The 72,089-nt window shown below is 45.0% G+C and overlaps 2 protein-coding genes and 1 pseudogene across 2 annotated transcripts; 1 reads left to right on the forward strand and 2 right to left on the reverse strand.

Moving 5' to 3' along the window:
* Positions 1-15,694: 15,694 nt before the first annotated feature.
* bmp2a (bone morphogenetic protein 2a) lies at positions 15,695-26,537 on the reverse strand. Its single transcript, XM_085981713.1, has 3 exons — positions 26,139-26,537; positions 22,637-23,007; positions 15,695-19,960 (listed from the first exon to the last, which is right to left on the reverse strand). The coding sequence occupies exons 2-3, from the start codon at positions 22,998-23,000 to the stop codon at positions 19,116-19,118; spliced, it is 1,209 nt and encodes a 402-aa protein (XP_085837839.1). The 5' UTR covers positions 23,001-23,007; positions 26,139-26,537; the 3' UTR covers positions 15,695-19,115.
* Positions 26,538-30,188: 3,651 nt separating this feature from the next.
* Positions 30,189-34,055, reverse strand: gdf3 (growth differentiation factor 3). The gene is given in 5 exon segments (XM_085977785.1): positions 30,189-30,313; positions 30,316-30,509; positions 30,511-30,813; positions 30,815-30,981; positions 34,026-34,055. Coding segments are annotated over 5 exon segments (819 nt in total).
* A 2,037-nt stretch (positions 34,056-36,092) lies between these two features.
* LOC147121455 (putative U3 small nucleolar RNA-associated protein 11 pseudogene) lies at positions 36,093-40,557 on the forward strand (annotated as a pseudogene).
* Positions 40,558-72,089: the final 31,532 nt, after the last annotated feature.

Raw genomic sequence — 72,089 nt, forward strand, 5'->3', positions numbered from 1 at the left:
TGAAGGTAAGCATGCAGGTGCAGCAGGCGGTTAAGAAGGCAAATGGTATGTTGGCCTTCATAGCGAGAGGATTCGAGTACAGGAGCAAGGATGTCTTGCTGCAATTGTACAGGGCCTTGGTGAGAGCACACCTTGAGTATTGTGTGCAGTTTTGGTTGCCTTATCTGAGGAAGGATGTTCTTGCCATGGAGGGAGTGCAGCGAAGATTCACCAGACTGTTACCTGTGATGGCAGAAATGACGTATGAGGAGAGATTGGGTTGATTGGATTTATATTCGCTGGAGTTTAGAAGAATGAGAGTGGATCTCATTGAAACTTATAAAATTCTAACAGGACTAGACAGACTAGGTGCAGGAAGGATGTTCCCGATGGCGGGGGAGTCCAGAACCAGGAGTCACAGTCTAAAGATAAGGGGTAAGCCATTTAGGACAGAGATGAGGGAGAATTTCTTCACCCAGAGAGTGGTGAACCTGTGGAATTCTCTACCACAGAAGGCAGTAGAGGCCAATTCATTAAATATATTCAAGAAGGAGTTAGATATATTGCTTAAGGCTAAAGGGATCAAGGGATATGGGGAGAAAGCAGGGACAGGGTACTGAATTTGGATGATCAGCCATGATCTCATTGAATGGCGGAGCAGGCTCGAGGGGCCGAATGGCCTACTCCTGCTCCTATCTTCTATGTTTCTATGTTTCTATGAGTGAATGCCTGGACCTTTGACAGCAAGACAGATAAGATGATGTAATTACACATCCAACTGGATGACACTCCTCAGGACAACTTTTGAGCTGCTTTTCCATTGTTGTTAATCTTCATAAATTGTCCAATGTGTCTGCACTCAGAGTCATGGGTGTAAATTTTTGTCTTCACTGAATGGGCGATACTCCAGCTTAGCGGATTGCCTGCCCATTGTAGAATGTGGAATGAAAATTGGGCAGGTTCTATAATGGTCAGATATTCGCTCTGTCTTTACTGCCCTTTGGGTGAAGGCAAAAGTTTACCCCACGGTGACATCATGCATACATTATGACGCAAAAACATCAGACCAATTTAAAACCATGGGAGTCAGACTAAGTTTTGGAAGAGCCAGAACCAAAGCTAAACTGAAGCAATTCACTTTCAGTTCATCTGGTGGAGTATAAATACCCTCTTGAATTCCTGATACACCGAATCGTCTTGGCTACTTACCTATGTCAGTAGTGTCAAAAATTACTTAATTGGCTGTAAAGCACTTTGAGACATCTGGTGGTCGTGAAAGGCGCTATATAAATGTAAGTATCTCTTTCTTTGTAACTTATCAAGGCAAGAGTATGGTCGGGGAGTCCAGAACCAGGGGTCACAGTCTAAGGATAAGGGGTAAGCCACTTAGGACAGAAATGAGGAGGAATTTTTTCACCCAGAGAGTGGTGAGCCTGTGGAATTCTCTACCACAAAAGGCAGTAGAGGCCAATTCATTAAATATATTCAAGAATGAGTTGGATATATTTCTTAAGGCTAAAGGGATCAAGGGGTATGGGGAGAAAGCAGGGACAGGGTACTGAATTTGGATGATCAGCCATGATCGCATTGAATGGCGGAGCAGCCTCGAGGGGCCGAATGGCCTACTCCTGCTCCTATCTTCTATCTGTAGTGTATGTAACCGTTCCACCTTTAAGAGAACCGTTCCACCTTTAAGAGAACTATTTTAAGAGTTGCACTACTTTATCTTGGCTGCTGTATACTGTAATACCGGCGGTGACCACACCGGTATATAAGTGCTGTGTAATGATTTATTGGGCAGTTTCGCCCTGACCTTCAACCAGTAAAGTCCTGTTAAAGTTTACTCTTGTGGTCTGTGTAGTAATTCTCCATATAACACACAGACTTAACAGTGGCGACGAGTTCGATCTTACCCTGCGGCAGAGATACATCCAAGGCAGTCTAACGGGTGTCGAGAAGAGGCATCCGCCCTCATCATTCTGCTGAGAGAAGACTCGGGTCTGCAGAGCAAAGGAAGAAGGAAGAATTCTGACACGAAGCCTTCCATCAGCAACAGGCAGTGATCACCCCTTCTATCACGGTGGTGGGTAAGCCGATCAGCGACGAGAGCAAGTCGGCCACGTTGACTGTGAGTAGGGGAGAAAATAACAAAAAAAAAAACGGAGGCTATAAGGGCGGAGAACTCGACCACGGCCGGGGAAAAGAGCCGGACAGGAGTCGGGGCCAGAGGCGCTGAGACTGGGGCAGCGTAAGGCACGGAAGCCGCGGTGAATGCAAACGCAGTCGGTGTGAGAGACCGCAGCGAATGCAAACGCAGCCGGTGTGAGAGACCGGGCTGCAAGCAGGCTGGGAGACGCAACAGCGTTGAGAGAGAGCTCGACCGCGACCGGTGAAAAAGGCCAGGCAGCTACCGAGGCCGCGAGGTGCAGCGACCGGGACAGCAAGGCGCGGGAGAAAATTTTTTTTAAACCGCGGAGAACTCAGCCGCAGCCGGGGGGGGAAAGGACCGGACTGCAAGAGGGGCTAGGAGGCACGATTGAAAACCGCTGGGGAGGGCGAGCGCAGCAATACGGCAATCGCCGTTACAGCCAGCGGGAGAGACAGAGCCCGAGCGAGCGGGAGAGACAGAGCCCGAGTGAGCGAGAGAGACAGAGCCCGAGCGAGCGGGAGAGACAGAGCCCGAGCGGGAGAGAGAAGAGACCGAGCGAGCGAGGGAGACCGAGCGAGGGAGACCGAGACCGAGCGAGGGAGACCGAGCGAGCGAGGGAGAACGAGACCGAGCGAGCGAGGGAGAACGAGACCGAGCGAGCAAGGGGGAACGAGACCGAGCGAGCGAGGGAGACCGAGCGAGCGAGGGAGAACGAGACCGAGCGAGCAAGGGGGAACGAGACCGAGCGAGCGAGGGAGACCGAGCGAGCGAGGGAGAACGAGACCGAGCGAGGGAGACCGAGTGAGGGAGACCGAGACCGAGACCGAGCGAGCGGGAGTGACAAGAGACAGCCAGCGGGTGAGAAAGGTGGACAGCTCCCCCCCTCTGTGGAGCCTCGCTGCCCAAACTGAAGCCGGCGCGCAGGCTGCGAACCCCGAAAGCCAGCGGTCGTCGCCCGAGGGCAAAGCTTTATCCCTCCCGCCCGAGGAAGAAACGCGGGAAGCCACCATTTAGGCGGGGAAGAAGACAAGCGCGGGAAACCGCCATTTTGAAAGTAGGCGGGGAAGAAGACAAGCGCGGGAAACCGCCATTTAAAAAAAAAAAGTTAAGTTAAAGAAAAATTTCTTTTTGTTTTCTCAAGAAGATCGCGAGGATGCCTAAGCGTGGTAACATCAACGATTTCGATCCCGATGTTGAAGATTGGGCCACGTATGTAGAATGCATAGAGATATATTGTAAGGCGAATAAAATATCAAATGAAGATAAAGCACTAACCTTACTAAACTCAATGGGTGCAAAGACATATGGGCTATTGAAGCATCTTCTATCACCAGCTAAACCGGCGGAACAGACTTTCGCTAATATTGTTGCTGTCCTGAAGGATCATTTGAACCCCACACCGCTGATGTTAGCGGAACGATTTAAATTTTATGCGAGAACGCAACTGAAAGAGGAAAGCAACGCGGAGTACTTAATTGAACTGCGTAAGCTAGCGAAATACCGTCAGTTTGGGGAAAATCTGACAGAGGCACTGAGAGACAAATTCGTGTGTGGGTTGTCGAAAGAAGGAACACAAAAGCGGCTACTTGAAGAGAATGATCTTACACTTGATAAGGCTGTCACTATTGCAGCATCGCACGACGCCGCAGCGAGAGGCACTGCGGAAATGCAGCTGAAGGCAGCGGTACTCAGCGTAGATCAAATGGCTTCGGGTACAACAAAATGTTATCGTTGTGGGAAGACAACACACGATCAGAACCAATGCTGGTTTAAAAACCAGGAATGTAGAAAATGTGGCAAGCTTGGTCACATAGCTAAAGTATGCCGGTCAGGAAAGAAGACCAGCAACAAAAAGTCACCGCAGGAAAAGTGCAGAAAGGTACATAAGGTGGCTGAGAAGAGTTCGGATGAACAGAATTCGGATTCAGACTCCAACAGCCAGGAACTGGGTAGTCTGAGAATTCACAATGTGAGTAAGGAAGCTGACCGACAAACCATCTGGGTCACACTGCAGATAGCAGGAGTCCACGTGAAGATGGAATTGGACACCGGATCGGCATTGACGGTCATGAATAAGCAAGATTACAAAAAGTTATTCACACATATTCCCCTACGGGATACGGAGATAGTATTGCAGACATACACGGGGCAAAGAGTATACCCCATCGGAAAGATAAAAGTCAAGGTGAGACACAAGAGTAAAGAGCACCAAGGAATGGACTTATATGTACTACCTGAGGGAGGTCCACCACTTCTGGGACGGGAGTGGATCAAGAAAATAAATATGGACTGGCACTCCCTAAAAGCAATGACGGTAGATTCCGGAAAAAGAAATGATGTCAAACCTGAACGATTGTCCAGAATATTGGATGAGAGCATAGGCAGCAGTGACAGTGACAAAACAGAGAGTGAGAACTCGGGGAAGACAATCAGCTCAGACTCTGGAACTGATGATGGTAAGACCAGCCCATGCAAAAGACAAGTCTAAAATGGACTTGCAGACTAAGGATGGAAAAACGAAGGAGTGCATAAATGCTTCAGAAGAGAACAAAGTATCAGAACAGAATTCCACTGAACAACAACAACATAGTTTGACAGAGAATTCTGAGTCTGTCCAGTCTACAGACATGCACATTTCGGAGGAACACCGGGCTCGAACTCAACTCCATTTCAAACTACAACAGCAATTAGCACAAATGATTCGCCGTTTTGAGCAAGAGTTGAATGCAAAGAAAAAGTTCTTTGACACAGAGTTGGAGAAGACAGTTGAAAAGCTTCAGAGAGAGATGGCTGAGAGAGTAAGGATTCTCAGAGGTCAAGCCTTGATCTGTGGAAGGAGGTTGATGAGTACAAGGGAAAGAATCGCAATCAACTGACTGTCCTGCAGCAGCAACTGAAAACTAAAGCCCTGGAGGCTGAGAAATCTCAACTAATAACTAAGAAACTGCAGGAGGAGATGCGACAATTGCGAGAGGAGTTGGACGACTGTTACCATGAGCGAGATGAAGCACTTGTGAAGTGCCAACAACCGAAGCAGAACGTCAATGACCTCGAGTTCGACCTTGAAAGTAAAACGCATTTAAAAGAGGCTTATGGGATACTTGCCTTCACTAGCAGAGGCATAGAATATAAGAGCAGGGAGGTTATGATGGAGCTGTACAAAACGCTGGTGAGGCCACAGCTGGAGTACTGTGTGCAGTTCTGGTCGCCTCACTATAGGAAGGATGTGATTGCTTTGGAGAGGGTGCAGAGAAGATTCACCAGGATGTTACCTGGGATGGAGCGCCTCAGCTATGAAGAGAGACTGGACAGGCTGGGGTTGTTTTCCTTGGAGCAAAGAAGGCTGAGGGGGGACCTGATTGAGGTGTACAAAATGATGAGGGGCATAGATAGGGTAGATAAAAAGGAACTTTTCCCCTTAGTAGGGGGTTCAATAACAAGGGGGCACAGATTCAGGGTAAGGGGCAGGAGATTTAGGGGGGATTTGAGGAGGAACTTTTTCACCCAGAGGGTGGTTGGAATCTGGAACTCACTGCCTGAAAGGGTGGTAGAGGCAGGAACCCTCACAACATTCAAGAAGCATTTGGATGAGCACTTGAAATGCCATTGCATACAAGGCTATGGACCAAATGCTGGAAAATGGGATTAGACTGGACAGGGAGGGATGGGCGGCGCAGACACGATGGGCCGAAGGGCCTCTTTCTGTGCTGTAAAACTCTATGACTCTATGACTCTATGACCACGGAGAAGTGCCGGGCTCGCGGGGGTCAGAGACCAATGCCGCGGGGGGGGTGGTGTGGGAGTCCGGGGAGGAAGGAGCGGCCAAGCGGCCGCCGGGAAAGCGGCCGGCCACACCTCCACCTTTACGCCCCAGCCTCTCGGAGCTGCAAGGCCCCGTTTTACAAACGCTCTTTGCGCCCGCTATGGGAGAGGCGGCAGCAACTGAATTTGGGCATCGGGCCGGCATCGCGTTGGAACCGGGGCGCTGCGCACACCGATGACATCATCGGTGCCGGTGCAGCGCTACCGGCTAACGCCACCATTTGCGCTACACTGAATTCCAGGCTACCAACAGCGCCGGCGCTAAAGACCTCTTTAGGCGCTAAGTGGGCGCTACCACCACTGAATTTCTAGGCCTATGTCTCTCTGTCTGTCTGTCTCTCTGTCTGTCTGTCTGTCCGGCTATACAATCAAAAGTTATAGAGCGTACCTACACATGTGTTATATCAAAAGAAAGCTCATCATTAGGGGACTCTTATAGGTGTATTTACTTTTTCGTCGGACACAAATTGTTCCGACAGTATCCAAAAAACGTTCAAAATTCCGCTCATTATCCACTCATTAGCATCGAGTGAGGTGAAGGTTGACCAATCATACGGTCGAGCGACCCGACGGTCGACCAATCACTGCATCACGGGGGTGGGTTCATTGCATGTGCGGGTGGGCCATCCTACAGTCAAGTGACAGGACGATTGACCAATCCTACACTTCAGTGACCTGACGGTTGACCAATCGGTGCGTGTGTGGGCGGGCCTTATCATTCTGAACGGAGATGAGTGGCCGCCATCTTGATTCCAAACACTTAATTTCTTTTTCCCGCTTTCTGCATGTTTCTTTTCACATCTACATTTCCAGCAAAAAAAAAGTTGCTTTTAAAACACAAATTGTTTTTTAAAAAAGTTAATTAATTTGTAAATTTTTTCTCTAACCTCTATAATTTTCCTACCTTTCACCGTTTTTGCAGGCAGGCCTCGAAGCCTGGGCGTCTGTTGCCCAGCCACGCCCGAGCTATGCACCGGCCGTCCCGCTGGGCCCAATTCCGAACCAGCGGCCAGCCATCTTGGTAAAGGCTGGCTGGGCTCACTGCAAGCTGCTCGCGCTTCATTCGCACTCGCGCTGCACGGCGCACGTGCACCTCCACACAGGGCCCACAGAGCGCGAGCAGAGGGAAGCGAGCAGGTTAGCGGGGAGGGGGGCAGGGCTCGGGAGGGAATCGGAGAGGGTTAGCCCGGTAACCTGGCTCGCCGGCTGCAATCGGCCGTCTCAAGCCGCTCAGGCCCAGTTCCGGTCCTGGAGGTCGGGAGGGCGGAGAGGGGAGGAGGGTTACCCCGGCAACCGGGCCCGGCCAGCCGCAATCGGCCATCTCAAGCCGCCTCAGGCCCGGCCTCGGGAGGGGGGGTGGGGCTCGGGGCTCGGGCTGACCGGGGCGCTGCGCTCGGCTGGGCCATGTCAGTGCGTGGGGCGGCACGGAGCTCAGCGGAGCCATCGCTGGCAGAGGGGAGAGGGTCTGCTGGCTCCCCCCTCCCTTTCTCCCCCCTCCTTCCCCCACCTTTCCCCCTCCCCCCCTCCCCTTCCTCCCCCTCCCCTTCCTCCACCCCCTCCCCTTCCCTTCCTCCCCCCTACCCCTCCCCTTCCTCCCCCTCCCCCTCCCCTCCTCCCCATCCCCCCTCCCCCTCCCCTTCCTCCCCCCTCCCCCTCCCCTTCCTCCCCCCTCCCCCTCCCCCCATCCCCATCCCCCCTGTCCCTCCCCCTCCCCTTCCTCCCCCCTCCCCTTCATCCCCCCTCCCCCTCCCCTTCCTCCCCCTCCCCTTCCCTTCCTCCCCCCCTCCCCTTCCTCCCCCCTCCCCTTCCTCCCTCCCCTCCCCTTCCTCCCCCCCACCCTCCCCTTCCCTTCCCCCCCTTCCCCCCTTCCCCTCCCCTTCCCTTCCCCCCCTTCCTCCCCTTCCCCCCACTCGCTCTCCCTCTTCCCGCCAGTCGCTCTCTCTCTTCCCCCCAGTCACTCTCTCTCTCTCTTCCAACAACAACATGCCCTCAAAAAAGCCTCGGCACCGCCGGGCACTTCAGCTAGTGTTTCTATGTAAGAATATCCTTCCTGTGATTAAGTGACCAACACTGCATATAATAATCCCAGATGGAAGTTTCTTACGTAGAAATGATAGGCTCTTTGATTTACACTCCAATCATCTGTTAGTACAACCCATGCCCAGATTTTCCTCTTTTCTTGAAAAACATGTAAAATGCCTATTTTCCATCTTCATTTACGACCTGCTAACAAAATGTCTATTTTCTCAACTAAAAAAAGGAAATGGAAGATTCGCTTTCCAGAAAGAATACATTGCTTGGATATTAATGAGCTGAAAAGCAAATTTTGACAGGACCTCGGTTTAATGTCTCATCCAAAAGACAACACCTCCAACAGTGCAACACTCCCTCAGTACTGCACCAGGTGTGTTGGCCTATATTTTGTGCTCAAGTCCTTGGTAGTGGGAACCCACAACCTACTGACTCAGAAGCGAGAGTGCTACCACTGAGCCACGGATGTGAGTTCAATTCCTTTGTCGCAGAGAGAAATACAATGCATTGGTATAAATGATACTTCATTGCTTCTCAAGCAATTAAGGAAGCAATTAATTGCTGCAATTTCCCAAAGTTCAATACTCCAGCTGTGGAATGCATATTTTTTTGTGGTACATGGCTCAGCAAAAATAAGGGGAAAAAATCCCAATTTACTCATAAGGCCCCGCTGAAACCAATAGTGGTCATCCTGACTTTCCTCCTTAATAATGAAGTACAGTAAGCCATTGTGAAATTATGGTGTTTCAGAACCAGCCAACCCCTTGATATAACAAGTGAGACATTATAGCCAAGAAGCATTCTTTAATTTTTTGCCAGTTCTGTGCTGTTCCTGCTCTCATTCCTGTTACATTTGCACTTTCCCACTATCTGTTTTCCAATACACAATTCAATACTAATGTGTCCTTAGGTGTCTAGCGACATCTCTATACTGCCCAGAAAATCATTTTCAAAAGAACAATCATATTATATATGAAAGCGACATGGGAATATACATTTTTTGCTACTGCTTTGTAAAAATATATATTTGCTTTTGAGCTCATCATTATTCAAGCAATATATTGTCTCTGGAAAGCGAATCTCCCATTTCCTTTTTTTAGTTGAGAAAAGAAGCTGAGCAATTCACTGCAATGCACAGAGCCTGGACAAGAATAGCCAATCCAAGAAAGAGTTAAAGTACTATTCACTTCTGTCATTGCTGGGGTGATACTTGAAATTCTCCCCTTTTGTTAAGATCACTAGGGAATTCCAAATTCCCAATCGGTTACCTGTCAGTTGCAAGCATCAACAGCATAGGAACATGAAGCTAAACTATGCTAAGGCTGCTACATTAAAAACTCCCAAACTGTACTCGGTAACTAAAAAACAAACAGCTGCAAGGCAAGAGAACCTAGAGTAAGTTTGAAAACCTACAGTAGCTGTAAGTCGAACCATTGCCCTACTCATTGATAACAGTTCTAAGTAATAAAGTGGGCACAGTGGCAGATCGTCTAAGCAGATGCTTGTGGTGGCAGATGTCCTAGCTGAGCAGACACTTAGTAGTAGGTCCTCTAGCTAAGTAGATACTTGTAGTGGTGGAATATGCTAACAGATATGCATAACATCAGATGCCCCAACTAAGCAGACATAATAGTATTTGCAATTACTAATAACCTTCACGTCAAATTATTTTTAATTCATTCTTGGAATATGGGCATGTCTGGCAAGGCCAGCATTTATTGCCCATCCCTAATTGCCCTTGAGAAGGTGGTGGTGAGCCGCCTGCCTGAACCACTGCAGTCCATGTGGTGAAGGTACTCCCACAATGTTGTTAGGTAGGAGGTTCCAGGATTTTGACCCAGCGACGATGAAGGAACGGCGATATACTTCCAAGTCATGATGGTGTTGCTTGGAGGTGAACTTGGAGGTGATGGCGTTCCCATCCACCTGCTGCCCTTGTCGCAGGTTTGGGAGGTACTGTTGAAGAAGCCTCGGCGAGTTGCTGCAGTGTGCCTGACCTGAGCAAAATAGTCACTTTCCAATTTGACTGTGCAGCTGAGGGTGTGCTTCATTAATGACATTACCAAGGAAGGTTTAACCAGCAAAACTCAGTCCTTTTCTCAGTTTCCACTTGTTGTTAATCCTCAAGGTACCATGTTACACTTACAAATAGCCTGTTATTGCTTTCTACTGGCATTACACAACTATTTACTCACATCTACTTTTCATTAATATCCATGGAGCCAGCTCTCTGATACCTCTTTCACCTTTCTGATGGCAACTAGATACTGGGCGGACAGTTTCCTACTTGTCAGCGATAACCCCTACAGACTCTTTCCTAATCAGCACATTGTATAACTGTTCCATTTAACACATAACCGCCCCCGCCCCTGCCCCCACCTTTACTGTCTGCTTATTTATACTCTTAAACTTAGTCACATTCTTTGTAAGCTCAATGAGGTAGAATCATAGCCTGAGTTATCAGGAGATCAAAATTGCAACAAAACATTTTTTTTTGGAAAAAGAAACTTACAATTAGCTCAACATGAAAATGTTCTCCTTCTAATAATTCCTCATGACAATTTGACATGCACAAAAATAGATGTAAATATTAGGGGTATAATACATTAAAAAAAAGAAAAAGAGTAAAAGCATTTCAATACAAAATTCTTCTTCAGAAACTTCATAGCCTTGGGGAATGTACAGTAGCTAGAATGCCTGATGATAAGACTCTCGGTTAGGAAAGTCAGACTTCAATCCCAGTCTCGACTGCCTTTCCCTGGGGTGAGGGGAAGAGTTTAACAGTATGAGCTGGGTCGTTTGAGAGTAGAAGGATAATTGGCCAGGGAGGAGTCCCTTCCTGCAACCCGTGAGTGGCAGGCTGACTAAAGAACATCACTGATGGTATCTCTGGAGATGTCTGCAGGCCAAACTGTTTCACCCTCTCAACAAAGCACTATATTGTGGATAGAGTGGAAAAGGTTAATAAAGGGGAGAAAAATAAGAGCATTTAAAATCTTCAATAAAAATAATTGCACACTACACTCTGCTATATTTGAGGTAATGGAGTGTAGCATTCAAGTAAATAACTCTAAATTCAGTTAACACTTCAATAAATTGTTTAGGTAATTGCTTACAATGTGGGTTTAGCAACTCAGCGGAACTTTGTTTGCAAAAGTGGAAGGTGTTGACTAAAAATGACTTAAGACATTGCTGAGAGTCTAATCCTCTGATTACGAATGGAATGATGATTGCTCATCTCATAGTCATTGGCCAACTGCATTAGGGAATTCCAAATTCCCAATCGGTTACCTGTCAGTTGCAAGCATCAACAGCATAGGAACATGAAGCTAAACTATGCTAAGGCTGCTACATTAAAAACTCCCAAACTGTACTCGGTAACTAAAAAACAAACAGCTGCAAGGCAAGAGAACCTAGAGTAAGTTTGAAACCCTACAGTAGCTGTAAGTCGAACCATTGCCCTGCTCATTGATAACAGTTCTAAGTAATAAAGTGGGCACAGTGGCAGATCGTCTAAGCAGATGCTTGTGGTGGCAGATGTCCTAGCTGAGCAGACACTTAGTAGTAGGTCCTCTAGCTAAGTAGATACTTGTAGTGGTGGAATATGCTAACAGATATGCATAACATCAGATGCCCCAACTAAGCAGACATAATAGTATTTGCAATTACTAATAACCTTCACGTTAAAAGGTCTCAAATTATTTTTAATTCATTCTTGGAATATGGGCATGTCTGGCAAGGCCAGCATTTATTGCCCATCCCTAATTGCCCTTGAGAAGGTGGTGGTGAGCCGCCTGCCTGAACCGCTGCAGTCCATGTGGTGAAGGTACTCCCACAATGTTGTTAGGTAGGAGGTTCCAGGATTTTGACCCAGCGACGATGAAGGAATGGCGATATACTTCCAAGTCATGATGGTGTTGCTTGGAGGTGAACTTGGAGGTGATGGCGTTCCCATCCACCTGCTGCCCTTGTCGCAGGTTTGGGAGGTACTGTTGAAGAAGCCTCGGCGAGTTGCTGCAGTGCAATAGTACGCACTGCAGCCACGGTACACTGATGGTGGAGTGAGTGGATGCTTAAGGTGGTGCCAGCATGAGTTATTTTTTTAACGAGCAATGACTTGTTATATAGATAAAGACACATGTAGTGACAGGTACCGTACCTGGACAGATTCTCATAGTAGCAGCTCCTCAGTGGTTGATACTATAACCAAGTAAGCACTTGTTTAATTGAAAACAATTCTTTAATCATAGATAATTTTAGTTGCTCATACTCTTAATGGCTGACACTTGAGCAAATATTTTTCATACCAGACAGAGATTGTTGGTGTGTAAAAGATTGTCAAATATTACAGGTGGTGATTAGGGACACAGGTGGTTCTAAGAAAACTGTTGAGACAATCCTAAGCATGACATACCACAATTCAAAGGAGCCTGTCATCTGGAAGAAGAAAATAAAGGCCTGCATTTGTATACTACCCAGCAATTTAATATTAAACACTGGGATCATTATTCTAAGCCTGAATTGCATCATCTCATGGGATTCCATAAACAGTCGCAATATTCTAGCTAAAATCATTAATGCAAAGACAGACTTTCTATACGTGTAAACCAAATTTTTACTGTACGCATGGGAAAATCTTTGCAATGTTTTTAATAATATGATGCAATAATTGTTTTGGTTTTTTAAAACCCACACCACAGAAAATGTACAAGTGGTTACCAAAAAAAAGGGCCATATGCGAATAAAGTGTTTGGCAGAGATGGAACTCAATGTTTTTCAGCCTTAAAGCACAAAAAAATCTATTTGCACAGCTTTATTTTCTGTTACAGCAGGATTGTGGTGGATCCATTTCACTCATCAGGTTCCGATGTAGTAATGAGCGTGTGGGGGTAGTTATTTCCATAATGCCACAGACGTTCTAATTTTTTTTCTATGTCTGTACTTTGAAGGAGGAAAAAGCACTGAGGGCAGTGTGTACGTGTGTGTGTGTGTGTGTACGTGTGCGTGAGTGTGCGCGCTGTCATAACTAGCTTTTTTTTGTCCAGAATGTTCTTTACAACTCGAGCAGATGCTAATTTTACAATCATGTTTGGCCAGCACCAAGGTGCATGTGCGTTATAACGTTACAAAGATAAAAGTGTTTTCTTTTATTTCTTGCACAAAGCCAAATAGCACAGGCACTGGCCCCAACCTCTGCATTCAAGTGGAACAAGAATTTCCAGCACAGTGAGAGTACAGTGTGCATTTTGTAAGTGCACACAGTTGGAACAGAAATGCTCTGATTATACTCAGTAGATAGGAAAGTTATGTGTGAGTAATGCCTAGTGCAGGAGATCTTTGGAATGGATGAGTGTATAATTTCCACACTGGGATTAATGTAAGGTTTTTACAGTTTAGCAATGAAAACAAACCATTACGCTCGCAATAGCCTTACTTTATCAGGAAGTGAAATTACCCTTTGAAATTTAGCATTTGTCCCGCAGTCAGCTTTCCTTTAAAATATTTGTCAGACTTTCACTGAACTTTACATTGGACCGGGCACACAACGACTTGCTGCTTCTGAAATGAATAAAGGCAACGATTCAGCGAGAGAGTAATTCCACAGCAATTTACTTCTGCTAGTGTGGTCAAGTTGTTTCAGTTTAAATTTAGAACATATGAGCTTTAAAAAATCATCGAAATGAACAAAATGAGAAGCTTCAAATAAACCGTGTTATAGATTGCTGCACAACCGGGTTTTTTTTATAACTAGCATTACAGGGTAGGAATAAGTGATATAAAGTTGCAACAGAAACACATCATAGCTTGAGTGCCTATTTGAAAACATTTTTTTTTGTAAGGACATAAGCTGAACTGAGTTCCATTTGAAATCATTTTTTCCTTTAATTTTCTCCCCTCTTCTCTAGCTGTTGAGTCTTGGTGGGGTACTGTCCCACGGATGCCGGCAGCTTTATTTTAGAGTGACGCATAGAGGGGCAAAAGATAGACAGGCATGCTCACTCATCGAATGGTGTTGACATCGTTAATTAAGAAGCTGAGGTGCAGGAGTCTCAGTAGATTCAACATTAAACATGTCCAACCAATGCAGAGCAGCGAAGTCAATGGGATGTTGAACTACATAGCCAAAAGAGTAGAAAGTAAGTCATGGGAGGTAATGACCAAACTTTATAATGCTCTGTGTCAGACCGCACCTTGAATATTGAAACGAGTTCTGCTCACCAGGAACTCGGGGAGACATTCAGGAGGCAGTGCAAGGCTCGTTCCCAGTGTCAACGGTCTGTGTTGTGAGGAACGGCCAGGAGAGAATTAGGCTTGGCAGCCTAGAATCTGAGAGAGAGATGATCTTATAGAGGGATTGAAGATTGTTAAGCAGTTAGAGAAAGTTAACCCGGAACCTTACTTCAAATTAAACTGCAGAACCAGGACTAGGGGACGCATGTTCAAACGGGAGAAGGTAACTCTAAGACTGATATCAGGAACAACTTCTTCACACAAAGAGTGATCAATGCGTGGAATAAACTTCCAGACAGATTAGTGGAGGAATTACCCAGGAATCAGTTAAGAAACAACTGGATTTTTAGGATCTCTCTGAACTAACATGGCCTTCCTCATCTTGTAATTATCTTGTAATTGTGTGACTTCAAAAAAGTGCTCTTTAATCTCGTTACAAACGTAGACAATTGCAGTCTATTCCACCATGGAATTAGAGCCAATTCTAATCCTCATCCGATGATCAGGAGTGAAAAAAAGCCCAAATGATTGTATTTCTCTCTAGCCCATGGGCACTGAGATCGTTTGCGGTGTTCCTACTATCACGCCAGCTGAGATCAGATAAGTCAGCACAACCCAGGGATCAAACATTGAATCCTTCTGGTCTGTGTGCCTCCGTACAACCACGAAACTTTTAGCCACTAAACTTTTTTTGCATTTGAAAACTCAACGCAACAAAACCTGCCATCTATAGGTCAAGCAGAGACCCAGCTAGCGCTGAAAGAGTTTACACATAGCTTGCTGTGTGTAAATTAAAAATAAACTCAGCAAAGTAAACAAGAGGTTCCTGGTTGGGGCTCCAATTACCAGCTTTTTTTTGCAAAGTGGAAAAGCAAACTATCTAGTGAATTAAAACTGCAGCAAAACAACATAGGTCTGTAGCATCATAAGAATGTGAAATATTACCAAACGATACGTCGGGCTAACTCCACAACAGTATGAATAAACTGAGAGAACATGATATGTTATGGGAGAAGAACAAATATGTGAAAGTTTTTTAACCAAACCTCAGAAAGCTTTTAGAACAGAATTTGGCATGTACATCTGCAAATTGTGCAGTCTCCATTAAAAGAAAGTTAAGATATTGTACCAGAAACTCAGCACCTTCAGGAGACAGAAGGATAGAAATTATTATGTGAATAAAAAGATAGTTAATAGTTCTTCCCTTGAGAGGCAAAAATCAAGAAAGCACTGCACAATCCAATAAATGTTCTACATGGTATTTACAACAGATACAGTAAGTCACACATGTTGTTGAATGATTAGAGGCAGAGCAACCTTGAATAGACTTTGACAGACATGCACCTCAACTATAATTCTAACTATATCTTAAAATCTAACCTTGAACTCAGAGTAGTTTTTGTAGCCTACAAGGCAGCAGTACTGCTGCTACTGTTGAGGGCAGCAAGTCCTGCATTTATCTTTTCTCAAAACCTAGAAATCAACCCGATAATTATATATCAATGTCATGCAAGTAAAATATAGAGATTGGCTAGTTGTTCTGCCAAGAGTTGCTGATGGGACATCTGACGCCCCCATTTAGTCAGTGGCCTTTGTCTTACACTGTGCTGTTGCTGGGTGTTACCACAGTGCCAGCTAATGGTAAGGAACAAGTCAGATTTTAAAATCACATACATCAGTCTAGAATTATGGAGTAAGAAAAAATAAAATTGCCAGCTGTTAGCATCAAAGTGAATTGAAAACAGTGCAAGATATATATATATATATATAGATTTGTCTTGTACTTGACATACTTTTCTTCAGTCTTCTCCCTTCCTCTTCTGAAGGCTCTAACTCATGATTCCATGGGTGTCAGCAATGGTATCTCACTATGGCAGAAGATTTTGTCCGGTCAATGTTCTAATATCCTTACTGTCAGATCTACAGAGAGAACCAAATAGAACAGCCCAGGCATAGGACTTGGGACTTTTCCCAGTCTGCATGGTTCAGCTCAGTACTCCACCCTAAGCAACATTTACTTGCTGTGCTTTCAGGGAAACTACTTGACATGCTTTTGACTGGTAATTATTTGATACAGGTGCACATACACACCACTATTATCGACAATGTAATTCTTTCGGTCAATTTTCCCTCCTCCTCTCCCACAGCTGTTGGCTACTCCTGGGATTCAGTTTGATGGGGTCCCGAATTTCATTGAACCCCGAGTTGCATTTCTTTATGTATGAGCTTAGACTGAGACTGTTTGCAGGCTATTCAACTTCTGGGAGTGTCACAACTGTGCCTGATCTCGTCCTCCTTGTCTGGCATCCGCACGTGTGCACTTTCCAGCAGGGGTCACTGAAAAGTGATCAGGAGTGGGAACCTTAAATGGTTTCCCACTTTCAGGTCCAGGTGTATTGAGGCCAACTGTAGCACTCAAACTGCCACCCCAACTGAGATCAGCTAACTCCACATAGGCCAGGAACCAAACCTGGGACCTTTTGTCCTCTTATCACTCAGTTGCACATTCCCTTCACCAACTGAGCTATTGGAGGAAATGGACAATGCAATTTTTTAAACAAGCATCCAAATTTAAATGTTACTTAACGTAACAGTAGAAGATAGCATTTAAAATCAGTCTCTTAGATTGACTATCACGAAAACATAAGAGGCTGCTGGTTGAGCTGGACTACTTAATTTTATAATGAGCCTTCTTCAAAGCTGTAGATGAATCTGATTGGGTAAAATAATTCAACAGGTGGCAGACAAAGGTACAAAATGTGTTAACCCTGTCCGCATCTAAATGATAAAATGCATGATAGTCAGCAAGTGGCACAGTCAAAAAATACAGATGCTCTTAACTAAGGCCTTGTAAGAAAAGACATCTGAAATGACACAGAGTTGCATTTAATTGTTTAATCTGTGTTTAAAGATGCTTAGGGTTGAAGGTAAATTGTGGAAGCACTAAAGTTCATGGTAAACAAGACGGCTGATAAATGTGTCCAAAGAGGTTATTTTCTGTGGATTAGCAGTCACTGTTGTGACAGGGTCAAAAGGTGCTGCTAACCTTCTTGGTGACTTACACAGATTCTATCTAAAACCCATTTAAAAGACATAATGCCTCATAATATTAAACATCTATTTTAATGTATATTTCTGCTGTCAGAAGTAAGTAATTATTACCCTAAAGTATCTCTGATGAGCTTGGGAGAGGGTGGGGGAGAACAAAAGTATGGGAACTGACATTGCATCTGCTTTCAATGATGTTTGCCTTTTCTGGTAAATATTAATGAATTCTTTGTAAGAGCACTTCCAGTATCTGTGGCTAGAAGTACTTTGCAATGTTTTTTTTTAAGGTTTTGCATAGGCTGCATATAATGTCACATCTCCTGCTTGTGACAATTTGAGGGCAAAATATGAAAGGAGTTTAGAAATGATATCTTATTGGCACTAGTTTCTATCAGAACAATGCTGATAGATATTAAGGTGACCAATTTTCACTATTTTCCAGTATAGCTAACAAACCTGTTTGCAGTCAAAAAATGTTTCACATTTTTAATGTAGAAGGTCCTATTGCCTCTTTTGAAACTCTTAATTGTTGTAGCGTGACCATTAGCTATGTATGCTTTGTATATTAGTACAAAAAACACACTGGGGCTAAATATATATATATATTTAAATCAATCCCATGTAGGTAGCAAATTAAAGCATTTTCATGAGGGAAAGAAAGAACTGGCCTTTACATAGCACCTCTTAAGACCTCAGGATGTCCCAAAGCATTTCCTGTTCAGTTAATTAGTTTTGAAACATAGGTACTGTTGTTGTGTAGGCAAATGTATGAGACAAATGGCCAGACAATCTGCTTTGGTTGAGGGAGAAATGTTGGCTAGGACACCAGGAAACCCTCCTGCTCTTCTTTAAATAGTGCTATGGGGTCTTTTATATTCACTTGAGTAAGCAGGTGAAACCTTCGTTTATGGTCTAATCTGAAAGACAGCACCTCCCACAATGCAGTACTCTCCCAGTATGGTCAAGCTAGACTATGTGCTCAAGTCCTGACCAGGTACTTGAACTCACGACCTACTGACTCAGAGACTTGAGTAATACCACTGAGCCAAGCTGCCACTTACTTGTGAAGCTTTCTGTTGGCACGTTTTCTTCCTTTTAAAGATGGGATTTAAGATTTTTCCCAGCATTCACGCTTGATCTCACTAGAAGTTGAATAACGGGTCCATTTTGCCTCTGGCCTCTATCTAATTTAACCACCTGTAAACTACAAGGAGCAGCCCAGTGTTATTTTACACTGTTTGCTATTTAGACCTTGCTACAATTACTTTTGTATGCATTCCAATCCCTAAACCCTTCATCTTATTATCGGTAAGCTTTTCAAGATTGCTATGCCAAAAATTTTAATGTGCCACATGTCAGAAAACGCTTTGAAATGGTGGGACTCACGTCGGTACACGTTCTGAAACATTTTAGATTCTTAGTTTGCCTGCCCCCAGCTGAGAAAAAAGGTTTCATTGCGAGTTTTCTTTCAACCATATATACTTCAGACAGATGTGGATTGACGATTTATGTACAAACCCTATATTTATCTTTGATTACATATAAATACAAATTAGCTATTTTCTAAAAGTGGTTACAATATCAATAAATACAAAATAAGAATTTGACCATTATACTTCATGTGTTGGGGGTTAAACCCATATAAACATGTACATCTGAAATACAATTAAACATTATTTAAAAAGGAACAATTCTCTGATTAAAATATTTATTTTCCCAATTTCTTTTTAAGTAGACATAAATATATTTTCAAAATAGATGCTCCTATTTTGTTAATTTTTTTATATAAATAGTGTCTTCATTGGGAAATAGTAAAGTGTCAAGTTTTTTTTCCTCTGATAATTTTTTTTCTGCTTTAACGACATCCACAACCCTCCACAACCATATCTTGGTAGTTCTTTAATACAACTTTGTCGTATTCATCAAGATAAAGCATGGAGATGGGACTGAGGTCTGTTGGGACGCAGCACGCCCTGGGAATGTTTGCATTGACAGAGTTCACCAAAGTCTGCACAATGGCATGGTTCGTTGAGTTTAAGTGATCTGCCAGTGGAAACGGGCACTCTCCTTGGCAGTAAAAGGCGTGATATCCCGGAGGTGCCACTATCCAGTCATTCCACCCCACATCACTGAAATCCACGTATAAAGGATGCCGCTTGCAGCTAGACCTGAGCCTCTTCTTCTGCTTGTGCTTGGCCTGACGCCTCACTCTTTTCTCAAGAGTATGTCCTTTGCCATCATGGCTAAACGTCACCAATAAAGGCCTCATCTGGGGCCAGCTTTCTTCATCTTGGTGCAAGGACCGACTGATCCTGACATGTCCTTTTGAATGTCTGCACTCCTGGTCCAAGTGGATGACTTCCACCATAAACCCATGGTTGGGCTGGCCCTGTACGGTCCATCTCATAACAGAAGGGCTGACGTCAAAGCTCTCCCATTTGCTGGCACTGTGGTGCACCAGCTTCGTGTCCAGCAGTCGCGTGATGGGATCGCTGCCAGAGGGCGCCGTGGATTTGAGAATCTCGTACACATTGATGCGATGGTAACCACTGCTGACGTTCATGCAGGCTTCTCGCACCTGCTTGCGGTAGATCCTCAGTTCAGCCGAGGTGATGAGCTCCTCCCTCGGTATAGAGTTCAAATTGAAGAAAAAGCGGCGGGTTGTCTCTCCTCTGGCTCCAGGCAACTCCTCCATCAGTTCTAATACAAGAAAGACATCAGAACCACCGTTAGCCACAACATTACATGACTCGCTGCTGGCAACTTGACCTGACATAACGTTGAAATACATGAAACACAACCGCCCAATGTTGATGCAGAAACTTACATCTTGTTTGAATTAATTATTACATAATGTATTAGTTACAATACCAATATAAATGAATAGTCAATAGATAGTAATCCCATCACAGGAGTGCATATGCTTTGAATAAAAGAAGATTTTCTCCCCCTTCTGATCTAACTTTCACTAACAAAATATCAACCCTGCGGTATATCCGAGCCTCTCAACTTGAGAAACGTGCAAAGGAAATAGTCCAACCGGGTAGATTCTATGCAAACACAGTACAATCTACTTCCCATCTTAATCAGGTTGTAGATTTCGAAATGATATTTGTAGATCAGCCGTTTTAGGACGGGATGGGTTGTGAACTAAAGATGTTTAAGTAGATTTGTTTATTTTTAGTTTTAATCCTCAACTATTAAGAAGAGGAAACATAACCAGGAGCCCGAGCTACTCGTGCCTGGTATTCCGACTGAAGTCCTTATTTTGCTTAAATGTCATTAACCACAGGAATGTTTACAAATCGTTAGTGATACGTCCATGCAGGGGATCCAACCTGAGACATCTGAATCGCCAAGAATTTCTTACGAAAAGCTGCAAAAGTGTGAAGTGTTCATTTGCTCAGCTTGGCGAGTTAAGTTTGGAAGACGCATTTTAATGTTTTGTAATACTGGCATGTCACGCACAGACTCAGGGTACAAATAATTATAAGGGGGAATTCATTCCGATTTGGTCACATGCGAGTCCGCTGGAGGGTCCCCTTGATGCTGGTGCAATACAGCACTGGTCCAAACCACACTGTTCCTGGATCACCACATATGCGCCGTTTGGTAAACACTCTGGCCCATACAAGCGATTGCGCCATATTATGTAATTACCTTTCAAAGGTTTAGCCCCTGAAGCCATTTGAAAATAGTCCCACTCACACTGAAAACACGCCGCATTGTTTTACTCCCTGCCAATGTGCCCATCTGTACATTTGTGGCGTTAACACAGCCGAGAAATGCTATGAAATATTTTAGGACTTGCCCTTGTTCTAAGAATATATACCCCATACTTAATAACACGGTCAATTTTCACACTTGCTTTCAGCTGGGGGCGGTTTCCCTGAAAAAAAGAACTGCATTTGGCTTCTTGTAATTAAAAGTTGAGTGGATTCAAAACAAAAATCAAAAGCCGGAGTGTGGCTGCAGTCTGTGCAGGATTCAGCCAGGCCAGTTTAAAAAAATATATACTTGGTGCAGAGTAGAAGAGCAGCTTCGGAGTGCAACGACCCTGTGGTCGTTAGGACCTCGAAGACACCTTAAGCTTCAGTGATACAAGATTGGCATCAGATGCAAATACTTTTTTTCTTGAACACAGTGGATTTATTAAGACTTGTTTTAGTTCTTTTGTGGGGGAGGGATGCTGATTCGACAGTCTTGTAAATAAAGTTGCCGTGCTTGTGAACCAAACGTATTTGTATTTAATATCCTATTCTTGCAAACTTTTGAGAGATGGGGGGGGGGTGGGGTTAACATTCAAACAGATTTGAACGCGAGGTCCGTGTGTAATCTAAGAAAAGCACTGCGACACTTTAATCCACTTGGTATGGCTAATGAACCGCTCCTGCATCGTCCACCAAGCATTTGGGAGAAGGATTTCCCAGACTGTCTTCAAAGTATTCATGCTCAGCGATGAATCTATGCAAGAGCCAAGGCATTGTCTAAACTCAACAGATACCCAATATCAATAATTCAGAGATCTATGTGAACCACAAAGGATTCGCTCACCAGCGTGTCAGTGAGGATTATTAAAGTATCAAGTCCCAGGTACCTGTGTGTGATCTGTGCAATATATGTGACATCTCGTGTGAAAACAAAGGGTTCTAGAAACACGCAAATGCTTTGTAACCTCTCCGCAAACAAGAGGCAAAACCCAGATAAGATAAGCTTCAGGTGGTTTGGGGAGAATAAATATTTATGCCCATTGTTGCATACTCTACCTTGGCATGCAAAAATGTGCTCACGTCATAAAAATAGCAAATCATTAACCAGATCGCCCCCACAACACCCATTCCACGATAACACTCCCGATGTGTTGGCTGTCAAGACAAAAAATAATCTGCATGTTCTCCCCACGGTCTCGGGGCAAAAACGCATAGCGGGCAACGTGTTCAGTAGAACTTGGGGGGGGGGGGGGAGAATGTGCTATATCGGCTTGAAGTTGACTTGTGCTGTGAACCGAATGGCCCAACCAACAGGAAATGCAACTTAAAAAAGTGTTGCTGAGATCTAAAATCAAATGAGTCTGCTCTTCAATTCAGATCATGCACCAAAGAGCTGACAGCACAGATCCTAAACACTGTTCTTCGTGTGTGTACACACTACAAGCACAGACACACCACTGTATATAGAGAAATATGCTGTGTGTGACTCCCTACATTTTACACATGCAAATGTTAGTAGTATACACGCCGTGTACATTATGTGGACACACACACGCACACACTGTACAGGTATGATTTGTTGGATAGACTTGATTTCAGCCCCAGATTGAGGGAGCTGAGCTGTGTGACGACTCGGGCCACCTGACAGGCTGCTGCCCAGTCTTACCTTCGTGGTGGAAACTCCTGACGGTATTGGCGTGGCTGGCTGGTCTCTCGGGGAACTGGGACAGGACCGAAGCGCCCTGCTCCTGACCTTCCTCTCCGGAGTGCAGCTTGTACAAGTCCACCATGTACTGCGGGATCACCGGGTTCTTGCTGGGGTGCGGGCGACGGCGGAGGCCGAACATGTTGAGCAAGCGGACCTCGAACTCCTGGAGCATGTCCTCGGTCTGGAGGGGGCTCGTCCGGCCCGAGTTGGCTTGCTGGTCGGCGAACTTTTTGCGGCCGACCTCGGGGATGAGCCCGGCCGAGCCTCCAAAGAGAACTTGACAGAGCAAGAGCACCATCAAAGATCGTCTCCCTGCAGTCATCGTGTCTCTGCGGGGAGCAATCGGGGCAAGATGTTATTTCACGGTCACAAGTGGAAATCGTGGCAAGACACACACACACAGAGACAAAATTAAAAGCTTGTTCAGAGGGACAGGCAGGGAGGGAAATACAGTGACAGGCAGCGATGGGGAGAGGGGAGAGGAATGGAAATTAAAAAGAAAAATAATAGTTATAAAGAGTGGAGTGGAGAAGTGAAAGGAATTTCTCTTCCCCTTTGGTTACGAGCTGGTGCGGTGTAGAACAGGACTGTAAGAGCGAAGGGGGGGAAGGTGAAAGAAGCTGCTTTTAATTTTGAATGAGTCGAGCGAGTAAAAGCAAGAGAAGGGGTATCGAAGGGAGAAGAGGGTTTTTTAAATATAGCGAAGGGGAGCCGAGCACACACGTGTGGTGTGTGAGCCGACTTGTTTACGTTTGTTGAGCTGTTGTGTCTGGAATGGGACAGATCACAGAGCGGGAGTACAACAGACGCACAGGTGCTGGCTCCGCCACTGCTGGTGCCTGGGCTCACTGCAGCAAAATGCAAATATCCCGGTTACCTTTCACAGAGCAGCCGACCAGCTCAAAAATCACACGACTGGGGCGTCCATTTAAACGCGCCGCACATGGAAATCTTGGGAGAGTTTTTTTTTAATATATAAATTTGTCCCGTCCGCAGAAAACACGGCGTGCCGCACTCTGCCAGCCCAGTCTCGATTAAGCTCTTGTTTCTCTCATCCCCCCCTCCCGAAAAAAAAGGCTCGCAAGACGCCGAAACATCTGGTTTGGGAGGGGGAAAAAGTTCATACGAGGTTTTTTTTTTCTCCCTCCTTTTTTCGATCGTTTTCACATCCACCAGAGGTTTTGTTTCCCTGTTGTGCCTCGGGCGCGAAGTTCACGAAGCGCCCGGGACGTGACTCCTCTCTCTCTCTCTCTCTCTAAAGTAAGGGCCGGTGAGCCGGTGTGCCCTGCGACCAGAGTGTAACTACCTGTGCTGGCTGCCTGTGGCCGCTCGGGACTCCTCTATCGCCGGCGTCTTTCACCCACATTGCTCGCTGTTAATTCCACACTGTCTCTTTCGTCCCAGAACCACGTTAAGAAGATCTCCAGAGAGAGAGAGAGAGAGAGAGCAGTCGGCCTTTTTACACAGCTCAATCAGCAGAGGGAGAGGAACCAAACATATATATATTGAATATATACACGAGAGGGGAACAGAATCCCAAACGACTCATCCAATCTGGTTTACTCACTGATAACTAACGATTAAGAAAAGTCCATCATTTCTTGACAGGATCGCCCCTAATATATATATACACTATATATAATCCAGAGTGAGTGGGTGATTGTAGCAGCAGAGTATTTTTGGGGTTGGCTTTATTTGACGTGTAACAGGATTGCTTCTCCTGCTCCACAGTAATTGAATGAGGTTTTTTTTATGCGTCCTTTGTTGCACTCTGATGTCATGACCCCCGGGCTAAAGCAGCGTTCTGCCAATCAAACCGGGTAATGATTCCTGACACAGACTCGACATTCAGATCATAGCAATAGATTGTCTTTGGCAGCGCAAAAAAAAACCTGGGAAGCCTGGGAAGAGGATGCATGCAGCAGCAGCAGCAAATTGCCCTTCGAATTTCTTTTGAAGGGCGGGGGGGGGGGGGGGGGGAGAAACACGAAAAGTGCGCAAGAAAAACTTCCACAAATGCATTTCAAAAAAACACACACACACCTCTTAAATACCGCCTTCGCCTTTTAACCCTTTCAGAGCCCGAACTCGCCCCGGGACAGCGTGATTTCTAACTCCACTGGATAGACTTTGATGTATTCAGGTTGAGGCTATAATTATTTATGGGGCGGTAGGTTTGCAGGCCAGACATGTGAACACCTCATTTTATATATTAGAAATGGGTTGGTTCTGTGGACGTTTCAAAAGTCAAATTTCCATCACAGAAATTGAGTCCTGATAAAGCACACACTTAATCTCAAATGAGTTTTTAAAAAAAGGTAGGGCGAGTTCCTTCAAAACATTTCTTAAGACGACTCATAAATCGGGAGCTTTTCCTCAACATGTTTTATTTACTCATCTGAACCTGGAGATATTATCTCGGCGCTTTAAGTATTCAGGATGTGGATGGGATTGGGAACTCCCGTTGGGACAGTTAGGAATTCACACGCATAAAAGGTTCACCCAAGAGATGAAGGAAGGAAGGAGGAATATTGCAACAACAAAAAAAAGCTTCCTCAGTTTCATAGGAGTTTTAATAACAGAAAAAGTTTATGAGATAATCAACTGGTGTACGTTTTTAAAAAAAAAAATGAATCAAAAAAGACCTGTGATCGGGCCGGAGATTTCAGGCAGGGATGTGGTCGGGAAAAAGCACTTGTGTTTCCTGAATAGATATTGGAAGAAATTATGAACGAAACAAGGTCAGGTCTGACATGCTGCAGAGAGAGAGAGAGAAAGGCAGAGCTCCGGGAACAGTGCGCCAACTTCCGGACGGGCTGCGAACGGCCAGTTGGTTGGATTTTCCAGCTTCACAACAACGGCTCCTTTGTACGGCTCTCGCACACAAGAGTCAAATCATTTGAGACTCCCGCTAACACAAATCGGATTATTCCCCCTCCGCGCTGCAGTTTAGAGCCTTCTCTTCACAAATTAATTTTTTTTGGGGGAAAAAAACTTTCTTTAAAAAAATAACTTTCTATCCAGGTGCCAAAGTCATGTGGGTGCCGCGCCGAGCGGGGTGGGAAGTGAGGTAGAGTCGAGCTGGAAAGGTGAAGGAAACATCAAACCAGAAAGAACAAGTGTATCAAAGAGGGAATAAAACAATGATTACGGGACATGGCTTCTGCTGTAAATTAGGGAATTCTTGTAAGGAAGAACGGTAAGACATGTGACTGAATTTAAAAGGATATGAAGAACAAGTTAAAAGTAATGGAAAGTAAATCAATTATCCAAAGGATCAATTATACTGTAATAATAATAAATACCTTTTGTTTTAGTTGGCCTGCCGCGATTAATCAATCAAAATAAGTAAATGACTTTTATTTTATAATTGCATCAAATCATTCTCAAAAGCCTTTCCGCGTGAAGTAAATCTCAGCCCGGGCACACACACACACACACACACAAAACAGCCCCTTACCTGATTGAGAATATTGCATTAGATCAGGCAGCTGCCCCGAGGAGAAGCTGGAACCCGGCTGCTCCTGTCAGCGGGGTTAGATGAAAAAGTGCAGAACGGGAAGAAAAGGTGAACCATTTCACTGGGTGTGCAATCTCGGAGACATAAGAGGTTATCCCTGGATGCGCGAAACTCCAGAGGAGGGTCCGGGCGCCCGATTTAAAGCATCTGCACACCAAGTCAATTCTTCCGAGCGGATGACTTCACACTCGCTCATGCAAGGCACTCTTGACTTACTCCTTTCGCCTTCCTATATTGTGGCTGGCACCGGGAATGTTTACAGCACAGGAGTGACTCACTCATTTGAGAGACGATCTTCATATAACGTCATTACATCACAGAGGATTTTTGTGTTTTAAAAAAAAGGGTCTGTGTTTTGTGAGTGTAAACAGGGTGACTGATGCTGCGCCTGTGACACAGGGAGTTTCCTGCACACTGTCATAGGTTTTCTCCGTCAGAGAGAGAGAGAACTGTTACAAATCGGACTGGTGAAAAACTCTACTTGTTACAAGTCCTGGGAAAAGCTACATGACACGGTTTTACGCGCCAACAGTCAGATCTTTAAACAACGTCGTTTTTTTTAAATCTGGGAAAAATGTGTTTAAAGGGTGCATATATAAACTGCTTGGAATCAGAGATATTCTGGAGATTTATACTTTAATCAAATCCAATAAAGTAACGTTGGGTATGTTTAATAGGAAAGAGATTGATGCTGCGGGTTATTGGTCGCTTCTGATTCGGCAAACACTGCCGCTGTCACTCCTGTTTACAGGCAGGTATTACACGTCGCCTGGAGGCACCGAGGGAGAAAATACACGGGGGTTAAATAGACAGCAGGTGAATGGACTTCCCCCACACCTCTGCGTGGATTGAAAACCCCAACACCACACGTGATAATCTGATCAGATCTTACAAAATCCCAGTTGGCGGGGGAACTATACCCATTCTTATTCAAACTCAGCTCTCTTCACAGTACACATGCAAACTTTGGGGAGGGGGGGGGGTCCACCGGGCCCACCCCCCTCGCCCCCATACCCCTAGCCCCCATATTGTAATATACCATGTAGTTTTCATCAGACGGTACTATTGAGTGAATGGGAGGAACCGGGGATCTCAGAAAGTTGCTCACTCTGGGAAGTACGCGCGTTTGCAAATCACAGACACTCCCAGCCTACAAAAAAGCGTGGCAGATGTAACACAACACTGCACCAAATAACAACAGGGAGTCGCGGCCAAGATCGCGTTCTGTGGAAGGGTACACTGTCGGATTTGAGATCTTGGACCATTTTGTCTGCATTGGTCCTTTCAGAACGGCCAGCTCAAGATGTCACGTTTGAGAAGAGTTTTAACGGTATTCGGACCAGAGTGATTGGTTATCATTGGGTTTGGGAATTCGAGACTTCTATCATAATGGGATTGTGGTCTCACAGAATCACAGAAACCCCACAGTGCAGATAGAGGCCATTTCGGCCCATCGAGCCTGCACCGACACATATCCCACCCGATCCCCGTAACCCCACGTATTTTAATCCCCCTAACACTAAGGGTCAATTTATCATGGCCAATCAACCTAACCCGCACATCTTTGGACTGTGGGAGGAAACCGGAGCACCCGGAGGAAACCCACGCAAACACGGGGAGAATGTGCAAACTCCACACAGACAGTCACCCGAGGCCGGATTCGAACCCGGGTCCCTGGTGCTGTGAGGCAACAGTGCTAACCACTATGCCACCGTGCTGTCTCGTGTAAATCAATTAAAATTTTCCGAAATACCGGTCGGTTGTACGGTCTTTAGGCCCCTCCAAAAAGTCAATTGGCGATTAGTAGGCATGGGTTCATCTCGTTGTATACGGAGGTATAGAGAAAAGTCGTTTCGCAGTTGACGTTGGACCCCTAAACTAATGTTGGATTGTTAGAAATAGCCACTCTCTTGGGCCGGAACTCAAACTCAGCCTTCTTCGGGGGAAAGGCGGTTATCAATATTGTTAATTAAAAAAAAACAACTTAGTTGGGTAATGTATGTCTGCATGACTCGGTTAGAGAAATAGAGGGCACACATTTAAGTTCAGACACCAGTATTATTTGCACAGGTTTTGGAAAGGCCAACATCTGAACATGGAGTGGGCCTTCTCTCTGGGTTTCGTTTTCTGTAATTGGGATGGGAAATATTTTGCTACAATGTTTCTTCCCACAATGGTTTAGTTAATAACAGCAGTGCCTTGTATGTGATCGGAGCCCAAACAGACCAGGAAGCTATTAGGTTCCAACTTTAGTGTGTGTTGAGGCAGCTGACCCTAACTGGTGTGTCACATTTTAATTCATCGTCCCTGGGCTAGGAAAGAAAGGGGGAAATACAAATCTGCCAGGGTTCCCCTCATGATGATTATCCATTGACCAGTGCTGGAAAGCAGGTGTATGAACACTGGGTGAGATCAGGAACAGGATCAGGACGTCCTCCACCATCCAACAACAACAACTTGCATTTATATAGCGTTTTTAACGTAGTAAAACGTCCAATGAGTGTAAGCAGACAAAAATTGGCACCGAGCCAAAGAGGGAGACATTAGGATGGGCTTGGTCAAAGAGATCAGTTTTAAGGAGAGTCTTAATGGAGGAGAGAGAGATAGAGAGGTTTAGGGAGGGAATTCCCGAGTTTAGGGCCGAGACGGCTGAAGGCATGGCCGCCAGTGGTAGGGTGAAGGGAGGGATGGACAAGAGGCCAGAGTTGTAGGAGTACAGATTTCTCGGAGAGTTGTAGGGGTGGAGGAGGTTACAGAGATAGTGAGAAGAGGAACGAAAATCAGGTTCAGCTATAATGTACTCCACCATTCAATAGTCTATAATACAACAACAATAACTTGTATTTATATAGCACCTTTAACAAAGTAAAATGTCTGAAGGCGCTTACTGTTACAATACTCATTGTCTAGGCTAACACATGAAAAATAAACCTTTGGCCAAGGCATTCCTTGGAATCATACCCCAGCAAAAATCAGTGCCTTCAGGCGAGAGGGGAAACTTTCTCCATCATAATTTTTACCCTCATCCGTTTATGTTGGAGCCACTGTTCCCACACTGGGCACCTGCAGCTTTTTGCTCTGTGCGTGATGGCTGGAATCTAGGAACAGTATCTTGCCTCTCCACTTCCGAAGTTACAACAGCTGCTGTTGCTCGATTCTGTTGCCAAACGCTAGAGGTAGAGTTTAAATTTGACAACAAATCACAACCCTAAATGATGACAGCTAATAGGCTACTTATCTAGGATCAACACCATAAATTTTAATCAAAATTATTATGGTGCAGGTTTTTTTTTGTTGTTGCTTTGAACTGTTGCATTGATTTAGGTCATGGATCGAGCTGATAATGCAAGTAGCAGGAGGTGAGATTCAACCCAGCTAGAATGCAGAAGCTGCTTTATTAGTAGTAAAATGCACTTTCTGGATTTTATCCATTTAGCTTACCACTTCAACTCAATTACTTGGGAGAAATTTGACAATAGCAATTTATTTTTCGTGATTTACTGGAAACCATGTAAAAATGAATGAGAACCTCCAATTAACATCATATTTTACATTACTTATGATGAAATAAGCTTGATTTCCAATATAGCTACTTAGGGTACAACCCTTTCAGGCCTCAGTAAACTACAAATAGAAGTATGTGAGATTATAGGATTATGCAGGATACAGAGTATCCGTAATCTGGTCCAAAGGTGATCATTGAAATTAAAGCACATTAAGTAACAATGCTACACTGTGACACTCAGCTCCAGAATTCCCCAACAACACTTTCACTAACCCATTACATTCAAAATCAGCATTCAAGTATATAATGAAAATATACACCCCAATATTGTAATTTTAGAGCAAATTAAAACCAAAAAAGAATCCTTGGGATAAAAAGTGTTATGCTGGATATTTATTGGAAAAAATGTAGCATTTCAACATGTTGGGAACACTGCTAAAGGAATACGTGATCAAATTAAAAGCTACTTTAACTACAAAAGCATCTCATCTGTAACCACATTCATCCACTACCATATCATCATAATGTCTCAAAACCACACTGTCGTCATTATCATAATATAGCATTGAAATATAAGGCTGTTTAATGGGGACACAGCATGGCTGGGGGTCTCAGTTGGATTAGTGGAATGCACCAATCTTTGCACAATAGCATGGTTCATGTTGTTCAGGCTTTCATTGAGGGGAAAAGGCCATCCTCCAAGACAATAATTAGCCATGTAGCCCTGAGGGGTGATGATCGAAATTTGCCAGCCCACATCGTTGAGCTGTATGTAGGGCTTCCTCCATTTGCAGACACAACTAAATACGAGTGGATGCTTCCCATTGCTTATGATTCAGCATCACAACAGACATAGAAACTTACTGATACTCTTGAATTGAAGGGTACTGCTTTCAAATTAGGTTCAACTGGTGATGGCCCTCTTTTGCATTGGTGTCGAATTTGTGGAGTTCCCTCAGATTTTTAACCTGGTGACTCCAAGACCTAGAGATCTCCGTCAGATTCAAGTAGGGGGTAATGTGGATAAGCTGGAGAGACTGCAACATGATCAGTTTGTATGTGGGCTCTTATGCCCTACAAAATGGGTTTTTAGAACTTGTAGATATATTTGGTGCACAGTTGTGCTGCCCTTGGAGGTGGGTATGAATTCCGACAAAATTTAATCCCTAGTTGTGCCAGAGTCAACTCTTCCACTTCTTCCAGCACGCAAAAAATTGAAGCATAAATGCTTCTGAACACAGACCGAAGGCCTAAATTCAAATTCAGAAATGTGGCCACCTACTAAAACAAAGGTTTATTTTATATCACTATTTTGAAAACTATACAATTTAACAGATAATAATGATTGTGAAGTTTTTTTTTAAAAAGAACAAACTTTGTGTTCTAGTTAAGAATCAGGTTGTGGTAAAAATTAACGGCCCATAAATTGTTTTAATCATAATCAAGCCAATTAAAAATGCTGCCACATGTGCTTTGCAAGTCTACCAGGTTGTGCAAAATATGTTGGGTGATGTCTCTTTAATGTTCATATCTAGCACTGGGATGAAATAAACTATTCCAATGATTCTATTCTAACACACAGGACAAACATTTCTTTTGCACTTTAACTACTGAAACACATTAGAAAAAGCTATCATTCCTTAGATCAAATAAAGAAAGAACTTGTATTTATATAGCACCTCATAATTTCAGGATATTATCACAGCCAATTAAGTACTTTTGAAGTGTAGTCACTGTTGTAATGTAGGGAAACACGGCTAGCCAATTTGCGCACAGTAAGGTCCCACACACAGCAATGAGATCAATAAAGAAAGATTTGCATTTATATAGCACCTTTCACGACCACCGGATGTCTCAAAGTGCTTTACAGCCAATGAAGTACTTTTTGAAGTGTAGTCACTGTTGTAATTTAGGTAGCATGGCAGCCAATTTGCGCACAGAAAGCGCCCACAAACAGCATTGTGATAATGACCAGATAATCTGTTTTTTTTTAGTGATGTTGATTGAGGAATAAATATTGGCCAGGACACCAGGGATAACTCCCCTGCTTTTCTTCAAAATAGTGCCATGGGATCTTTTACGTCCATCTGAGAGGGAAGATGGGGCCTTGGTTTAACATCTCACCCAAAAGTTGGCACCTCCAACTGTGCAGCGCTCCCTCTGTACTGCACTGTAGTGTCAGCCTAGATTATGTGCTCAAGTCTCTGGAGTGGAACTTTAATAACCTGTGTCCACCCCTTGTTAGGCTATGGCTGAACAATCATTGGATGTTGTTAATTAAAGCTGTCTACAATTAGAATTTCAATTAAGAAAACTAGGAGAGGTATTTTTACATACTTGAGAGATTTGAGTACAGGGAGTTTGATGCTCCAGGACCATATGTGATCTTGGCTGGAGATTGTCAACTGCTATAAAAATAAAGGGCCATTTGAGATATCTGATATCAACTTCCAACACGTACCAGCTATCACGTGCTGATACTATTTAATAGCACTTCAAAGAGTCTGAACGATTCTCTTCACATCATAAAAGCGAGTCTTTATCAATCCAGATAATTATTGCACTGATGCTACCATCTACTATTGCCATGTACTGAAGCTTTAACTGGAATATTACACATTGTTTAACCATTGACTTTCAATTTCAAGTCCTTAAACAGTACATAAATATTGTCTCCAATCAGTTATATTGTGAGGGGAGGAAGCAACACACCATCATCATGCTATTTTACAGTTAAGTGGGTGATACTCTTATCAAACAATGAAATGGCACAGTGAGAGTACTGATGGAAATTCAACATTGTGTTGCTGCATCGGTCACAATAAAGCTGGGATCACCCAGAGGTCAAAGGAGAGGACTAAATAGGAAAATTTCGGTGCTTTTCATATGAGGAAAAAAATACTCTCTCAAGGGTTTTCCAAATTGTACTTTTTTTCCCCCAATCTGTATTTTTTGCTTTGGTTCCATCCCTTGAAACAAACCTAAACTGCTGCAGTTTTAAATGTTATGAGTTACACTAAATACTGTACATCAGCCCAGCAAACAGGAATGTTAGTGGCAGTTACACCCACGTTGAGCGGGGAGGGCGAGCCAGGAATTTGAGGCAGGCGCTAGGTTCAGTTTCTGCTCCGTCTGCGGGCTGAAGAAGCACTCGTCTTCTGAATAGCACCGCCATACAAATATTGGATTTAGGGTGTGATGATGTCATCCATCCTAAGTTCCATAATTTACACCTTCACAGGAGCCCTTCTAAACCAAGAGCACTTCAGCTAGTCTCACTGCCCCACCCTTGCCCTGTGGCCCTGCAAATTCTATTCCTTCAGGTATTTATCCAATTCCCTTTTGAAAGCCACGATTGAATCTGTCTCCACCATCCTTTCAGGCAGTGCATTCCAGATCATAACCACTCGCTGCTTAAATAAGTTTTTCCTCATGTCGCCTTTGGTTCTTCTGCTAATCACCTTAAACCTGTGTCCTCTGGTTCATGACCCTTCTGCCAATGGGAACAGTTTCTCTCTATCTACTCTGTCTGGACCCCTCATGATTTTGAACACCTCGATCAAATCTCCTCTCAACCTTCTCTGCTTTAAGGAGAACAACCCCAGCTTCTCTAGTCTACCCACATAACTGAAGTCCCTCATCCTTGGAACCATTCTTGTAAATCTTTTCTGCATCCTCTCCAAGACCTTCACATCCTTCCTAAAGTGCGGTGCCCAAAATTGGACACAATACTCCAGTTGAGGCTGAACCAGTGTTTTATAAAGGTTCATCATAATTTCCTTGCTTTTGTACTCTATGCCTCTATTATGCTGTTACTTTTACAGTGATACAAAAGTGACAGTTTAGCTCGAGAGTCAGGTCATGCTAAAGATAGAAACAGGAGTAGGCCATTAAGCTTCTCGAGCCTATTCCGCCATTCAATTAGATCATGGCTGATCTGTATCTTAACTTTATTTATCTGCCTTGGTTCCATATCTCTTAATACCCTTACCCAACAAAAAAGCTATCAATCTCAGTTTTGAAATTTTCAATTGGCCTAGCCTGAACTCTGACTCTGGAGGGGAGCAATATGAGGTCCCTTGGGAGGCTGTCACATATCGCTGGGGTTTGCATGGAATCCAAGGCCGGTTCACCATCATATGAGGTTTACAAAATGGTCAGTGAGTCCCTTAAAGCTCCTGGACTCTTTATAAACTGTTCGCCTGAGAGAGACACTGTCAATTCTTGGAACCAGTGTTGTTTTAAATGTTTTGAGAGTGTGTATACTCATGACCACATCCTCAAAACATATGAGGTTTACAGCCAGGAGTAGAATCACGTACATGCGTGTAAGCAAACATGAACAAAGCCATATCTCAGTCTTCAGCGGTGTAACCAGTGCAGCCTGAGTGTAATAACTTCTGTAGCTACTGATCTTAAACAACATAAATGCAGTCTTACATAAGAACATAAGAAATAGGAGCAGGCCATTCAGCCCTTCTAGTCTGCTCTGCCATTCAATAAGATCATGGCTGATCTTCTACCTCAACTCCACCATCCTGCATTATCCCCATATCCCTTAGTTCCCCTAGTATCCAAAAATCTATCGATCTCTGTCTTGAATATACTCAATTACTGAGCATCCACAGCCCTCTGGGGTAGAGAATTCCAAAGTTTCACAACCCTTTGAGTGAAGAAATTTCTCATCTCAGTACTAAATGGCTGACCCCTTATTCAGAAACTGTGGCCCCTAGTTCTAGACTCCCTAGACAGGGGAAACATCCTCCAATCACCTACCCTGTCAAGCCCATTAAGAATTTTATACGTTGCAATGAGATCACCTCTCATTCTGCTAAACTGTAGGGAAATATAGGCCTAGTCTACTCAATCTCTCCTTGTAGGATAATCCCCCCATCCCAGGAATCAGTCTAGTAAATCTTTGTTGCACTCCCTCTAAGGCAATTATATCCTTCCTTAGGTAAGGAGACCAAAATTGTACACAATACTCCAGGTGTGGTCTCACCATGGCCCTATATAGATTGGGTCGATTGGGCTCATATTCGCTAGAGTTTAGAAGAATGAGAGGGGATCTCATTGAAACTTATAAAATTCTAACAGGACTAGACAGACTAGATGCAGGAAGGATGTTCCCAATGGCGAGGGAGTCCAGAACCAGGGTCACAGTCTAAGGATAAGGGGTAAGCCATTTAGGACTGAGATGAGGAGGAATTTCTTCACCCAGAGAGTGGTGAACCTGTGGAATTCTCTACCACAGAAGGCAGTTGAGGCCAATTCATTAAATATATTCAAGAAGGAGTTAGGTATATTTCTTAAGGCTAAAGGGATCAAGGGATATGGGGTGAAAGCAGGGACAGGGTATTGAATTTGGATGATCGGCCATGATCTCATTAAATGGCGGAACAGGCACGAGGGGCCGAATGGCCTACTCCTGCTCCTATCTTCTATGTTTCTATGTTTCTATATAATTGTAGTAAGACTTCTTTACTCATATACTCCAATCCTTTTGTAATAAAGGCTAACGTACCAATTGCATTAGATTTTAACCTTTTTCATATACAGTCAAATTGTAGCTTCTAAAACTGTAGAGTTTCTAAGATGCATTTTAGTGAATTGTGCAATTTAAAAATAAATTGTCCAAGAAATTCCTCTGAACTAATGACGCTCTGCTGGTGTTACTTCAGCAGAAGTGCGGCATAAATTCCAAGGAAATTCCCGGCCAAGTATTTTGAAAGGTAATAGAACAATTGCAGATGCTTCCTGTCTCTGACGTCAATCAACTTTCAGATAATTCCTTTTTACAGGTAATTTTTATAAGAACCAAAGAGATTTTACTAAGATAAAGGGAACACTTAAGAACTGCTTGTTCTGGCTTCACACGCAATGTGCCATATTTTGGTTTGCTCTGCCCTTACAGCTTCATCTAATCATGTTTAATAATTGGTTTAATTCCACCTGTTGTGTTCCCAGATTACCAGAAACTCTTAAAAGAGGCAGGGATGCCACAGATTTGTAGGATAACATTCTGCTGCATTTTCCAGAAGGAGATAGGAATAGAAGGCCATATTGATAGGGTGAGATGAAGTAAGGTGGGAGGAGGCACGTGTGGAGCATAAACACTGGCACAGACCTGTTGGGCCGAATGGCCTGTTTCTTTGCTGCAAATACTATATACTGCAATACTTAGAAGTACATAGAGAAACAGCCCCGAATGACTGGAGCAGTAGAGGGAGCTCTTCTGAGGTTGTGCTGAGGCACTTTATTGGAGCAGCTTTACTCTATAAAGGGGGAATTTTAACTCCCAGATGGGAAGTCAATGGAATGTGCAGGCTTTTCCGCTGGCAAATGTCCATGGGAGGATTGGCTGATAATAACAGCCAGGCCTCATTCACATGTTGCTGGCCAGCTGCCCATCGGATACGGTCGTACAGAGGCAGCTAGCTGGCAGGTGACAATCAGATGGTCTGGACACCACCCACTGGCACTCGGCTAAGCCGACAGGATCTTCTGAAGGCCGGGGAACACAGGACAGCAGAGGCTCAGATTTTCCTTGTTGGGCCCGGAGGAGCATTCATTACCTTCCCTCTTCCCCGGCAGATTTTACTGAGCAGGGTGGGGCCCCCGCTCAGTCCGCCCTTAAGATGCCATCGGGGTCCTGTGTAGGTCATGGCGTCCCAATTAGCAAATGTTAACGAGGCTCCTGCCTGAGTCAGGCAGGCGCCTCAATCGCTGGGAAAAACAGTCGGGTTATACCTACTGTGGGGGCAGAAATGGAGCCTCAAATAGAGCCGCTCAGTTTTAACTCCCGTTCCATCCGGTGGGAGGGAGTTACCATGGGAGGGAGTTACCTCAATATATCTCCCATGTTATAAGTGGGCTGGGAATACTTGATGCTGAATATTTGAACTGGAAATATTTGAACTGCACTTCTGCCACACACCTTGATGAGCACAACATTTACAAGGGAAAGTTTTTAAAGGTGGGTTGGACTGACCAATTATGAGATTTGTTTTCTACACTACCTAGGATTTTGAATATTGTCACAACGGTGGAGGTTGAAAGCTGTGGAAATAGTATACAAGTGTTTGCCTTATTTTCAAAGTATTTCCCCTCTTTTGCCTTCCCATATGGTTAAAAAGGCATATGGGATACTTGCCTTCATTAGCCGAGGCATAGAATATAAGAGCAGGGAGGTTATGATGGAGCTGTACAAAACGCTGGTGAGGCCACAGCTGGAGTACTGTGTGCAGTTCTGGTCGCCTCACTATAGGAAGGATGTGATTGCTTTGGAGAGGGTGCAGAGAAGATTCACCAGGATGTTACCTGGGATGGAGCGCCTCAGCTATGAAGAAAGACTAAACAGGCTGGGGTTGTTTTCCTTGGAGCAAAGAAGGCTGAGGGGGGACCTGATTGAGGTGTACAAAATGATGAGGGGCATAGATAGGGTAGATAAAGAGGAACTTTTCCCCTTAGTAGGGGGGTCAATAACAAGGGGGCATAGATTCAGGGTAAGGGGCAGGAGATTTAGAGGGGATTTGAGGAGGAACTTTTTCACCCAGAGGGTGGTTGGAATCTGGAACTCACTGCCTGAAAGGGTGGTAGAGGCAGGAACCCTCACAACATTCAAGAAGCATTTGGATGAGCACTTGAAATGCCATTGCATACAAGGCTATGGACCAAATGCTGGAAAATGGGATTAGACAGGACAGGGATGGATGGGCGGCGCGGACACGATGGGCCGAAGGGCCTCTTTCTGTGCTGTAAAACTCTATGACTCTATGACTCTTCCTGTTATAATAAAGGACATTCCCAGACCATGCTTTTGATAATGCAATGACATTTCTATTACATTAAATGGCCAGAAATTCGGGTCTCCACGGGTGAGTATGCATGGGGTACTCACCCGTAAGCCCAATGGAAGTGCCGGTTTCCTGTATGCACTGCGCATGCGTGGGAAACTGGCACTTCCATTCCCCTGAAAGCAGGGGTTCAGAGGTCGAACGCGTGATTGGGAGAGGCTGCGCGTGCGCATCAAACTTACTTTCTTTTGCAGGTTTTCCCGGGAGGGTAAGTCTCCAGAAGTTAGACATATAAAAAGCAGGCGTAAGGCCTGCTTTTTACAAGGTAAGTGGTGAATTAATTAAAATTAAAACATTTTTTTCACAGGTTTATTATTTTTAAATACTTTAAAGAAAGGTAAGTTTATTTTTAGCCCCGTTAGAAAATAAAATTATTTTTTTCAAAAATTTAAATTATTGTTTAAAATAGTTATTTCATGTAATTTATAGTTTATTTAAAAAATGTGATGTTTTAAAAAATTTATTTGTATATTTAGTGATGTTATGGGGCCCGTAGTATTTCTAAGTTTTGACAAGCCTTCCTGTCAGACTTATGAATGAAGCATTCCCTGCTCCGATTGGCTCCCCATGGCCCACGTGATCCCAGGGGACGCATCGAACTAACTGTGCCCCTGGGATACGCAAACACTGCGCGCCGGCAGCTGGAGCAGGCCCCGGATCGGAATTCCACGGGGGCCCACAGCACAACGGCCGGCGCACAAGGTAAGTGCAGGTCAGGGGCTTGCATCCACGGGAAACCCCCGACCCGAATTTCTGGGCCAATACCTCTGCAGCCCATTTTGTGAGCAACAACTTGATCTAATTTAAACATTACACCGAAGGTCACCTTGGGTCAAATCTCCTATTTGTGAAGAAAGGACATTTTTTTAAAAACATTGGGAGTTCCTCCGAGTGCGTGTTGCTGAACCGTATGGATCACGTGATCCCGGGCTTGGTGTCTTCTCCATGCTGAGTTAGCTAATCTCAGTCAGGGTGGCAATATGATGTTAAAACTGGTATCAATCCTGGGAAAAATCAGGCAGAGTTCCCAATCTCGATTGCTATCCAAAGATTTCCATTAGAAAGTGCACACTTGTGGATTTTGGGTGAGGAAAGGATTGGTCTTGCATATGATGGCCCCATAGGTGTCAGCCATGGCTTAGTGGTAGCAGAAGGTTGTGAGTTCAAGTCCCACTCCAGAGACTTGAGTACAAAAATCTAGGCTGACGCTCTAGTGCAGTACTGAGAGAGTGCTGCACTGTCGAAGGTGCCATCTTTTGGATGGGACGTTAAACTGAGGCCCCAACTGTCCTCACTATTTCGAAGAAGAGCAGCGGAGTTATTCTTGGTGTCCAGGCCAATATTTATCCCTCAATCAGCATCACTAAAAAAAAATAGATTATCTGTTCATTATCACATTGCTGTTTGTGGGTGCTTGCTGTGTGCAAATTGGCTGCCACGTTTCCTACATTACAACAGTGACTACACTTCAAAAGTACTTCATTGGCTGTAAAGCGCTTTGGGATATCCTGAGGTCATGAAAGGCACTATAGAAATGCAAGTCATTTTTTTAGTTTAATAGCATATTAACACTCACTGTCTACACTCACATAAACAGAATTGCCACTTGGGTGAGATATAGGTTAACTGCCACCCATGAAGCATACTCTAGCAGAAGCCAATGGCTTCGGGAGAAGAGAGAGGAAAATTGTCAAACTAAAATTTAGAAATGTCGCCTATAAGTTTCTCCATTTTTTACCATTTTTGATTGCTTTCTTTTTCCCCCTCATCATTTTTCTCTGACAATTTTGTTCTCTCCTCTCCTTTCTCGGAGGTGTTGACTCATTGCTTGATATAATTGCATGATTGCCAATTGGCCTCCAGTAATTTGTCAAAGTGGCCATTCTTGTTATGTTTGCATGCCCTAGCCCTGTGACCTCCTACCTCCCAGCAGGACAAGAGCTGAAACATCATGAGAGCGCCATAACCTACAAGTACATCTCCAAGTCACCCGCCATCTTGACTTGGACATATACCACCATTCCTTTGTCACCACTTGGTTAAAATCCTGGAATTCCCTACCTAGTACCTTTTTGAGAGCACCATCACCACAGGGCCTACAGTAGTTCAAGGAGAAGGCCCACCATCACCTTCTCAGGTGAACTAGGGCTGGGCAATAAATGCAGCCTTGCCAGTGTCTTCCACATCCTGTGAACTAATTTAAAAAAGCAGAGTGATCAGGGGTGGAAACCTTGGGGTATAAATTTGTCTTCGGCAGGAGCACAAAATGGGCACTAGCGAATCGGCAGCCTGTTTTACACTCCGCCCGATTTTCTTTTAGACAGAGTGCAAAACAAGCCGCTGATTTTTTTATCGGCCATTTCAAGCTATTGCCCAGAAGAATCTATACCCCCTTGCCTTATTTTGCCCACATTACTTACAATAAGGACTACGCATCAAAAATACTTCATCTTCTGTGATATGTTCTGAGACATCTTGAGGACATCAAAGGCAAGTAACAGAGGAGCAGCTGAAGATCATGAGAACACAAGATGTTAAATATGTGGCAATGAAACAGGTTGCAGAGGCAAAGAAAATTGAACGACTCAAGTCTGAACTACATCTTTTAGAGGCTGAGGGAAAGCCCCCCCTCCCCCTCTACCCCCCCCACCACCAATAAGCACATCTTCTGTGAATCGAAAAAGGAAGTGGAAGAATTTGACTTGGCAAAGCGCTTCAATACTGTACCAGAGCTGGTGGACCGGGTGTACAACCAACCAACGATCAAAACCTTACAAAGGGAAAAAATTAAAGGAGTCACTCATCCCCAGGTTCTCGAGAAACTTGCTCGACAGAGAAAGCACTAATACTCCCTTCTGAAACAGCACATTGAGAGAGAGAGATGTTTGTAGTGTCCCAGAAAACCCAGACTCAAAAAGACCTCATGGACAAGACCAAGCAGGGGAAGTTAAAGAAATGCAACTTCTCTTTTTCTTTAACACTGGGGCTACAAAGCTAATTGTACCACCCGAGTTAACATACCACAAATCAGGAATCGAACCAGGAATTTTCCTGGTCTTTCTGGCTCAAGTAGTCACTGGATAAATACACTGGGCCCTTAGGCAAGTTTAAAAATATTTTCAATAAAATTAGAAAAAAGACATTTGCAAAGCTTAATAAAATATTCTTTCATTTGAGTTTGCACAATTTGCTCCCCTCCTTTCCTGAAGTCAGTGACTCATGGATGCCAATAACCCTTCAGTGCTTCACTCATGTGGCCATTCTTCACATATGAGTCTATATTATGAATGTTGGTGATCTATTTGGTCATAGAAGGTATCACAGATGATCCCAATGCATCCTCATTTGATGTCCATACACATGCACTTTCCAAAAAGAGTCACTGGACAATGGTCAGAAATGGGAACCATGCTCATTTTTCCTCTCCCTGGTCCAGGGGCACTGAAATCAGCTGTAGCATCCCTAACATTGCCGAGACCCTGCAAAGTTCAGGACAGGTGAGGGGGTCTGCCAGTCACTCGAAGCTGCTCATGTGCATCTCTTAGCAACTGACTATCGAGAAAATTGGCAGAGGTGTGGAAGAAGCCATGGAGGAGAAAATCAGCCAACACCCCCACTCTTCAGCCATGGCGCAGTGGGTGGTACATTCATCTACTGAGTCAGACAGTTGCAGGTTCAAGTCCCACTCCAGCAACTTAAGTGCAAAGTCTAGGCTGAGACACTCCAGTGCAGTACTGAGGGAGTGCTGCACTATTGGTGGTCCCATCATTCAGATGAGATGTTAAGATGAGGCTCCGTCTGCTCCCTAAGACGGATGTAAAAGATCCCTCGGCACTATTTTGAGGAAGAGCAGGGGAGCTTTCCCCGGTGTCCTGGCCAATTATTTATCCCTTAACCAACATCACTAAAACAGATTATCTGGTCATTATCACTGTTTGTGGGACCTTGCTATGCACAAATTAGTTACCGTATTTCCAACATTACAACAGTGACTACACTTCAAAAATAAAGTGCATTGAGATCATGAAAGGTGGTACAGTATATTGCTTTTTGTTAGCTCTCAATTGGGGAAGGTGTGGTAAACCACTTTTATCGTTCACTATCGTTACACTATAGTTATCACTGTTATATTGTTATCACTGTTCTCACTGTTGTATCACTATACGAGGTCGCCTCTTGTCACACTGTTATACCTGGGCTGACCATCACTGACTCCGCCCATGGCTCCACCTACCTGCCCAGGTATAAAGGTAGTCGACTGGCTGGTATTCCTCCTTGTTGGATCCGATCACCCATGAGGGTGGGCTCTGTTATTTAGTCAATAAAAACCTATAGTTACTCTCCTAACTCGTCGCTTTTCATTGGACGAATTGATAGGTATATCAATTTTATTGACTAAATTTTAAGATGTTTGACCAGCCAGACGCCCAGCCACAACAGCCACAGCAGCCTTCAGACGCCGAGCCACAACAGTCACAGCAGCCGGCTTGGCTGCGAGCCCTCAGACCACCGTACCTGGATCTAAATCCACGGGCAGCGAACTCAGCCCTCGACTTCGATCACTGGCTGGGCTGCTTTGAAGCCTACCTGGAAGAGTCCAGCGTGCCTCAGAGATCCAAGCTAAGAGTCCTGAACGCCCAACTGAGCCCTAAAGTATTCGCGCTCATCCGGGACCTTAAAACATACGAGGACGCCATCAACCGGCTGAAAAGACAGTACCAAACCCCGGTAAACCCCATGTATACCAGGCACCTCCTAAGGTCCCGCCCGCAACTGCCAGGGGAGCCGGTGGAGGAATTTTTACGGGTGCTACAAGCACTCGGCAGAGACTGTAACTTTAAAGCAGTAACGGCGGCAGAAAATACGCAAGACAACGTCCGCGATGCCTTCGTGAAAGGCCTACGGTCCGACTACTCACGGCAGCGATTACTGGAAGCAAGGGACCTCGACCTGGACAAAGCTGCAGCCCTCGCTCTCTCCCTGGAGGTGGCCCATCGGGACCAGGAGGCGTTTTCCAGGTACTGTTCGCGACCCTGGGACTCGGGCCCGACCCCTACCACAATACCCTTCACCGCGCCGCCCCCGGGACCTACCTCAGCGTCGGCGTCCCGGACCCGATCGGGACCGCCACCCCCGGTACCGGCTCCGACATCGGACCCCCGCGGCTGCTTTTTCTGCGGCCAGGAGAAACACCCAAGGCCGCGCTGCCCAGCTAGGAACTCCACCTGCTCAACCTGCAGGAAGAAAGGCCATTTTGCTAAGGCCTGCAGGAGTGGATCTTCAGAGGCCAGCAGTGCCTCATGCGAACTGTGGGGGCGGCCATCTTCCTTCAAGGCAACAGAGGCCAGCATCCCCACACGTGAGTCATGGGGGCGGCCATCTTTGATCAAGGCAACCGACACCAATAGTGCCTCATGTGAGTTATGGGGGCAGCCATTTTGTCCAACCTCGTGGGAGACGCCATTTTACCCACCACGCTCGACTGCCACCGTGCCTCCGGACCCGACGACCGCCTCACCTGCAGACGACAACGACTCGCTCAACTACACACTAGCCTCCGTCACTCTGGATCAAGCCCGCCCGCATCACCTGTCCAAGTCGATGATGGACATCAAAGTAAACGGCCACGCCACGACCTGCCTGTTCGACAGCGGAAGCATGGAGAGCTTCATCCACCCAGACACGGTGAGCCACTACTCCCTCCCTGTCCTGCCAACGCGCAACCGAATCTCGATGGCATCGAGGTCCCACGCCACGGACATCAGCGGCTACTGTGCTGTGACCCTGTCGGTTAAGGGTACGGAGTATAAAAACTTTAAACTCCTCGTCCTCCCCCAGCTCTGCGCTGCCGTCCTACTAGGGCTGGACTTCCAATCCCACCTCCAAAGTGTCACCCTAGCATACGGTGGACCCCTCCCCCCACTCACAGTCAACAACCAGCGGATGTTAAACCGCCCACCGCGTAACACCTGCAGCCTATCCACCCTCAAGGTCCCGCCACCTTCCCTGTTCGCTAACCTAACCCCCGACTGCAAACCCGTCGCTACCAAGAGCAGGCGGTACAGCGCCGGGGACAGAGCCTTCATTAGCTATGAGGTGCGGCGCCTCCTGAAAGAGGGCATTATCGAGGGGAGCAGCAGCCCCTGGCGTGCCCAGGTCGTGGTCGTTAAGACCGGCGATAAAAATCGCCTGGTCATCGACTACAGCCAGACCATAAACAGGTACACCCAGCTGGACGCATACCCCCTTCCCCGCATATCTGACATGGTCAATCAGATTGCACAATACCGAGTATTCTCGACCATCGACCTTAAGTCGGCCTACCACCAACTCCCTATCCGCCCTGAGGACCGCCAGTATATAGCCTTCGAGGCGAACGGCCGCCTCTACCACTTCCTTAGGGTTCCCTTCGGCGTCACCAACGGGGTTTCGGTCTTCCAAAGGGAGATGGACCGGATGGTTGACCAGAACGGGCTGCATGCCACGTTCCCCTACCTAGATAACGTCACCATCTGCGGCCGCGACCGGCAGGACCATGACGTTAATCTGGAGAGATTCCTCCGTACGGCCCAACGGCTGAACCTCACCTACAATAAGGAGAAATGTGTGTTTAACACCTCGCGCCTTGCCATCCTCGGCTGTGTAGTAGAGAACGGAGTCATCGGCCCCGACCCCGAAAGAATGCGTCCCCTCATGGAGCTACCCCTCCCCCACTGTCCAAAGGCTCTGAAGAGAACCCTGGGGCTCTTCGCCTGCTATGCCCAATGGGTGCCCAATTATGCAGACAAAGCCAGACCCCTCATGAAGTCCACATCCTTCCCCCTTACGGAGGAAGCGTGCGCAGCCTTCTCCCTCATTAAGGGAGACATCGCCAAGGCCACAATGCACGCAGTGGACGAGTCCATCCCCTTCCGCTAGCCGCTACCCTTAACCAGGAGGGGAGACCAGTGGCCTTCTTCTCAAGGACCCTACAGGGCCCTGAGATCCGACACTCGTCGGTCGAGAAGGAGGCCCAAGCGATTGTGGAGGCGGTACGACGCTGGAGGCATTACCTGGCAGGCAAACGATTTACCCTCCTCACCGACCAGCGTTCGGTCGCTTTTATGTTTAATAACAAGCTGAGGGGCAAAATCAAGAATGACAAGATATTGAGGTGGAGAATCGAAATATACACCTATGATTATGATATCTTGTACCGGCCAGGTAAGCTGAACGATCCCCCTGATGCTCTGTCACGAATTACATGCGCCAGCGCGCAAAGTGATAGACTTCAAACCCTCCACAACGACCTCTGCCACCCCGGGGTCACCAGACTTTACCACTTCATTAAGGCCCGCAACCTGCCATACTCCATCGAGGAGGTCAGGACCATGACCAGGAACTGCCAGACCTGTGCCGAGTGCAAACCGCACTTCTTTAGGCCGGACAGAGCAAGCCTGATCAAGGCCACCCGCCCCTTCGAGCGCCTGAGCATCGACTTTAAGGGGCCCCTCCCGTCCTCTGACCGTAATGTGTACTTCCTCAACATCGTTGATGAGTACACCCGTTTCCCCTTTGCCTTCCCCTGCCCAGACATGACCAGTACCACGGTCATCAAATGCCTGAACGACCTCTTCGCCTTGTTTGGGTTCCCAAACTATATACATAGTGACCGGGGCTCCTCCTTCATGAGCGAGGAACTCCATCAGTTCCTGCTAGCAAGAGGTATTGCTGCAAGCAGGACCACCAGCTACAACCCCCGAGGGAACGGCCAGGTGGAAAGAGAGAACGCGACGGTATGGAAGGCCGTCCTCTTAGCCCTAAAGTCTAAGGGCCTCCCAACCTCCCGCTGGCAGGAAGTCCTCCCGACAGCGCTGCATTCCATCCGGTCACTACTTTGCACTGCCGTTGACGCCACCCCCCATGAACGAATGTTTGTTTTCCCCAGGAAGTCGACTACGGGAACCACTCTACCAACCTGGCTGACCTCTCCGGGGCCCGTCTTGCTGCGAAAGCACGTGAGGGCCCATAAAACGGACCCCCTGGTAGAGAGGGTGAACCTCCTGCACGCCAACCCCCAGTACGCCTACGTGGCCTACCCAGACGGGCGGGAGGATACTGTCTCCTTACGAGACCTCGCACCCTTGGGCACTCCGGAGACACCACCTTTACCCCCCCCCACCACCCCCCCAATCCCAGCCCAGGTAGACGGCATGCCGGAACCCCACGAGCCTTCGCCGGAACCCCACGAGCCTTCGCCGACCACGCAGACACCAGCATTAACACCGGATAATGCAACACCGTCGCTGCGACGATCGGAGAGGCTTACGAGGCCTCCGGACAGACTGACATACCAGAACTGGTGGTACACTTCACCCCGCCGGACTCAAATCTAAAGAAGGGGTGAATGTGGTAAACCACTTTTATCGTTCACTAGCGTTACACTATAGTTATCACTGTTATATTGTTATCACTGTTCTCACTGTTGTATCACTATACGAGGTCGCCTCTTGTCACACTGTTATACCTGGGCTGACCATCACTGACTCCGCCCATGGCTCCACCTACCTGCCCAGGTATAAAGGTAGTCGACTGGCTGGTATTCCTCCTTGTTGGATCCGATCACCCATGAGGGTGGGCTCTGTTATTTAGTCAATAAAAACCTATAGTTACTTTCCTATCTCGTCGCTTTTCATTGGACGAATTGATAGGTATATCAGAAGGTACATGGCATAGGGAGACTGAATGAAAAGAAATGGGGAAAAATCTAAAATAAATTAGCCAAAAAATAAGTTCCACCTGTTGCTGCAGAGCTGCAACGTTCCGACGTCAGTAATTTTCAATCAACTCTCTATCTGTGTCTTATGGTTATACAAATGAAATGGATTTGCTCAGTTTTTTTTTAATATGATGAAGTCTGACGGAGTGAAGGTGTCCATGCTCAGAATGGGACATACTCACAGGTTTTAATTTTTCAACATTAAAAAAAATAAATTCTCCTTTTTTGGTGTTTCCATTTTTTCTCTCCATCTCTCCTATTCTGAAGACACTGGGGCTAATGGAGGTCATTTTGACTTTGGGCGATGGAGTAAAATGGGCGATATCGGATCAACCACCCGTTATACATCTCTCCCATTGACTTCAGTGGAAATGAAAATTGGGAGAGATATATAACAGGTGGCTGATTCGATAGCTGCCATTTTTCACTAACGCCCAAAGTCAAAATGACCTCCATTATCTCCCTCATTGGAGTACAGTTTCACAGATGATGGGCACCTTCCAGCACCTCGGTCAACAGGTTCTTCGACATTGGAGACATTATAATGGAGCCTGATCCCATTCTCATCTGATAACCACACATGAACACATTGAGTAGGGGTTACTGCATAGCATGCAGGATTGGAACCCATTGGCATTCTCCCTTACCAATTACTGCCACTTCAATTGAGATTAGCTAACTCAGAATAAATCAAGGATCAAACCTGGGATTGTCCTGGTCTGTATGGATCAGAGAATAAAACTTTACCTCTTAGGCCATGAGACGGCTTTACGTTTACGCGTTTTGAATTTAGTGTCACCATCAAGCACTGAGGTGAAGTATAGTGGGGATTAAAAGATAAAACTCTTGATAATTCAATAATATCAAGGTGCAATGATGATACCATTGCGAAGCTTCTATTTTCTTACGATTCACTCTGATGGCCTCTCATAGAAACTGCCAAGCAGTGCCATGTGATCTTCTGGACTAGTTTCAATTGCCTGAGGGGGTTGGAGAGGAATTTTCCAGAGTATTTTTCCCTTATTAGCCCCTGGGGTTTTTCAGTTTTTTTTCTCTCCCAGGAGATTACAAGGCTGCCGGGGGTGCGGGGTGGGGGCGTGGGGAGCAAGGTAGGAAGTGCTTACTCGCAATGCTCCAGCCATCAAATGTGCGGAGCAGGCTTGATGGACCAGCTGGTCTTTTCCTGCCTGTCAATTTTGTATGCTCGTATGAGTTCTTGCCCTCTGGGTTGACATTGTCCAAACTCATATCATTGAGTTTACAAGCATCAGTGAAAGAAAACTTTCATCCCATCAATCTGAACTGGAGACTCCACTCTCAGAGGTAAAAGGTCATTAGAATCTCCAATCCTTCAGCATCCACCTGCACAAAAAGCAATAGAATGGAATTTGAAAATGTGACTGTAAATTAATGAACTGTTACTTATATTAGGCTTTAAAAAAAAATCCTGCCCTTTTCTCCAAAAGGAACTGACTGTTTTGGGGATATGAGTTCCACAAACACTAACAGCCCTCCAGTGCCTCCTGAAAATGGCCATTGATCACACCTGAGCTTAGAAAGTGATTGGCAGCATGGAGGGCAGTACAATCTAGCCTGAATCTATTCTTAGACAGCTTCCACACACTTACACTTTTCAAGAGGAATCGTTGGTTAGCAATTGGGTCTGGAAAGACTTGTTGATTCTTCCCCAGCCCTAGCTCAGAGGTGATGAGGCCAATCAATGTGTGGCAACTACCTCCCACCAGAGACAAGTTAACTGTGGAGAGACTTATGTTTTGGATGCCTCAGTACCACACCCACTAAGCTGTTAGGGAACTTGATTGCCCTTTTAACAATTGAGTCATACCTGGCATCATATGGTGATGAAGTCACAAGCCTACCCCCTATGCTGGAATTGCCTTTAGTTTAGTAGTGATTGCCCTGGTCTGTATGTCCTTACCTAGCTATACCCTAGAAGGGACATTGACAAGGAATTTTCAATAGAGAATCATAACTGCATTGTGACATATTAAACTAAGAATAGAGTCGTTGCTGCACATTTGAAGTAGATACCCTTTAATACTTATGTAATAAATTCGATTTTAGTGATTTAAAAAAAATCTTTTGCTAGGATTCTTTATGTTGAGTAGATTTAGTTTATGGTCCTTGTTTTTAGCAGTCGGGGCAATGTGGGATTGGGACAACTTGGATGGAAACCCTGGCCTGTAGAGTCTTGAGTACTGTACATGAATGTTGTCTCATGCCGCTCCTGTGGGTCTCTGGCATCGAGAGCTTTAGCAAATAGTCCCGGCCAAGATGTTATTGAATAGATGTTAGTTTTTGGTTTCCGAAGACCACACACAGTATAATACTGGATATGATGCATGATGTGTACAATAACCTCTCAATACCCTTTCACCCAGCAGCTGGGCCAAGAGGATATTGTGCTCAGTTTTTGTCCTACAACTTGTGGGTCAACAACCCTTCTCAGAGTTAGAAGTTTCCATGTTTAATCAAAATGAGCTGCGATTTCAAATCAAAGTCAAAGCATCAGTCTTTGTTTTTTTCTTCAACAGGCTAATTGTCAATTTTTTTTTTAGTTACATCAGCCAGTGATTTCTGCACGCTCCATTAATCATAAGAAATGAAAAACACAGCGTGCTGCAAATCAATGGCAAGGACTCCTGAAAGAAAGTGTTAACAAGACAAGACGATGACAAGAATCGGGAAGCGGCTCCCCAAAGTGCTATCGAAATAATGGGGAATGAAACATTTTTCCACTTCAGGTACCAAGAGTCATTATCAAGGGCTCCCAGAAATAAAAACAGACAATGCTGGAAACACTCAGCAGGCCAGGCAGCATCTGTGGAGAGAGAAACAGAGTTAACGATTCAGGTCGATGACCTTTCATCAGATGCTAGAGATGAACAGCTTTTAAGCAAATGCAGAGCCAGGTAAAAGGGTGAGGGGGTTGAGAAGGAAGAAAAGGGACAGGTCAGGTAGAGTTTATAGATCAAATGCAGAGTGAATCTCTCAGAAGAGCACTCCTACTGCACCAATGTGGATTTCCCATTTCCATCACCAGCATTCTCGGGTTCCTTCCCTGAGTGAGATTACTACTTCAGCCTCAGTTAGCAAATTATGGGCAATTAATTGTGTCACAAGAATATAACAACATAAGAAATAGGAGCAGGAGTAGGCCATTCAGCCCCTCAAACCTACTCTGCCATTCAATAAGATCATGGCTGAACTTCCACATCAATCCCACTTTCCCGCTCTATCCTCATATCCCTTGATTCTCTTAGTGTCCAAAAATCTATGATCTCTATCTTGAATAAACTCATCGACTGAGCCCCCACAGCCCTCGGGGGTAGAGAATTCCAAAGATTCACCACCCTCTGAGTGAAGACATTTCTCCTCATCTCAGTCCTAAATGGCCGACCCCTTATTCTGAGACTGTGACCCCTGGTTCTAGACTCCCCAGCCAGGGGAAACATCCTCCCTGCATCTACCCTGTCAAGCTCTCCAAGAATTTTATACGTTTCAATGAGGTCACCTCTCATTCTTCTAAACTCTAGAGAATATAGGCCCATTCTACTCAGCCTACTTTAGTATATTCAATTCCATGTCCAAGAGGTCAAAGGAGGGGACTCAAACCCACTCTGCCACCCAGCCTTTGGTCGAATATGCATTTAGTTTTAAATCAGTTATGCAGCAATCAGACACCTGCAGCAGTTAAAAAGGTCAGGCAGGCTCCAAAAAGAAATCAATGTTGTTCCCCCCAATTAAAACAATTAAAAAAAGCAACATGGGATTGGCAATCCATAGTCCCTCTGTCAAGTTGACTTCCTGCTGTGGACATTAAGATTTTTTTTTACAGCTTCGTCATCTAGCAACGCCGGGTGTACACAGGCAAAGTAACGTCAAACATTACTGGAGTCGGCAGTGATGGAAAATGTGGCGTATGATACCACGCCATCATTATCGGCTCATTTAAATGCACTCACCCATATTTGGACAGTGGAAATGATGCTGGACTACCAGGTCAGACAATAAAAGGAGCGTGTATTGGGCCCGCACCCAATTTTCTATCTCAGGCCACCCCTGTACCACTGGAAAACCAGTACTAACGTAGTAGAAAATCCTGCCTATCGAGTAGAGGGAGAGTAGCCATTGACATATAAAGAAAGACCTACATTTCTATAGTGTCTTTCATGACCTCAGGATGTCCTAAAATCACTTTTACAACCAATTAAGTACTTTTGAAGTGTAGTCACTGTTGTAATGTAGGAAACGTGGCAGCCAATTTGCACACGGCAAGGTCCCACTAACAGCAATGAGATAATGACCAGATAATCTGCTTTAGTGATGTTGATTGAGCGATAGTTATTGGCCAGGGCACCAATGAGAACTCCCCTGCTCTTCTTTGAAATAGTGCCATGGGATCTTTTATGCCCAGCTGAGAGGGCAGATGGGACATCAGATTTAACATCTCATCCGAAAGACAGCACGTCCGACAGTCCAGCACTCCCTCAGTACTGCACTGGAAATGTCAGCCTAGATTATGTGAACAAGTCTCTGGAGTGGGGATTGGGCCCACAACCTTCTACAATAGCAAAATACTGCGGATGCTGGAAATCTGAAATAACAACAGAAAAGTGCTGGAAACACTCAGCAGATCAGGCAGCACCGTGGAGAGAGAAACATAGTTAACGATTCAGGTCAATGACCCTTCCTCAGAACTGTGGACATTAAGACCTTCTGACCCAGAGGCGAGAACGCTACCCACTGAGCCAAGGCTGACATCTATATTACCTAGTACAGCAGGTTGTCCACCCAGTCTTTCAATCACAGGAGGTACATAACTTAGCAAGTGTAAAACAGGCTGAAAAGAAAACAAAATACCATAAAGCAAACCAAAGTTGCGACAGAAAGCAATTAAAGAAAGGCATTCATATTACTGACATGCACTTTCATCCCTGATTTCCTGCCACTGCAGAGCAAGGTCTCAAGGATAAAGAACAGAGGTTAATGGCGTGTGTACACAAGGCACACAGCAGTGAAATTAACCCCCACTACAAAAGCGGATGGTGCAAGGAACAATTTTATTTAACAACTTGACTTCCATTAGCTGCCCCATTTATCTTGGAAACAATTACATGGTAACAGTGGGGTATTACAGCTTGAATTAAGGTTGAATGTGCCTTTTTTTTCTCTCTGTACTGAACAGGTGGACCAGGAGGCACATAGAGCTCTCACGTTCGGCAACTGGCTTTCAACCCAGCCCAGACTGCTGGGTGAAAATCACTCTGTGTATACTTGAGCTCTCGGTTTGAAAAGCAAGCATAATGTTAGAAGCTGGACCCTCCTGATTTATGTAACGGTATCTGCACACAATGTAAAAACACTTTTGAATGATGGCTATGGCCTCATCCTTGCGTTGAACTTACGCCTTGACTCCCACAATCAGCATTTTTGTTTCCCTTAGTAAATTGATAAATTGGGCTGAATTCTGCCCTTTTCCTTGTATTGACATGCAGTGTTTCTACATTACATCGAGTGTACAGCACAGGAACAGGCCATTCGGCCCAACTGGTCTATGCTGGTGTTTATGCTCCACACGAGCCTCCTCCCACTCCTCTTCTTCTAACCCTATCACCTTTTCCTTCTATTCCTTTCTCCCTCATGTGTTTATCTAGCTTCCCCTTAAATGCATCTATGCTATTTCCATCAATTACTTCTTGTGGTAGCGCGTTCCACATTCTTACCATTCTTTGGGTGAAAAAGTTTCTCCTGAATTCCCTATTATATTTATTGGTGACTATCTTATATCTATGACCCCTAGTTTTGGGCTCCCCCACAAGTGGAAAGATCTTCTCTATGTCTACCCTATCAAACCCTTTCATTATCTTAAAGATCTCTATCAGGTCACCCCCTCAGCCATCTCTTTTCTGGAGAAAAGAGCCCTAGCCTGTTCAGCCTTTCCTGACAAGTATAATTTTAATACACTTTTTACTGTATCATTACCTGCATAAGTATTCTGTTTCTCAGGTCAGTGCACATTTGTGTATTTGGCAATGTGAGGTTAAATAGGATGCAAATTAGATTTAAATGTAGATATTTTGGATGATTTTGCGCTCATCAATGTCTATGCTGGACAATGGAACACTTTTATCAATTTTAGCAATTGTCAGTATCAGTATATCCATATTATGGGACAGATGCAAAACCAAGCTCCCTTCATTTTGCCCCAATAATATCCTTTAATCCTGATCTCACCCTATCGCAGCTAGAACGAGCCTATCCAAACACATTTCACTTACAGCCAACTGAAATTGAATATTATCTTCAGAAAATGCTGGAAACACTCAGCAGGTCAGGCAACATCTGTGGAGAGAGAAACAGAGTTAACGTTTCAGGTCAATGACTTAACTCTGTTTCTCTCTCCACAGATGCTGCCTGACCTGCTGAGTGTTTCCAGCATTCTCTGTTTTTATTTCCGATTTCCAGCATCCGCAGGATGCTATTGTTCCAGGGAAATGAATGTCCCATTAGTCTAGGTTAAGTTTAAGTTTGGCTTCCGGAGGTGAAAGTGCCAACTCACGGTACCATCCTGTCCTCGATTTGAATGCAATAAAATGAGTTATGTGGCATTATAAAGGGACAAATTCATTCTTCAATGTGGTTTGTCATACAGCTGTAAATCATAGTTTCACACCCACAGCTCCACATCTGGTCAGTCCCTGATCTCATCTGCACAGTTATGGGCAGGGCAGGTTCTGTGTTTCAGCAGATTCCCCTATTTGAGGGGGACCCCCCTGCCTAGTTGCACAAGTCCTATCCAGTCCTGATTTATTTTTTCCAACGTTGTTAAGTTGATAAATTAGCACTGATCAGCTGCTCAAGATACTGAGACAGCAACAGAGAAGGAAATGGAGAGTTTGACAGAAACACACTGAGAGAAAGAGGCTGAGTAACAGAGACACAGGGAGAGTGTAAAAGAAAGAGAAAGTAAAGACAAGAGAGCAGCAGGGACATAAGGAGAGAATGACAGAAAGAGAACACCAGAACTAGCTGCGCCCCTAGCCAAGCTGTTCCAGTACAGCTACAACACTGACATCTACCCGGCAATGTGGAAAATTGTCCAAGTTATGTCCTGTCTACAAAAAGCAGGACAAATCCGACCCGGCCAATTACCGTCCCATCAGTCTACTCTCAATCATCAGCAAAGTGATGGAAGGTGTCGTCGACAGTGCTATCAAGCAGCACTTACTCAGCAATAACCTGCTAACTGACGCCCAGTTTGGGTTCCGCCAGGGCCACTCCGCTCCTGACCTCATTACAGCCTTGGTCCAAACATGAACAAAAGAGCTGAACTCAAGAGGTGAGGTGAGAGTTGTTGTGTATGTACCTTTAAGAGAGAACTGATTTTATACTGCAGTACCGGCAGTGACCACACCTGTATATAAAGCCATAGCAGGCTTCTGTACTTCAGTCTTAAGTTTACCCTCTGTTCAGTAAATACCTGTTATTATTGTTCTCCTGCAGTCCGTGTATTATTGATACTCGGACACTACACTGGCGACGAGCAGGTTCGAACTCACCTGCAGTACTGCATCACCTCACGGGGATCTTTCCCTGAGAAGAAGCTTCTTGGAGGTCGAAGTCAGAGCAACGGGCGTCGACCGCGGGCAACCGCCCAAGGATCCATCGGAGTTCGGAGAATTGCAGGGGAGGCTGTGGAGAGCTGGGCTTGGCTCCCCAGTCAAGGTGTTCCAGCAAATCGTGCTGGTAGCAGGTAGTGCGCTGACCCTTCCGGACTGCGGCGGGCTCGAGCTCGATCGAGCGGCTCTGCAAAGGGGCCATGCAGCGTCGTTGGGAGGAAAAGAGAGAGAGAGAGGGTGGAGCGCACAGGGCGTGGTCGGTGCTCAAGAACCGGGCAGCGTAGAGAAAATAAAACGAGGGGAAGGAAAAGTGAGATGCGCCGAAGCCGCGGGTCGCCGCCATTACCCTGTAGAACGCTAGGAGCAGCGTGGCAGCAAGGGGAAGAAGGAAAAGCGCGGGAGGCGCCATTTTATTCCTTTGGGGAAGAAGGAAAAGCGTGGGAGGCGCCATTATAATCCATTGGGGAAGAAGAAAAAGCGCGGGTGGCACCATTTTAAATCACCCAAGATGCCGAAGAGTGGCAGTATCACTGCTTTCGACAACGAGGTAGAAGACTGGACCATGTATGTGGAAAGAATTGAAGTGTACTGCAAGGCAAGTGAGGTGGCCGATGGAAAGAAGGCGTCGGTATTATTAAATTTGATGGGCGCAAGAACGTATGGCCTATTGCGGAATTTAATTACCCCAGCTAAACCAATGGAGAAAAGTTTTGAAGAGATTGTTAATATCTTACAGGAACACCTAAACCCTACACCGCTGCTGATAGCAGAAAGATTCAAGTTCCATAAAAGAAACCAGCACAAAGATGAGAGCAATGCTGACTATCTTACAGAACTACGCAAGTTATCGAAGCACTGCCAGTTCGGAGCAGGACTGGCAGACACCTTAAGGGATAAGTTTGTCTGTAGGCTCCAGAGTGAAGGAACCCAGAAACGACTACTTTCGGAAAAGGACCTGACGCTAGAACAGGCTTTCAGCGTGGCAGTATCCTACGAAGCAGCAGCACGGGGAGCTGCGGAAATACAACAGAAACCACAAGAATACAGCACTAACGAAATGGCATATGGAGCAGAAAAGTGCTATCGCTGCGGCAGAACAACCCATGATCAGTAGGACTGCTGGTTTAAGGACAAAGTATGCAGGCAATGTGGGAAAATGGGACATATAGCAAGAGTCTGCAGGTCGGGAAAGAAAACCAACACTAAAAGAACTACTAAGGAAAAGTACAAGAAAGTAAAAAAAATGACAGACAGTAGTTCGGAAGATCAGGAGAGTGATAATGACTCTGGGAGCAGGAGACTAAGTTGTCTAAAGTTACACAATGTGATCACAAAGGAGGATCACCGAACCATTTGGGTCACCCTCATGATAGCAGGGTCCCAAGTAAAGATGGAATTGGACACAGGATCAGCCCTAACTGTCATGAATCGACGAGACTATGAGCGGCTATTCTCACACATACCCTTGAAGGACACGTCGATTGTATTGAAGACATACACGGGGCAAAAAGTCTACCCCAGAGGAAAAATAAGGGTGCCAGTTAAATATAACGGCAAGGAAACACAGAAACTGTATCTATATATACTACAAGATGGAGGACCACCATTATTGGGATGTGAATGGATCCGAAAAATACAATTGGATTAGCATTCCATTCAGGCGCTAACTGTGACTGACAAAAAGGATGATGACGTCACACCTGGACGACTGTCATAAATTCTAACTGATGCAAAAGAAGTGTTCCAACAAGGACTTGGGACTCTAAAAGGAGTAACGGCAATGATAAAAATCAAAGATAACGCAAACCCAACATTTTTTAAGGCCAGACCAGTACCATACGCGATCCGCCCAGCCGTTGAAGCAGAGCTGGAGAGTCTGGAGCGTTCGGGTGTGCTGTCCAAGGTGGACTGGAGCAAGTGGGCCACACCCATTGTTCCTGTAATGAAGAAATCATTGAGCAGCACGCCTGGGGAGCCGAAGAAGGTTCACATCCGTGGGGACTTCAAGGTAACTGTGAACCCAGTCCTGCACACAGTACAATATCCACTTCCACGGATAGAAGATATTTTCGCCTCACTATCTGGGGGGAAACGCTTTACGAAGATTGATCTGGCCCAAGCGTATCTACAAATGGAGGTGGAAGAAGCATCTAGGAAATACCTCACGGTAAACACTCACAAAGGCCTTTACCAGTACAATCGACTGGTATTCGGGGTAGCATCAGCCCTGGCTATTTGGCAGAGGGTGATGGAACACGTCCTGCAAGGGATCCCGGGGACCCAGTGTTATTTGGACGACATCCTGGTTACGGGCGAAAATGACAGTGAACACCTTGCCAACCTGGAGCAGGTGCTCACTAGATTACAAGAATATGGGCTACGAGCCAACCACCCCAAATGCAAGTTCTTCAGGAGACAAATCTCATATTGTGGCCACATGATTGATGAGGAAGGGTTGCATAAGTCGCCAGACAAGATTGAGGCTGTAGTCAAGGCTCCAGCACCGGAAAATGTGTCGCAACTGAGGTCGTTTCTCGGGTTGGTGAATTACTACCATAAGTTCTTGCTGAATTTATCTACAATTCTGCACCCACTGAACGCCCTGCTGCAAACTGGAGTAACATGGAAATGGAGTGATGAGTGTAAGCGTGCCTTTCAGAAATGTAAATGCCTAATCACTTCAAAAGAAGTATTGGCCCACTACAATCTAACACTAGCGATTCGGTTGGCATGTGATGCGTCTCCCTACGGCATTGGAGCGGTGCTGTCACACAAATTTCTTGACGGTTCAGAGAGGCCAATAGCCTTTGCATCGCGCTCGTTAACCTCAGCCGAGCGTAACTACGCCCAGATTGACAGGGAGGCCCTCAGCCTGGTGTGGGGGGTGAAGAAGTTCAATCACTATCTGCACGGGCAGAAATTCACCCTACTGACTGATCCTCAGCCCCTGGTCTCCATTTTTAACCCAAAGAAGGGCGTTCCGGTGATGACGGCGCAACGGCTGTAAAGATGGTCACTTTTTCTAGGGGCACATCAGTACGACATAGAGTACAAGGGTACGAAACAGCATGGAAATGCTGATGGGCTGTCGCGCCTACCGTTGCCTACGGTAGAGGAAGCACCTGCAGTGGACCCTGTTGAGATATTCCATTCGACCATAGTCGAATGTCTACCTGTTACAAACTCAAGTATAGAGAAGGAAACCCGAAATGACCCGACACTCTCTCGGGTCTATGATTTGACGGTGAAGGGATGGCCAGCACATGGTGACTCACTGTTGCCAGCATTCTCGCCAAGGAGAGAACAGCTGTCAGTGTGCCGGGGGACCTTGATGTGTGGATCCCGAGTGGTAATTCCACCCAAGTTGAGAGATAGAGTGCTCAATGAGCTTCATGAGGGTCATCTGGGAGGGGTAAAAATGAAGAGCCTAGCCAGGGCGTTTGTGTGGTGGCCGGGAATCGATAAAGAAATCGAGGATATGACCAAGAGATGCACAGGATGCCAGAAGGTCCAAAACGCTCCACCACAGGCCCCGCTACACCCATGGGAGTGGCCCTCATCTCCATGGCAACGGGTACACATTGATTTTGCTGGTCCATTTATGGACTCAATGTTTCTAATCGCCGTGGATGCCCAATCGAAATGGCCAGAGGTCATCAAAATGTCCTCCACCACCACGGAGAAAACTATTGCAGTCCTACGGACCATCTTCACCAGGAATGGCTTGCCAGAACAGATTTGCTCCGACAATGGGCCACAGTTTGTGTCCGAGGATTTCCGGAGGTTTCTGCGGAATAATGGGGTGAAACATTACACATCTGCCCCACATCATCCAGCCACAAATGGATTGGCTGAGAGGTTTGTTCAGACCTTTAAAAAGGCAATAAAGGCGATGTATAATGACGACATACCACTACAACACAAGGTGGATAATTTCTTGTTTGCTTACCGGAATGTGACACATGCAGTCACCAACCAAGCTCCAGCCATAATGTTCTTCAACCGAAGGCTAAGATGTCGCCTGGATTTGCTCAAACCAAACATAAGACGAGATGTTGAGGATAAGCAATTCCAGTACATCAATGAGAAGCCAACCAGGAGCTTCAAGATAGGGCAACCAGTCTTGGCCCATGACTACTGAGCAGAAAAATGGCAGCCAGGAACGATATGCACACAGCAGGGACCACTAATGTACACAGTGGACGTTGGAGAGAGCATCGTGAGACGCCATGCTGACCAGATTCTAGAGTCACAGGAACAAGCCAAACCCATACCACGAGCATGTGCAGCTGGTAATGAACCCGAAGTACAGATTGCGTCTACCTCAGAAGTAGTGGTATTGGAAGCTGACGAACCAACCAATGACAATGAGCCAGAATCGACTCTGCCGCAAGAACAGGATACTCGAGAAAGGCGCTATCCAGTCAGGATCAGAAAGCCTCCTCAAAGACTGAACTTATAAATGATTATTTCAGTTGATGTATATAGTAGAGAGAAAATTGTAATTGTAATTAGTTATTATTTAGTTGTTAAATGAATGTTATGTACTATTTATCTAAAAGGGGAGGAATTGTTGTGTATGTACCTTTAAGAGAAAACTGATTTTATACTGCAGTACTGGCATTGACCACACCTGTATATAAAGCCATAGCAGGCTTCTGTACTTCAGTCTTAAGTTTACCCTCTGTTCAGTAAATACCTGTTATTATTGTTCTCCTGCAGTCCGTGTATTATTGATACTCGGACACTACAAGAGTGACTGCCCTTGACATCAAGGCAGCATTTGATCGAGTGTGGCATCAAGGAGCCGTAGCAAAACTGAAGTCAATGGGAACCAAGGGGGAAACTCTCCATTGGTTGGAATCATACCTAGCACAAAGGAAGTTGGCTGTGGTTGTTGGAGGCCATTCATCTCAATCACATGACATCACTGCAGGAGTTCCTCAGGGCAGTGTCCTAGGCCCAACCATCTTCAGCTGTTTCATCAATGACCTTCCCTCCATCATAAGGTCAGAAGTGGGGATGTTCGCTGATGATTGCACACTGTTCAGCACCATTCGAGACTCGTCAGATACTGACGTAGTCTGTGTCCATATGCAGCAAGACCTGGACAACATTCAGACTTGGGCTGACAAGTGGCAAGTAACATTCGCACCACACAAGTGTCAGGCAATGACCATCTCCAACAAGCGAGACTCTAACCATCTCCCCTTGACATTCAATGGCATTACCATTGCTGAATCCCCCACTATCAACATCCTGGGGGTTACCATTGATCAGAAACTGAACTGGACCAGCCATATAAATACTGTGGCTACAAGAGCAAACCAGAGGCTGGGAATTCTGCTGCGAGTGTCTCACCTCCTGACTCCCCAAAGCCTTTCCACCATCTACAAGGCACAAGTCAGGAGTGTGATGGAATACTCTCCACTTGCCTGGATGAGTGCAGCTCCAACAACACTCAAGAAGCTCGACACCATTCAGGATAAAGCAGCCCGCTTGATTGGCACTCCATCCACCACCTTCAACATTCACTCCCTCCACCACCGGCGCACTGTGGCTGCAGTGTGTACCATCTACAAGATGCACTGCAGCAACTCACCAAAGCTCCTTCAACAGCACCTTCCAAACCCGCGACCTCTACCACTTAGAAGGACAAGGGCAGCAGACGCATGGGAACATCACCACCTACAAGTTCCCCTCCAAGCCACACACCATCCTGACTTGGACCTGTATCGCCGTTCCTTCACAGTCGCTGGGCCAAAATCCTGGAACTCCCTTCCTAACAGCATTGTGGGTGTACCTACACCATATGGACTGCAGCGGTTCAAGAAGGCGGCTCACCACCATCTTCTCAAGGGCAATTAGGGATGGGCACTAAATGCAGGCCTAGCCAGCGACGCCCACATCCCATCAATGAATTTAAAAAAAAAGGACACAGGGAGACAGTAACAGTAGAGGGATACAGAGAAAGAGAGAGAGTAACAGAAACATAGCAATAGATTAACAGTAGAGAGAAACAGTGAAAAAGAGGGAAAGCTTCGGCGACATGGAAAGGGAGGTGAAGTTTGCTTTTTCCTTTATTTTTTAGCGAAACAAATTTTAAAAAAACCAGGAGTTTCAGCCATAGGGAGAGAGCAACTGACAATCAAAGAGAACGGGGAGAGAGAAATAAAAGAGAGAAAGTTGTATTGACTCCATAAAAAAGGATTGATTGGCTGAGACAAATGGCTGAGGTAAAGTGGCCTTAACTAAATATAATTATACACCCCTACTTTCTGTATTCTGTTGCTCCGTGTCGCAAAACAAATAAATTAACATGTGGTCGTGGCTACTTAGAGCAGGTCAGAGGCCGGGTGTTTTGAGGCGAGTGGCTCACCTCTTCAATCCCTAAAGCCTCTCCACCAACTAAATGTTCCCGCTAAAAAAAATTTTGTGCACAGTACCTTTAAATTTGCTGGTGGCCGCCTGCGTGTGCGGTATCTTAGAGGGAACAGCTTGTGAGTGGCCTACGTGTTACCTCCCCGATTGCTACACAGCCACGCATGCGCGCAACTTAGAGGGAACATTGCCACCCCCTATAAGGCACGTCAGGAGTGTGATGGAATACTCTCCACTTGCCTGGATAAGTGCAACTCCAACAACACTCAAGATGCTCGACACCATCCAGGACAAAGCAACCCGCTTGATTGGCTACAGCAACTCACCAAGGCTTCTTCGGCAGCACGTCCCAAACCCGCGACCACTTCCACCTAGAAGGACAAGGGCAGCAGGCACATGGGAACACCATCACCTCCAAGTTCCCCTCCAAGTTACACACCATCGTGACTTAGAAGTATATCGCCGATTCTTCATCGTCGCTAGGTCAGAATCCTGGAACTCCCTACCTAACAGCACTGTGGGAGTACCTTCACCACACGGACTGCAGCGGTTCAAGAAGGCGGCTCACCACCACCTTCTCAAGGGCAATTAGGGATGGTTAATAAATGCTGGCCTTGCCAGCAATGCCTATATCCCGCGAATACATTTTAAAAAGTGTACATTTTTTGCATTTTCCCAAAAATGTATGCTGCGAACCCTCTCAGAAAAACACCCACTCCTTCAGTGCTTGACTACAACAGTATGGGGTGAGAAGGGGAGCAGTTCCTATGTGGAGGCAGGGCAAAACCTCTTTAGCCAGCCTTGGTTGTGGGAAGGCATCCAGTTGAGTCCAGACACTGATCCACAGGAGGGAAACTTGGAGGGAGAACAACCCCAGACTCCTCTAACACACCATCTAGTGGCTGGTTATGAAACGGCATTGGTGTTTTGGAGGGAACCAGTGAGGCTGATCTCTTGGCAGCAGAAGCCGTGCCATAAGGAAACTAAGGGGGCAGGGGCGTAGGGTGCAGGAGGGGAAGAGAAGCAAAATAATAAAGGGTTACTCTTTACACAATGTTGTTTCAAGTTCTTTCAGATGAGACGGTAAACCAAGGCCCCGTCTGCTCTCACGGGTGGACGTAAAAGATCCCATGGCACTATGCAAAGAGCAGGGGAGTTATCCCCGGTGTCCTGGCCAATATTTATCCCTCAATCAACATAAGGAAAAACAGATTATCTGGTCATTATCACATTGCTGTTTGTGGGAGCTTGCTGTGTGCAAATTGGCTGCTGCGTTTCCCACATTGCAACAGTGACTACACTCCAAAAGTACTTAATTGGCTGTAAAGCACTTTGAGAAGTCTGGTGATTGTGAAAGGCACTATATAAATGCAAGTCTTTCTTTCTACTATGCATTTTCTTTCAAGAGAGATGCAAGTAACTACCATAATGGGAAATACATTGTAAACCTGTGGGCCATATTTTCAATAGCTTAGTGGAAGGTGTAAAGGAGTGTGTGTGTGGAGACTTCAGGTGAGGATAGGATCAGTATCAACTGTGATGCCTTTGCACACAATGGCATTCGACCCATCTTAATTCATCCATCCAGAAAGATCGCAATGCTCCCCCATTGTAGGATCAAATTGTTTCTTAAGTGCTTCCAGATTTTTGCCTCCATTTCTCTATCTGGAAGTTTATTCCATCTGCTGATCATTTTTTGAGGTGGGCGAAAAATGGGTGATAGAGAACTGCCTGCCTATTTTACACCTCACCCAATTTTCTCTTCCATTGACTTCAATAAAAAAGAAAATTGAGCAAGGTGTTAAACAGGCAGCTGATTCACTATCGCCCATTTTTCAGCCAGTGATAAAAGTTAAGCTGACCCTCTTTGTACGAAGAACAATTCCCTGATATCAGTCCTGAAGTTACCTTTTACTAGTTTGAACCTGTGTCCCCTAGTTCTATTCCCACAGTGTAATTTCAAGTAATATTCTGGATTAACTTTTTCTATACCCTTAACAATCTCATATACCACTATAGGAGCACCTTTCAGACCCCTCCTTTCTCGGCTTGATAGCCCAAGTTTCTCCAGTCTTTCCTCATAGTTGGACGCCTGACACTGGACATCAACCTCGTGGCTCTTCTCTGCACTGCTGCCTTCTTCTTAGTGCTTGAATGCCTCCCTTGTTTCTTGGTGACCAGAATTGGATGCAATATTCAAGTTGCAGTCTGACACAGACCATTATAAAGTATGATCATTACCTCCTCACTTATGTTCTACTCTTTTGGCTATGTAGTTCAACATCCCATTGACTTTGTTGATTGCTGCTCTACATTGGTTGGAATGTTTATAGAATCATAGAAATTTACAGCACAGAAGGAGGCCTTTCGGCCTGCTGGGCCTGTGCTGGCTCTTTGAAAGAGCTTAGTCCCACATTGCCGCTTTTTGTCCATAACCCTGTAAGTTCCTCATCTTCAATACTTGTCCAACTTTTAGTTTAACATTGAATCTGCTAAAATGCCTCAGCTATCTAACAGCTATTTCAACACCATGTCCGTCATCTATTTTTCCTCAATAACAACAGAAAATGATGGAAAAACTCAGCAGGCCAGGCAACATCCGTGGAGAGAAATTAGAGTTGACATTTCGGGTCTAACCCTTTTTCAAAATTTTTCCTCCCTATGCATAGCACTTTATACTTGTCTGCATAAAACTTTATCTGCTACTGCTCTGCCCACCTGCCTATTTTGACCCAAGTAATTCAATGATTTCTGAGCTGCCTCTTCCAATTCTACTGCCCCGTCCTAGTTTAGCATCATCAGCAAATTTTGACCGCTTTGCATCCAGGTCATTTATGTCAATTCAAAACAGTAGTGGTCCTCATGCTCAGCCCTGAGGCACCTTACTCAGTACTTTCTCCTACTTCTGACATGACTCCTCTAAATGAGTATTCGTTGTTTCCTACCCTTCAGCCAATATTTCCATTCCCAGGGTTTACCCTGCACCCTAATGGCTTTAAATTTAATAAACAGCCTTACATGTGGAACTCTGTCAAAAGCCTTTTGGAAGTCATGGTACACCATGTCACAGGGCTTACCACGATCCCTATTCAAACACCCCGCCAACATTCAGTGTTTAGACTTGCACACAAACACGTGGGCAAGGAACCGGAGGTCAGATCAACCATTACCCAACAGCAGTCTCTGTCTCCAGTCGAGGAAGAAAAAAGGAAACAGAAGGAAGGGGAAATAAAAGTGGGTGAGCAGGCAAAGAGAAGAGCCAAAACAGTCGTGTGAAAAAAGCGAAATGGTATGAAGTGGTCAACAGTGGTCCAAAGGTCAAGGGATCGGGACTTTAATGTGGTAACTTTGATCTTTCATTTTTGTTCCATGCTTCCCTCCGAACCAAAAGCTGCAGTGTTTATGTGAGGTAAGTCACCTTCATTAAAGAAATAAAATGCAAAAATTCTGATAAAAGATAAAGTTGAACCGACTTACCTCTGATTCAGAGTGGAAAAAAATGTGGCACCAAAAAAGATCAAAGTAACCACATCAAACGGCTAACCCCTTAAAGGGAAAAGATATAGCCAAACCATTCTCTCCCTCTTTACCTGAGATAGCTGCAGCAATGAACCTTTTTTTTACAAACACTAAGAGCTCCTTACTCCCCCAGAGGGGAAAAAAAGCAAACATTCAAGTCACAGGGAAAAACATTTCAAAAAGTTCACTATTCCTGCAGTGGTCCCAGTTTGACCTAATTGAACTTGTTTGTCAAAGTGCAGCTGAGGTTCCCCTCAAGGAAATGTTTAGCAAGGATTAGGAACTGTGTGTTTTTGCTGCAAATGTTTCTGTGGCAGGATTGCTTCATTAAATTTATTATGCAGCTGCTTTTAAAAGATTTTTATTTGAAGTCGCTGCATTTTCAGCATATTGACAAAGAAACCATTGCCTGCAAAATTAGCCTAACTTTTCTTTCATGTTTCAATATCAACAAGAAAGTGATGGGATATCAAACACTACCTTGGCAGACGCGCTCTCACTTTCTGCTTTTAAGATGTTGCCAAAATGGGTAAAAGTGAAGCAGTCTATAAATAATTGACAAAAAGTCCACACTGTTAATTAAGAGAACAATCTTTTACAAGTGGTTTCTAAGTATTAAAATCACGCCAGTGTAACAATTAGTAGGAAGCTCCATGGCTTTGTGCTGGAATTGTGCGATGTTCGCATATGCACAGAGGAGCGGTAGTGAAAGGAGAGAGGCATGCACATGCACATCGGATTTGTCTTGGCACATGTTGAGGTTATACGTTGATAAGGATCCAGGTATGCTAAAGAAAACGAAGCCAATTCACACCTTTGGCTTCTTTATTGATCAAAATTTGTCTGAGGGATCAAGCAAACTGCATTTCAAACATTGTATGGAGCCAGGTAAATCCCAGGAAAGGAATGTACGTTCAGCTGTCATCAAAGACAGTGCCTATCTTGAAGTTTCAAAGACAGAGGTCAGGCAGAGGGCTAAAATCTGATATTATATATACATTTTTTTAAAGTTGTTTCTGATCAATTGCAGAGCCAGTTTAAATACTGGTACATATAAAAATGTAAATGCTAATTTTGAAGTTCATGAAAGTGTCTCAACATATTTTAATTGTAAAAACAGGCAGGGTTACAATTCCAAATCTTTGCTTGTGCTAAAGTGATACTACTTCTGTGGTAACAAGGTTTGACATCAGGGTGTTGTCACCACTCCCTACCACCCCCTTGGGAATCCCAGAGCAGTTAGTTTACTGTTGTTTGTCTGAAAGGGGCTTGACAAAGGGATCTCATATAAGGGGGTTGTGAAAACCTTGTGCTGACTAGTCCAGAGAAACACAATGCCCTTCTACCGCAACAAAATTGTGACTGCTCATTTCACACCCTTAACAAGGGACCTTCCATTGGAGATGTCTGATGTGAACAGGCCAGGGATGCCAATTTAACAGGCTTTAAGCTGCATTTTTTGGCTGCTCCTACAGGGATGTGTCTTGAAATTACACATTCCTCTGACAACTAGTCACTTACAATTCTCATACTGTTAGGTGTCAGCTGTGGCTCAGTTGGTAACACTGAATCAGAAGGTTGTGGGTTCAAGTCCCACTCCAGGGCCTTCAGCACAGTACTGAAGGAGTGCTGCACTGTCACAGGAGCCGTCTTTTGGATGAAATGTTAAACTGAGGACCCGGTCTGTGTGGACATAAAATATTCTATGGCACTATTTGAAGGAGAGCAAGGGAGTTCTCCGTGGTGTCCTGTCCAATATTCATCCCACAGCCAACACCTAAAACAGATTATCTGGTCATTTATCACATTGCTGTTTGTGGGACCAGGCTGCCCTATTTCCTACATTGACTGTAAAGCACTTTGGGACATCCTGAGGTCATGAAAGGTGCTATATAAATGCAAGCCTTTTCTTTATTCTACAAGTAATCAAATCGGCCAAATCAACAAAACAAAGAATGATTTTATAATAAATACTGGCAATCATCTGTGGATTAATTCTCAATACACTTTGATTGATTATGTTACAATTTTTGATCTTTCGCTGTAGACATTGTCACACACCAGGGAGTTGGAATGTATTGCCATCTACGGTGAGAGCTGTTGATAGCTAACAAAACTGTTCAGTGAAGGTGATAGCATGTATCATTAATGTACACTGCAGCAACGTGAAGAATGTAATCACTTGACATCTTGAATGCTCTTGTGTCTGAATCCCTTGATGAGATTTTGCTTTGAAATCACTCCCTACTCTTGATTGTTTTTCAATGCTGAAATACTTCAGACTTATTTTAGTTTCTTTTTCCATCCCTAAATAGAAAGGTGTGGTAGCTGCAATCTTCATATCTCTGAAAACAACATTTCTAATGTCCATTCCCCCAATTACGTTTGGGTAGGGAAAGGAGAGCTGCAAAGTTGTGACCCTCGCAAATATAAGAAAGGAATCTGTGTTGCAACCCTTCAGTGGTAAGCCGCTAAATTACGTGGCCCCCGACCATTAAGGATAGACTGCAGCTATGTCAGTGGAGCATTTTCTCTTCAATTTCCACCCCCCCGCCCCATCTCCCCTGAAGGTGATGACTATTTTGGGGGTAAAGTTCAATGGGTAATGACAGACCTCATCCAAATGGCCATGTGTGAGCCTAGACAGTGTGGCTGAGCTATTCAGGGGATGGAGGGGGAAGGTATTGTATTTACACTTGATTCCTATCATCAGTTGATGTCCACACTCATGCACTTTTCAACAGTCGTCACGGAACTGCAATCAGCATTCGATTTCGTTTTACCTTCCTATCCCAGATGAAGTTAAAGGCAATTGTAACGCTCCCATCTTCATTCTGGCTGGGATCACCTAACTCAGTGCAGGCCAGAGACTCACCTACGATTTCCTTTTTTATGTGACTCAGGCACAACACGTGGTAATCACTTGACATCTTGAATGATCTCTTGCCTGAATCCCTTGATGAGATTATTCACTCCCTCCACCACCGCGCACCATGGCTGCAGTGTGTACCATCTACAAGATGCACTGCAGCAACTCGCCAAGGCTTCTTCGACAGCACCTCTCAAACCTGTGACCTCTACCACCTAAAAGGACAAGGGCAGCAGGCACATGGGAACACCACCATCTCCAAGTTCCTCACCATGTCATACAACATTCTGACTTGGAAATATATCAGCCATTCCTTCATCGTCGCTGGGTCAAAATCCTGGAACTCCCTTCCTAACAGCACTGTGGGAGTACCTTCACCACAGGAACTGCAGTGGTTCAAGAAGGCAGCTCACCACCACCTTCTCAAGGGCAATTAGGGATGGGCAATAAATGCTGGCTTTGCCAGCGACGCCCACATCACTTGAAATAATATTTAAAAAAATATTGCTTTGAAATCACTCCCTAATGTTTCAATGCTGAAATACTAACCAGAAAGGTGTGGTAGCTGCAATCACATAACTCTGAAAGTAATGTTACTAACTTCCATTCCTCCAATTATGTTTGAGGAGGAAAAGGAGGTACACTGAGTCATTAGAGGCTATTTCAGATTTTCAAAATGATTCCACCTACGTGATAATAAAGCAAACTGAAGCTGTATTATCCTCAGGTAGCCAAATGGATTGTCTGCCATGGAACAGATCTCAATTAGGACAACGTGGACCAATTTGGGTTTACAAATCTTAATTACTTCCTCTTACTTTCTCTTTGTTAGCATGGCAGTATATTTACTTATCTTGAGAGAGACTGAGGAATGCCAGTCACAATGCCCTGTCCCTGCTGATGTCTGTGCCTAGGGCTTCCTTCAGGTGGTGAGTTACCAATCTCATCCAAGTTGCATGCAGCACTGAATGGACATGAAAGGCTGAGCCAAAGAGAGGAAAAGGACGTGCTGGAATGGGATCCTCTCCACTCTACCGGGGCAATGGTACAAGACAGGGAGAAAGGTCACTTAAGTTTGGAAGAAATGGTTGGAACAGGGTAATAAAAAGTAAGGGAATAAAATTGAGAAAAGTAGCCTTTCAGATAAAATTGTAATGGAAATATTGCCCAATAAGGTGGCCGCAATACATTAAAAGGAGTGTCTTTTGAGTGTTCAGCTAAGGCCAACAAAAATGGATATGATTTACAGTAGCAGTTGGAAAAACAAACAACAGCTGGACACCACGTAGCCAAACCGCTTGGGATGCACGGATTTGAGTTGGTTATGTGGTCAGGGCGGATACAGGATCTCTACGCTGGATTCATTGAGCTAGTCTGGTTCTGTCAGGCACGTTTTGGACAACTGGTCAGTTAATAAATACGGCACATGGAAAAAACAGCATCCTCCTGGTAACAGGAAGGAAATAAAACGGCCTAAATGTAATGGAGAGATAATGTAATACACAACTCACCCAAAAGATTGTGGGCATCTCTTTAAACTTTGGGGATTTGGTTTGGTTTGGTTTTGTTTGTTTGCTGAAGTAGAGACATAGTGCAGAAATTGCATGAGAAAGGCTAGTGACCTCAATGCTCTAAATTTAAACATGCTTAAGTATACAAATGACCAAAGACTCTCTACACTGTGCATTTTTCTGTCAGCTTCCTTCAGCCAAGGGCAGACATCAATCCTGATGTTTGTAAGAAGTGTCAAGACAGACAAGAAACCGTTGACTCCTTGCTGTGTACACGCATGTTGCAAATTCAATGCACAAGCCATCAGCAGCACCAACACAAGGCAGCTGTTGTAAAATGCACGAATAGTAAAAAAAAAGGGCCGCAAAATCTTTTAAAAAATGTTTTACTGGCCTATTTTATACAAGTCCAAGCCAATCTGTCTTTTGTTTAAGTAAAAAGGAAACATCTGCATGCCTCATCTGTCCTCAAGTATGCATTTTACATGAATCCTATTAAAAATGCAATAAAGATCCCAGTCCGTGCTGCTTTAACTGATCTCAGCTGGGATAGTGGTGGGAGTACTACAATTGGCATCAGTGGCCTCGGTTTAGGAAGGAGAACATCAGAGCTCCCATGTCTAATTGACATCCAGTGGGCTCCTGCTGAAAGTGCATGTCAGGTGAGAACAGAATCTGCTTCAGCTGTAGTGCCCCCTGTGGTTGATTTGCTTGCTGGTTCTTGGAGGTGGACTGTACCCGCGGCACCATATCCCAACAAACACCCAACGGTTTCAGGAAAGGGAGGGAGAAAATGAGCAAATGTAAAATGCAATAACATGGTTCCCTGGTGTCTCAATTGGTAAGCGTGCTACCCATTATGGAACTGAGCCACACAGGCCAAGAAGGTTATATGTTTTGTCACTAGCCTGTACTGAGTTAATTGATCTTAGTGGAATAACAGTATGGAGGCTATAATTGGCATCAGCACCCTTAAACTACAGAGGGATGGGGGGGGGCTGAAGAATCAGCACAATACCATTGCTGATCACTGTCTGATGATCCCTGCTGAAAAGTGCCTGTGTTTGAATATTTGGGTTTGGCTGTGAAGCTTCCATGGTCCAATAGTTGGCCGAAACTCACACATGAAGAATGGCCACTTGGGCTAGGTATCAGGAGTGCCCAGTACCTGTGGAACAAAATGGTTCTACACACGAGGAGGGGAGAAAGCTGCAATGCATTTAAAAAAATCAAATCAGAAAATATGTACTACTACCTCATTAATAAACAAATCGATGTAATCTTTTACTGTCAACATTCATTTTCCAAAGACTTTGGCTGTTCAATGATATTCAAGCGGTCAGTATGGGCTTATTCTGTTTATTTGTTATTGTTTCATTTCTGCTTTGACTGCAGTCACAGTAATCACCAATGATAATCCTAATATCATATGATATCACTTAGCTCAATTTTATCCTTAGCTGCATGCCATTTGTAAAGCTCATCAGCAATTTAGTAATTATTTATGGCAATCTTGACATTTGCCATGCATATCATTGTCAAATGATTATTATAGACTCTCTTTGTTGCATCAAGATTTATATGAGATATTCATTTGTCTTTCCACTTTATTTAGCACCTGTATTTGTAGTTATGTCTGAAGGTGGCTAAATATGTGTCATGGTTGGTTATATATAGTTTGATTCAGTTTTAATGGACTTGTGTGCAATAGAGAGCTATTTTACAGGGTATAATTTTGCTGTCTGCCTCATTTCTCAACTAGTGTATTTATTATTTGACTCACTGCTCTTTAGCCGCCACCCCTTGTATGGCTCCCACTCTAATTGCACAAACTCAGAAGCATTTCTCACTGTGTGTGTAGTCTAATAGGCTAATGTACCTACACACACACACCCACACACACAAGCATACAGACACATATGGGAGAGGGCAGGGGGCGGTCACTTCCGAAACATATTAATAACACACAACTGCCTGGAAGATCAAGTCATCAGGTAAGTATGATCAACATTCTCAGAATGCCAGCATTTGTCAATTGGCTTGTTATGAAATTGCAGGAGGCCAGTGTGTTGTGAAAGGTGAAACTCACGGCAGTTCTGGTGTCTGTTTATTTACTACCCTCTGAATTATGACAGTTCAAGTAAAAATGGGTTGGGAAAACCACAAGGAGTTTTTATAAATTAGTCCCCAAAAAAGTTATTTTTGCAGCAAACTGATGCAATTGATGAGGTTGCACAGTATGACAATTACTGATTTTGATTTTTGTGGGCGGGACAGAGTCAGGACCAAACTGTGATGTACACACTCTGGAATAACCCACCAACAATTTACTGTCAAGCAAACAAAGAATAGCCACCACTACATAACTGGGCTGAGGCTAGTCTTGGTTTGCAAACTCATTGGCCCAGATTTAACGGTGCTTCCGACAGCGATGCACAGTATACGCTGTCAGAAGCCTTCAGAACGGCCCCGCAAGTTCCGGGTTTTCGTATGCACTGCACATGTGCAAAAACCCGGAACTTGCGATCTGTCAAGTTTCGCTCGGACAGATCCACTGCATCCGCTGTAAATTCACTTTTGCTGGCGCAGGGTTGGGTTAGTTGTCCAACTACTGCCCAGCGAATACCCACCAAACCCTTACGACTGGTAAAAGTAGATGTAAGGCCTTCTTTTACCAGCGTAAGGGTTAAAATAAATGTTCAAATAACATTTTTTAAATGATGGAAACGTTCACTTACATTTAAAATTAGTTTAGGTAAATTTTGTCCTGTTTAAAAATGTTGAAATTTATTTTTCAAAACATTAAATTTTTATTTTAAATGTTTCATTAAAGGGTATTTTAATTAATTCTGAACCTGAGATAATTTATTTTTATTTCAGTGGTGTGAAATTGTAGTTATTAGGTGATTTCGATTCTGCTTATGAGGATTCCGTGCGTAAATGGAATCCTCATAAGCATAATGGAAATCCCCCTTTGTCATTGGTTGGCCTGGCCCACGTGATCCCAGGGACGATTGCGAACCGCCTGCGCCCCGGGATACATGGGCCTTTAGGCAGGCGTATGCCTGCAGCCCAGGACCGCAAGAGTCCAAAGTTCCAGAGACACAAGGTAAGTACGTAGTTTTCTTTTGGTTCGGAGGCGTACGCAGGCGGCAAGCCTCCGACCGCAATTTCCAGGCCATTAATTAGCAAACAAGACCTGCACCAACAGTTAACTTTCAGTTTTACACAACAAACTGATTTAATACAGGTGGTCTCTGGAAGACTCCTCGACACTCATCACATTCTCAGTCACTTGGCTTTCTCTTAAAGGAGAAGTGGTTTGAAAATGACAGCACCTTCTCACGACAGCCATGTCGGCCCAGTGATCAGTCAGGTATCGAACCAAAGCCCAGCCTGAATCATCACTTCCAGAAGAGGAAAGAAGAAAACCAGAGGAGGAAAATTCATGTTTTACCTTGTGGTGTGGTTTAAATAGATTTTTTTCTTAAACGATAGACATGGTTGGTGTAGGTGGGGAGCAGCAGTTACAGGAGGCAAAAGGGTGGAGTAGGCATATCCACACTATAAGTGCAGGGGATGGTCAGCCTGCAGCCCTATGGCCACAAGTGGTTCCCACAGCCTAACAATCCAGTCCTCGAAGTCTAGGCAACTCAGTCCTATTTGCATTTTATATTTCAGATGTGCCGGTTTGTCATTTGAACTTTGTGGGTTTGGGAAGGGCTGTTCTTAGCGCTGTCGCCTCACTGGTGTTCTGATGTTGGATTTATCCACCGAAGTCCTTCAGTATCAATCGCCTGAGACGTGTGCAGATTATTGGGAGCGCAGGGCCAAGGCCTTTCAGGCAGC

Source organism: Somniosus microcephalus, chromosome 3 (genome assembly GCF_052327205.1).
Source record: "Somniosus microcephalus isolate GS21.2 chromosome 3, FLI_Smic_1.0, whole genome shotgun sequence".
Taxonomy (NCBI): domain Eukaryota; kingdom Metazoa; phylum Chordata; class Chondrichthyes; order Squaliformes; family Somniosidae; genus Somniosus; species Somniosus microcephalus.

What these genes read in the sequence shown, in the direction of transcription:
- bmp2a (XM_085981713.1), bottom strand. Translation starts at nt 23,000, where the DNA reads ATGACTGCAGGGAGACGATCTTTGATGGTGCTCTTGCTCTGTCAAGTT. An exon ending in CAGGAGTTTCCACCACGAAG is followed by an intron (nt 19,961 to 22,636) that starts GTAAGACTGGGC and finishes TTCTTGTATTAG; the next exon opens with AACTGATGGAGGAGTTGCCT.